Below are 72,089 nucleotides of genomic sequence, written 5' to 3'. Positions count from 1 at the left end.
AGCATACCTAGACGATCATAATATAATCATACCAGAGCAATCAGGCTTCAGGAAAGGCCACTCCTGCGAAACAGCATTTAACATGGTAATTGCAGAGTGAAAAGAGGCTGTTGCTGATAAAAAGGTAGTAGTATCTTGCTTCTTAGACTTAAAGAGGGCGTTTGAAGCAATCGATCGAAATGAATTGCTGAAGTTAATGGATACAATTGGGATCAAGGGAAAAGCTTTGGAATGGTTTCGTAGTTACCTGAGTAACAGAAATCAAAGGACGGTAATTGGAGACGCAGTTTAATTGGTTGTTGATGTTAACATTGGGCTGCCACAAGGCTCAATACTTGCTCCGATATTGTTTATAATGTTACGAATATTAGCAAAACTAAGGGGTGCTGCTATCTCTAAGCCGATGCTAAACAGTTATATCATGCACATCCATACATCAATCATTATGTATCTACATAAGTCATATGGATGCTTCAAAACGGCAGTAACAGATCTCTTCAAACACTAACCCTCCCCTCCTCCTGTTTCAACCTACCTACCTACAACGCCTGTGTCGTATTGTCTAGAACTAATGTTAGCTTAAGCTTAAATTTAAGAAGAAAAATTGTAATTAACCTCGTGAATATGTGCAATGAAAGACTCCAAGTCTTAATGTACTTTGAGATAAATAAATAATAAATAATAACAAAATAATAAACGAAACAATAATTGCGTCTTCACATATGTACCATGTATGTATACGAGCAGCGGAGAATCAATGCACAAACACATGCATATATCTGAGATACTCCTGAAAGTATGCAATGAGTGAAGCTATAAAATCGTGCAATTGTAGTTACAGCTGAGAAGTTTGAGAGCTGATAGCAACTAGTAGATTCTGGAAATGGAAGCACCTAGAAGATGCGAACGTTGAAATCAGAGAGTATAAAAGGCAGCAAATGTAGAGGCGCTGGACATTCAGTTTGATTTGAGCTATCAAGCAGTTTCGATTAAGACGCTATCTAGCAAGCCATAGCAGTATTATTTTGAAAGTCAGTTTCATTTAAGCTATCAGTTAGGTTATTAAGCCAGCTAGTTGCAAAGTATAAGTGTTATTGTGAAGTACTTTAGTAAAGGCCATTTTTCCATTATTCAATATTGGAGTTATTTATTCAACAGTTTAGTGATACGAACTTAGCAAAAGGGCAAAAAAATGTAGATTGCGCTGTCATGAAAATACAAGAAGACTTAAATAATTTATTTAAGTGGCTGTGCAGTAGAAAGCTAAAACTTAATATTGATAAAACTAAGTATATGATATTTAACAAGAACCATAATAACTTAATCCAGACATGCTTAACCAACGAACCGATATCATTTCGTTACGATACGTCAAATTAACGAAATGATTTTGTTTCGTTTTGTGCCATATCAAAACGAAATCAAAAGGTTTATGTTGATTATTAACTTCAAACTATGCTGGCATTGCTATATTATCCATTTTTATGGCGGAGTCATTAAAGGTGAAAGCATTAGCCAAGCTGATTGCAACTTTTCTTATGAATTTTGACAGTACGAACATTTCTCAGAGTATTTTTGACATTACCACCAAACGAATTACACAAACAAATTACATGGAGTTTGTGTGTATGTCCGCTCGCTGTTACCACCTTACGGCTTCACCATGGCTATAGCATTACCAGCACAATTCAAACTTAAAGTATCACGTCTTTGTTAACGCCTTTAACGTTAACGAAAGCTTTTCGTTTCGGTTAAAAACGAGATAAAATTTATCTTGATAATTTCTTTATCGATAATATTTCGAAGTGTTTCAACGGAAACGGTGGAAATTTTTTGATAAACGATTAGCTTAACGTTAAGGTGCATCCCTGACTTAATCCAATCTAGTCTGAAAATAAAAACCAATGCAATTGAAAGAGTAGATCAAATGAAGTACCTAGGTGTAATAATTGATGAGAAACTAAGTTTCACAGAACATATGAATCATTTAGACAAGAAAATTGTACAGAAAATAGGATTTATGTATCGAACATGTAAGCATATTAGCCAACATCACAAAATATTAGTATATAGATCAATTGTAGAACCACATTTTATTTACTGCCCATCAATACTACTAGTAACAAATGATACGTTAATTAATAAGCTACAAATACAGCAAAACAAAGCAACGCGTTTGATACTAAAATGCTCTTATAGAACCTCAAAAATTATTATGCTTCCTATGTTAAATTGACTTAGTATTAAACAATTAATCTGTTATTACTCTTTGAAGTTTATACATTACATAACACAGGGAATGTTACCAAATTATCTGAGTGATAGGATACAGTACAATCATGAGATCCATAACTATGGAACTAGGAGTAGCAGAAATTTAAGACTGCCCAAAGTAAGAACCGAGTTCGCAAAAAAGACCTTAGAATACGTAGGCTATAAAATGTATAATGAACTACCAGCAGAGATAAAAGACTGTGAAAACGTTCTTAAGTTTAAAGAAAAACTATTTCTATGTTGTAAAAATTTAAATATGTAATACTAGCTAAATAACGAATTTACTCATTTCTTTTTAATGAAATAGTTTTAAGAAACAATTATGAATTTTGTAAATTGTGCTATACAATGAATTAGGCTTTTTTGGCTGTAATAAATAAAATAATAATAATAATAACTACTTAATTGGCTCTTAACCGTTTAAATATTTCATTAAGTGAATTCTCTAACTTTCTGGATATTTTTTTTTTTTTTGATACGCTTTGATTAATAAGTGACTTATTATTTATGGAATTTATTCGTAATTTGTTTTGTTTTCTTTTTTCCTACAGGTTAAGGCGCAAATAACCGATGCCAATTGATATGGATATGACTATGCCGTTATGACTATCGAATGAGTGAGTAGTGCCAGGCTCCGGAAAAAAATGAATTAAAAATAGCATATCTCCATTAGCTTTATTCGGGATTTGGGTATCTGAAAGGACTTATAGCATATCTCCACCTAGAGTTTGACTGTTTTGTACGATAAAGCTTGCAGGATTTAACGCAAATCTCAACAGTTAAAGCTTCAGGTGTGAGATATGCTATAACAATAGCCAGTTTATTGATTGAAGCCAAAAGATAAGTTTCGTTTAACACCACACAATGATTGAATTCAAGTCAGGAACTAGACTATGTTCTGTAAAATTTTCAAGTTTCTAAGGTAAAAAATCCGTATCTCTAAAATCTTTTCAAATTTACCGATTATACCGAGGAAAAAAATGTATATGGGAAATCTAGTTATATTATTAATGATTAGGAGTTAAGTACGAAAATGAAGATAATCTCGTTATATGTGACCTAGGTCAAAGAGTTTGAAAACTGATTTTTGAACTTAATTTTGCAAGTAATGTTACGTTTACAAATGTCTATGACCCAAGGTCATAACGGTGTACCCGGGAACTGTGCTGCCAATGAACTAGCGAGAACGGCTACTGAACAGACAGAAGTAAGCCAGCCGAAGGACATTGCTCCCCCTCTTGCTGAGAGCAGCCAGTATTTGCACATAATATAATAACATAACATAATTTTTAAACAAGAAGGCTAATTCCAGAGGGAACACTGATCGGGATACTAACGGGCCACTGCCTGATGGGAATGCACGGCGAACACATGGTAATTCAAACCAACGATTTCTGTCGGAGCTGCAGGGATGAAGAGGAGATAGAAAGCGTTGAGCACTTCCTATGTAGATGCCCAACTCTGGCCAGTATACGTATTGAATGCCTGAATAAGTATTTCACCGAGTGCTCACTTGGCTCTGCGGAAATCGAAAATATTCTACGCTACATCAAAAGGTCAAATTGGTTCAAATTCCTACACATCTGAAGGAGGAAGGGCTATAGCCCACACAATGGCATCACAATGGGCCAGCAGCCTAAGTGTTTCCCTCACATTTATGGGGAGCAGCCACTTTAACCTAACCTAACCTTACAAATGTCTAAATGAAAACAAATGCTGGAATACACGAAACGAAAATTGGGGGCTAAGAATATAACTGCTGATCGAACCTACCTTATGGAAATCAATGTAATTGATTAATGGTGTCATACCATAACGCTAACTCGATTACATTGATTTCCATAAGTAGGTGTGATCAGCTGCACAAATCACACACCCAGATTGCGCATTCACGAGTTCAAAATTGCTTCGTTCTGCGCATCTACGTCACAGTTGACTGTTTGAGCGAATGAAAGGAGAGAAAAAAACAACCCTGCAAAAATTGTTGGATTACGTGTTCCATTTTCTTCATGTTGGAGTACTCTAACAATACTCCTTTGCAATGCGTTTGCGGACCACCATCAGCCGATCATTGCTCGTTTTTTAACGACCGTGATCACGACACAATGACGATCGAACAGAGTTGCCAAAAGTAAAATATTGCATACACATAACTAATAATAAAATTTTACTATGGCAACTCTGATAAAATGCGCACTGGTTTTATGTACACATACCATAGTATAGAGAAATATTAGTTTCTTTATTCACGCAAATGCTAAATAACAAAGGAATATTCGTAGTAAAAAATATAAATGTTGTATTACCACTCTTCATTTACTTTCATTTTAAATTAAATTCACTCCGATAATTCTTTCCGATACAATTCCTCTTTAGTACTTTGGCATATGATCCTCTGTGGGTGCTCCATGGAGTACTACAGTGAAAGTACTTTGGAAAGTACTCTCATATATGTACTCTATGGAATACTCACAAACATAGCGAGAGTAGGATCACCTACTCCTCTCTTAGGACATCGAAATGTTAATTGGAGCACATTTTTTGTATGAATACAGATTAGTTTTGGAATACTCCTATACTCCCAAAGGAGTATTCCTTACATTATTTATGGAGTACTCGCGTTTTTTGAAGGGAAGAGCTAAAGGAAAATGACATAAGGATTGCCCATAAAAAAGAGATGATATAATGTTTACATGCGCAATGCGCAATCTTCTCGTGTCACAATTGTGGATCAGCTGTTTTATCTGGTTATGGATTTATGGTTATAAGTCACCATTAATTCGCCCTTAACCAAAGAGGATAAATATAATAAGAGCCGTCACTCGTTATTTTTTAGGCATTTAAGACCAAATTAAACCCTAACGCCATTGTCGTAACCATACCCATATCCATAACCATCTCTATTGTGATCGACTAATGGTGCCATAACCGTAAACAGCTGACCATTTCCGTCATGAGCTGGGAATGTTTTGTTTATAAAAAGTGATTGTGCAAAGTGATTGCAAAATTTGGTAATTTTTAATCAAAATAAAGTAAGAGAAAACATTTTTAATAGTATTTTTAATAATATTGCAACAAATTGGGTGCATATCTACATAGTGAAACAATTAGGTGGTGAATAAAGCCCCATATCTACATATACCTCAAGGTAAGTTGTTCACATATTAAAAGTTTAACAAATTAATAAGGATTTCTGTATTCTTACAGATTTAATTAAATATAGCACTACATATAGGCGAAGATTTTTTATATATTTAAGTGTAAGGACGAGAATTTAACAGTTAGTATCTTCAAATCAAACAAGAAAACTGCCACAGAAAACCTTTTGGTGCATAGAACCCGCTGCCGTGGGAAGTGCATTAATACTCTGTCGTTATATTTGGTAAGGTCTGTTAGGGATTGACGGTTGATCATATATTACCAACACCAACAAAGAGGTTGCATATCCTGAGGTGCTCTTACCGTTTGGTCTGTTTGTGTTGGTCGACCAATTGCTTGATCTCGGCATTGAGAGCCATAATTTTCTTATCTCCTGGGTTGGGGTTTCGTCTGCCGGCAATTCCTTGCTATCGCAACTATAAACCGCACTATATATAATGGATAATTAAGAAAGAAGTAAGTAAAATATATATATTTATTCCTGTTTAAGCTAACATGAGCAGTGACGAAGAAATTGACAACTTGTTCCTCAGCATAATGGCGTTATATGCTAAAAGAAGGAAATTAAGACAAAAAGACGATGGTATGCCCATCCCATTAATGCTAATAGGACTCAAGCCGTATATCACCAAAAAAATGTCTTAAGAATTAAGGATATGGACGAAAGCGAGTGTTTTTGCGCATACAAGAATGCCCCTGCCGGTTTATGACACTTTTTTAAAACTGATGGCTCCATCACTGATCAAATTTAAACAACGAATTGGTGTGGAAGAACGTTTATCCATTAAGTAAAAAATTTCCAGATATTAACATCGTATATTGTATTAATTAGTATGATTTTTTTGGCACATGGTATTCCTTTCAGAAAAAAAGGCTTGGAGCCACAAAATTGGAAAGAGCACTGTGAGGATGATTGTGTTGGAGACTTGCGAGGCTATCTGGCAAACGCTTTCCCCAATATATTTAAGTGAACCCACAGAGCAGCAATACAAAGATATAACCACTGACTTTTCCCAAATGTGGAACATGCCAAATTGTGTAGGTGCTATTGGAAAGCTCGTTGCTATAAAATGCCCTCCGAAGTCACGATCACTGTTTTTTAATTATAAAAAGTTTTTCAGCAACGTCTTGTTGGCGATGCGATGCTAAATACAAGTTACCGCTGTAAGCGTAGGAGCTTATATAAGTCAAAGCGATGGAGGCGTTTTTCATGCAACAAGGTTTGGGGAAGATCTGTTGGAAAATCGATTACCACTTCTACCAGATACTTCTCTTCCATTATCGTCACAACCCTTTCCGCATTTTTTGTTTGAGGCGGTGCATTTCCCTTAAAAAAACGATTTAATGAAACCATATCTGGGAATGAATACGACAAGGGAACAGCGAGTTTTTAATTACAGACTGTCGCGGGCCCGCCGCGTTATAGAAAACGCATTTGGGATTTTGACTGCACGATGGAGAGTATTGAAAACTACAATGGAGTTTTATCTTGAAAATGTAGAAACAATCGTTCTCGCATGTTTAGTGCTGCATAATTTCATTATGTTCCACGATAGTAGTCGGTGCTATTGCCCAGAAAACTACACTGACAGAGAAGGTGCGAGTGCAGAATGGAGGAACGAAGTAAGAACTTGTGGAGGTCCGCTGCGGACAGTACACTCATTTGGAAGAAGGGGCCGAAATAGTGCATACGAGTATCGGGCATACCTTACCAACAACAACCTATGACCGATGGTGCAGTGGAATTTAAAAATCACATCGATTAATATATTTCGGTAGGTAAGAACCCAACTTATATACACTTATCTAGAAGTTATTTTACATATTGACTACTTCCTTATAGATCATTTCGGCGGAAGGCGGATACACAACAAAACAAAGCAACAACCATTTATGCAGCACAAACACAATGCTGCTACAAAATCATAAGCTTTTCAAATTATTCTAACATAGAATAATATAATTTATTTCATTTTTTTCTGTATACATACAGTAAAGAACGATACTGAAACAATGCTTCGTATATTTTTAAAACATATATTATGGTTTTTTATATAGAAAGTTGCTGGTGTATATTAAATAGAGCATAATATAATAACACATAAAATTTGTATTTTGCATTCTTATTCTAGTTTTGCACTTTAGTGTTTACACATATTAATATTTAGTATAAAATGGAAAATGCAAAATTAAATTAAATATTTTGCCGGAAAACGAAAAATTGAATTCAACATTTTGAAGGAAAACAAAAAAATGTTTTAAATACATATTTTTTGCACTTTCATAAATACACAAATTTAGTTCATATAAATAAATATATCTAACTTTAAAAATCCGTCACGAACTTTGAAACTTTTTGAGCAGAATTTTTAGAAAATCTCTTGTATGCAACTTTGTTTCTTATTCAATTTTGTTATATAATGTGCAAGTTGGAAAGTGTTAAATTTTCATCCACTAATGCATCAACAAAAATCTATGTTTGAGCTATTACTAACTAATGGGCAACAAAACTGCATACTCAAAGATTACCTAAAGATCTATTCTGGCATTTGTGTAAACTTTGAAACTCTTATAAACATATACCATTTTTGTTATAGATTATGCTATATTTTAAATGAATATCAATAATAACACATACAGCTGTGAACACGACAATTGCAATGTGAATTATAAACGCTATTTTTTTCTTTTCTTTATTTTCGTTAATTTTAGAAATAACTTCAATGAATTGTATAACCAAAAACACATGTAAACTAATTTCGAAAACATTTTCGGGAAAATGCGAAAATTCGAAGGGTGTTAAAAAATCTTCATGCTAATTTCAAACTTTTATTTAGAGTTTTCAGAATTTTTTTTAGTATGTAGTTTTGTAGTCCAATCAATTTTAGTATAACAAGGTGCATGTTTGAAGTCTCTCAAAAATCGCATTGCCTTTTGCCAATTTTTTTTTCAAAGAGTTTTTTAGATTTGGTTCCACACAAAGAGTAAATATTTATATGGAATTTATTTTTTTTTAAATATTTATATGGAAGAAAATCTAAAACACTCTTTAAAAAAAAAATTGGTAAAAATCAATGCGATTTTTGAGAGACTTCAAACATGCACTTTGTTATACTAAAATTGATTGGACTACAAAACTTCATACTAAAAAAAATTCTGAAAACTCTAAATAAAAGTTTGAAATTTGCATGACGATTTTTTAACACCCTTCGAATTTTCGCATTTTCCCGAAAATGTTTTCGAAATTAGTTTACATGTGTTTTTGGTTATACAATTCATTCAGGCATGCTTAACCAACGAAACGATATCATTTCGTTACGATAATCAACGTTAATAAACGAAACGAAGTCATTTCGTTTCGGTTAAAAACGAGATACAATTTATCTTGATAATTTCTTTATCGATAATATTTCGAAGTGTTTCAACGGAAACGGTGGAAATTTTTTGATAAACGATTAGCTTAACGTTAAGGTGCATCCCTGAATTCATTGAAGTTATTTCTAAAATTAACGAAAATAAAGAAAAGAAAAAAATAGCGTTTATAATTCACATTGCAATTGTCGTGTTCACAGCTGTATTAATTTTCGCATTTTCCCGAAAATGTTTTCGAAATAAATTTACATGTGTTTGGTTATACAATTCACTGAAGTTATTTCTTCCATTAACGAAAGTAAATAAAAGGAGAAAATAACTGATAAAATACATCAATAATTTTCACTGCTATTTTAGTGCTCGCAACTGTACATCAATATATGTTACGAGTAAAACTATTTTCACTATTAATATGAGCAAGTGTGTACATATATACTATTATAAAAATTTAAGTTCTTATGTGGGTTTCTTTGTTACATTATCACAATTCAATATTCACCATATTTTTTTTTAATCGAATTAACGTATTATTATATTAGGATAGGTCAACTTTCATGTTACATGCAATACAACATATAATATATTAATAAATAAAGAAATTAATGTATCACAATTAGATTTTCAGTCTTCATTTTGTACTTTCTTAGGAATCTCACATACATCAACATACAAAAATAGTAGCAAAAATTATTGCAACACTTTATCGGTTATTTGTTTCTTTTATTTAATTTTATTAATTTTAGAAAAAACTTGATTGTATTGTATAACGAAAATTATGCAAACCAATTTCAAAAACGTTTTCAAACAAATTAAAAAATTCAAGAAGCTTTTGAAAATTACATAAAAATTTCAAACTTTTTACTTGGAAATATAAGCCAAATTTGGAGTATGGAGTTTAGTAGGTTAATAAATTTTAGTCCAACAAAGTGCAATTTTGAAGTGTGTCAAAAATCAATGCGAAGACTTCAAAATTGCAATTAGTTAGACTAAAATTCATTAACCTACAAAACTCCATACTAAAAAATTTTCTAAAATATCCCAGTAAAAAGTTTGAAATTTTTACGAAGATTTACAAAAACTTCTTGAATTTTCTAATTTGTTTGAAAATGTTTTTGAAAGTGGTTTACATAGTTTTCGTTATACAATAAAATCAAGTTTTTTCTAAAATTAATAAAATTAAATAAAAGAAACAAATAACCGATAAAATGTTGCAATAATTTTTGCTACTACTTTTGTGAACAAAACTATACATCCATTTATATATACATTTTGTACTTTCATTAGGAATCTCAACTAAACATCCCGTGGCATATTTGCAGCCGCATTCATATTGACATATTAAATATATGTCACGGGATGTATTCAGATTTCATTACAACTTAAAAGGAAATTAAATAGAAAAGTCAGTCAATTTCTTTATAAACTGAAAAGATAGGTTTTGCTATTGAAAGGCTGGCGTTAAAAAGCGTAAAGAGGCAAACATACAAATATGTATAAAAAAAAGGATATACAAAAACTTCTTACTTACATATATTTGTATGCCTGCCTTTTTTGGTAATTGTTTACTTTAGCTCGAAACTGACAAGACACGTCCAGAAATATTGGGAGAGGTGTTGGGTGACGGGTTTTGACCTCGGTATCAATAATCCAAAGGCGAAAATTAAACAGTTTGTTTCAGGCAATATATAATTTCAAAAACCGGTTTCAAATGTTCATGTGGCTATATTTTTGATGATTTTGTTGTACACACACACACCATTATGCAGAAATAATTTAGATCGCGTACCCGGCGTTGGATCAGGCTCTCGATTTTGGCTCAACTGGGGGTTATTTGTTTTTTTCTGAACACCTTTTGATAGAAGCAAAATGTTTTTTTTTCGCCTTCGTATTGATACCGAGGTCAAGGCCCGCCTTTTGATACCCCTCCCGACATTTTTGGACGTGTTTTAGTTGTTGTGAGCTAAAGTAAATAATTACCCATTTCTTTTCTGCTTTGTAGTGCCAGCCTTTTAGTTTAAAATTAAAATTATAAAAATGGCAATCAACCTACTGGCTGTCATACAAGTATTCCACAATCTCTGCTTCGTCGTTCTCCTCAATCTGAGCTTGCATGAAAATCTCAGTGCACCGTTGCATCACCACCGCCTGATTTTTCTTCTTCAAACTCGATATGACGGAGCACATCATGGAGCCAAATGCACTTATATCGGCACTGTAATACTCGCGGTGAGCTCTACGCGTACATACATCCCTAAAAGTTTGGACGGTCTCGATTATGGTAGCGTCCAATTCATCACGCAAAACTGCCGTTCGTTTTCGTCCGCGAGACGTTGATGGCTCAGACTGCGGTTGTGGCATCGGAGACGACTGAGATAAAGCAGGTGACAGCTGTGCTGGAGGAAGAGGAGGGTACTGTGTATTTATATATATCAGCTCAGGTAAAGTGGGAGTTGCAGGGCGTGACTCGCAAACGGTGGGTGTACTTTTGCCACCTTTAACACTTCTGTTTATGTTTTGAGAGCTCTGCCGCATTATGTTGTAATAGAAAATTTGTTCATAATCAAACATGTTAAGTAATTCCATTATACTTACGGTCGGGGTATAATATGGGCTCTTAAGAACTGAAGACTCTCTAAGAAAACCCACTGCCTTCCATCAGACGCGCCACTTCCTGAAGTGCTTTTACTGCTTCTTATCTGTTTATTAAAACGCTCTCGTAAATTCCCCCATCGTCTTACCGCCACTGCCACTATTGGGAATAATCATACCTATGTACGCATATATTATAAGATTATTCATTATTACTTACCATACACTCCTAAATTCTCTGCTATGTCCTTCCAAGCGGCACTTTTTTATTTGGGTCTTTAAAATCACGGTTTGCCTTGTCATAAAGGCATGGGAAATCGAGTACAAATTCAATTAATTTGCAGTCATCCATTATGATCTGCATAAACAATAAACCAAATTAGTTTGTCTTTCAAATAAACGAAACAATAGAATTTTTAATTACCAAAACAAAAAATCGGCAAACAAAAAAATTATATACAGATACACAAAATGACAAAAAAAATAGGCAAATGAACAATCAGCTGTGTGTGGATATGGCAGAAAACCAAAATTCAATTGGTTGGCTATGGTATGATTATGGCGTTATCGTTATGGTATGGCGCCATTAAGCTGGAGACATTGGTGCTTTATCGGTAACCGTATCGGTAACCTTTTAACAGCTGATTCGACCAACCTTATGAGAATCAATGCAATCGATTATTGGTGCCGCTAAGGTCGTAACCGTATCGTAGCCAACCAATTGGGTTTTGGTTTACCGTCGTAACGATAAACAGCTGATTACGTTAGAGATACGACTACAGCGATACGACAAACGGCACCAATGACTCCAGCTTTAATCGTTTACATTTATTTCCATAAGGTAGGTTCGATCAGCTGTTTTATCTGGTTATGGTTTTATGGTTATAAGTTACCATTAATCGGACCTTTACTCGATGTAAACTTTGAGATAGTCGCTACTTTTTTTTTGAGTGAGATTTATATAAATGTTTTCTATACATTTTCATGGGGTATTTGTGTTTATTTTTCCGACTGTATTTAATTAATTATTTAATTCTCTTTCCAAAAATCACGTTTGCATAAAGTGACAACACCGCATGGATAAATGGGAGGAAATTCAAAAAGTCCCTAATAAAAAAGAGTGGCGACTACCTCACAATTTACATCGAGTAAATGTCTAAAAATAACGAGTGACGGCTCTTATTATATTTATCCTCCTTGCCTTAATCAATTGGTTTCTGGTTTCTCGCCATATCAATAACCTAAAAATATTTGAGTTGGTGAATTTAATAACTTTTTGAAGATTTTATTCGTTGGTTTGGATACGTTATGACTAGGAGACTTATTTTTTGTCGCACATGTTTGTAATTTTTGCATTTTCTTTATTTTTATGAAATTTTCACGATTTTTAGGTTAAGGCACCATTAATCGATCACATTGGAGATGGTTATGGATATGGGTATGGTTACGACTATGGCGTTAGGGTTAAGGGAGTTTAATTGGCCTTTAAGGAATTTTAATTAACACTTTATTATATCCGGAAAAGTTCCATGTTGTTGTTGTTGTAATTGTAGCGATAAGGTTGCTCCCCGAAAGCTGGAGACATTGGTGCTTTATAGGTAACCGTATCGGTAACCTTATAACAGCTGATTCGACCAATCTTATGAGAATCAATGCAATCGATTATTGGTGCCGCTAAGGTCGTAACCGTATCGTAGCCAACCAATTGGGTTTTGGTTTACCGTCGTAACGATAAACAGCTGATTACGTTAGAGATACGACTACAGCGATACGACAAACGGCACCAATGACTCCACTTGAAGGCTTTGGGGAGTTTTATAGATGTGATGGTCCTTGGCGGATACAAATCCGGTACGCTCCGGTACCATATCACCATTAAGGTGCTAGCCCGACCATCTCGGGAACGATTTATGAGGCCACATTAAACCTTCAGGCCATTCCTCCCTCCCTACCCACCAAGTTCCATGAGGAGCTTGGGGTCACCAGAGCCTCGTCTGTTAGTGAAACAGGATTCGCCGCGGATAGGTGAGGTTGACAATTGTGTTTGGAGAAGCTATATATTGCGCTGTCAACCTGAAAGATTGCGCTACACAGCCCCTTGAATCTGGTATTTTAGTCGCCTCTTACGACAGGCATACCTACCGCGGGTATATTCTGATCCCCTAACCCGCTGGGGAAAAGGACCATCAATATCGATAACACCCTCAAAAGCCTTCGGGGAATGTCTTTATCGTTAATACAACAACAACAACAACATAAAGAATCGTCAGTTTTTCAATCGTGGAAACAAAGCAAAAATAAAGCAGCGTCATATTGGTATTAGAACTGTATATGGCTCATTATGTTTTTCATTAATTTTTATATTAAGACGGCCAATACATGACACAAAAACCATGCGCAAATATAAAACGACGAAATTTGTGCAAATGAAAATTTTGACATACACGGCTCAAAAACAGTGTGCAATATTCATTTTTCAACTAACACAACAAATTAAATGGTTCTAATTGTATAAAAAATTATTATGTATTATTGAATTAGTGTGAATTCCTGTTACAAGCTAGGAATGGTCCTTACGCCTTCGATATTAACATTTTTAAGCAATAATTACTGATGTTATATTAACAGAAACCACAGGTAAACTGTGTAACATTCACCACACACGAAGAAAAAAGCATGCGGAATATTTGCAGACATGCGTAAATATCAAAGTCGTTTTGATTTTAGCGCAGTTCTCTGCGCAAATAGCGCAACCAGTGCACACACCGGGCAAATCCTTGTGCAAATTGGTAATTGGCACAAGGATACTTGGGCCGTGTAATTGGCGTATAAGCTTTTTTAAAAAGTATTTTACAAAAGAGTGCACCACTGCTGTCATAATTTATCGATAAATATATTCAACTTATGATAAAGCAGTTGTACTTGACTGCTATCTTGCCGATAAAGTGGTACATCCCTTTTTCTGTTTGACCACGTTCCGTGCGAGACGTATATGATACAAAATGAGTTTAAATATCTCTAAAAAACGCAAGGTAATCCATTGCAGCTGTAATTATCAACATTTTCAATTAAAGAAACTGAGGTGGAATAGAAAAATGTCTGACATAGTTTTGAATCGGTTTATAGGATTCATATTGTGAAAACTAACCTCAAAGTGTAAAGTCAGCTGGGTGTTGAACTGCACAATTGTATGTGACCAAATGTGCACCTCAGGTGGACACCTCAGTTTAATTTATACACAGATTACTATTATTACCTAATTTAACTAATTGTTTTGTTTTGTTTTTTACTTGCAGTTCGTTGCGGATGGCATGTTCAAAGCTGAATTGAACGAGTTCCTAACTCGTGAGCTCGCTGAGGATGGTTACTCTGGAGTTGAGGTGCGTGTGACACCGGCCCGCACGGAAATCATTATAATGGCTACAAAGACACAACAAGTTTTGGGTGAAAAAGGTCGCCGCATACGCGAGTTGACTGCTATGGTACAGAAGCGTTTCAATTTCGAGCCTGGTCGCATCGAATTGTACGCTGAGAAGGTTGCTACTCGCGGTCTGTGCGCTATAGCGCAAGCTGAATCACTTCGTTATAAATTGACTGGAGGATTAGCGGTGCGTCGTGCATGTTATGGTGTATTGCGTTTTATTATGGAATCACATGCTAAAGGCTGCGAAGTAGTAGTGTCTGGTAAATTGCGTGGTCAACGTGCCAAATCTATGAAATTCGTTGATGGTTTAATGATTCACTCTGGTGATCCATGCAATGATTATGTAGAAACAGCTACCCGTCACGTTTTGCTGCGTCAAGGTGTTTTGGGTATTAAGGTGAAAATTATGTTGCCTTATGATCCTAAGAACAAGATTGGTCCCAAGAAGCCACTACCGGACAATGTGTCTGTTGTTGAACCCAAAGAAGAGAAGATCTATGAGACACCTGAGACCGAGTATAAAATGCCACCACCTAAACCATTGGATGAATTGGCGGAGGTGCCTAAAGTGCTGTAAATTTTTAATTTAGAGAAATATGTTTTTAAATAAGGAAATAAACAAATGGGGAAATACCAATAAAAACAATGTAATGCGTTTTCTCAATGCACAACAAACGACTTGGAAGAAATTGCAATAATGGTTGTAAATTTTTTTTTAAATTGCAGGCTACATTCGGCAGTAAAATATGAAAACATGAATTAATATCAATTTGATTCTCTATCTTTTAAGTAGAACCGCACCAGTTACTGCAGAAATCTTACAGTAATTAGAAGAGGGGTCCAGATTAAGCATGGTTTAGGTGCAGCATGCTCAGTACTACGCAAATCAAAATTGCATGATTTAAAATGAATATTGTGTTTTAATCCCTAATAATATAAATAACTGCAAATATGGTTGTGAAGTAAGATATGCAATTTTTTTGCAGTACTGCCCACACTGCATTTCCGAAGGCAGTCTTAATTTATGAACGCTGGGATGATTCCCGAATTCATAGAAGTTAAAAGGACCCACAGGAGAGCAATATACTTTCAAAAAAATATATCTTCTGATACAGCTCATTCGTCGCTGTTAAATTAAACACATTGATTTCATTTGCTAATTTACTTTTATTAAATAGTTTTGTTGGAACATTTTGAAACATGTAGAACTCTTTAAATATTTATTCATTTAACTATTAGCTTTTTATAACATTTTAATACTATCGCTGTATGTTTGAATGAGTAAATTTTTCAAAGACAATTGTTGCTAATAATTTGTATGAATTTTATGTTGAAGAAGTTTATGAAGCCAATTATGTATTAATTTGTTTTTTATTACACTAAGCGATTAATATGCATATACTTATATTGTACAGTTTATATGGTTATAAGTAAATATGTAGGTATTTAGGTATGTAAATCAGTTATGTGTATAAAAGTATATAGATGCAGTGGGAGTGAACAACTCCGTTTGGTGTTGTGGTTTTTTCGTAGTAAAAGTTGTTAATGTTACTGTAGGTAAAGATAAATTACTTAATAAATACTACCTACTATGTATTAATTCATGTTTTCATAAATGCGTTAATTATATGTTCGTCAGGAGAGTCGTTGAAGCTATAATAAAATATGTATTTATGTATGCTTTTTATTTGATTATTGCTTTTGTTATATGTATGAATATGTAAGGATACATGTTTTTGTTCTTAATATTTGCGTTTTTGTGTGTACTTGTGTGCGTGTGTTTAGGCAGGTAAATATATGTATGTATTACTGTTATTAAATGCATATTAGTTAATTTCCATTGCATAGTTAAAGTCTTTAATCAAATATATTTAGCTCGTTTTCACTTTCGAACTTTTTATTTTCAAATTCTTGTACGCTATGTTAGTAAATGTTTACATAACTTGTGTATATTTAAATTTAAATTTTTGATTTACAGATATTTTTCAATAAGGTGTAGTATAAATTCAAAAAATGTTAATATTGTAAAATTTAGAGGTACCCAAAATTTAGGCGTTTTAATATTAATTAGCGAAACAATCTGAATTCATTCATTACATCGAAAGCTTTGTTTAATGTACAATGTAAGTAAGCGTTTCACAACAGTCGAAAGATATTTGTTTATACAAAATTACATATTTTTTATAACAGGCTCTTATACAAAGATGCATATCTACTCATATTTTAAGATGCATCTTATTTATTAATTTTTAACTTTTCATCCTTCAATATTTTGGTTTAACAATTTAATAACAATTTGAAATTAAATTTCTCTTTGATGCGATTTACTCAATATACTACTACTTACCTATGTAGATATAATGTGAAAAATTTTGAATGGTGATAACGCTATAACTAATTTAAGAAAAATTTATTTGGTAAAACACATACGGTTTCGAAAAGTCATAACTAAATAAAAAAATACTTTATAGTTTACGATTGTTAGCGAAAAAAGCAGTAATCTACCGAAATTTTTAAAAAAATTAGAATTAAGAAGATGATATGCTGAAACCAAGAAGGAGTAAGAAGCTGGGCACCTTGGGCATTTGATGATGCTTGCTTATTGGTCCCGCAAATGGTAGTTATGCGCAACTTGATGGCTGACCCACAATTCAGATGTCGGCATTGTTCCAGGTTTGGGTTTGTTTCGACTGATTTCCTTTTCGCCATCGTTTTCGTTTCCCCTTGAGTTTTTGCTTCCATTCCGGATCCGGGTTTGTTCACGGTCCACAACCGGTTTCGACTGAGGTCCTCAGTGATATCCACGAAAAGGCGTCGGACCTCTATGCCAGGAATTACCCGGCGAACCCAGTTCCCAAAGAAAAATACCCAGAACTCGCAGAAGAGGAACGCACTCTCCCTAGGGAGAGGCGTGTCACTCTAGCTCAACTTTGATCTGCATACTGTAACAGGTTGAACTCTTACCTAACCAGAATCAACCCCGACATACAAAATGTGTGCCCCGCTTGCAATGTGTCCCCACATGACACCAACCATCTCTTGAATTGTAATGGGGAACCAACACCTCTAACACCACTCTTACTCTGGTCAACCCCTGTTTAAACTGCACGTCTCCTTGGACTCCTATTAAGGCCCAAACGCATAGGAATAACCTATTTGACGATCTTCATACAAACACATGCAGTCAACTGCAACATCGTTCGCTGGCAGGTGAATATTGACTGCATGTGTTTGTATGTGGATCGTCAAATAGGTTATTCTTATGTGTTCTGGCCTTTAGAAGTTGTTAATTTATGTTGAACGTCGATAAGTTGTTACCATTGACGAGTTGTTGTTGTTGTTGTTGTAGCGATTAGGTTACTCCCCGAAGGCTTTGGGGAGTGTTATCGATGTGATGGTCCTTTGTCGGATACAGATTCGATACGCTCCGGTAACACAGCACCATTAAGGTGGTGGCCCGACCATCTCGGGAACGATTTATATGGCCACATTGAACCTTCAGGCCATCCCTCCCTCCCCACCCTCAAGTTCCATGAGGAGCTTGGGGTCGCCAGAGCCTCGTCTGTTAGTGAAACGGGATTCGCCGCTCGAAGGTGAGGTTGACAATTGGGTTTGAGGAGCTATATAGTGCGCTACACAACCCCTTGAATCCCTACACGAGTAGAAAATTCAACTATCCGCTGACGAAGATTTTGCTATACATTGCTCCAAGATATTAAAGTCATGTTTCAGTAGGAAAAATCTTGCTTCTGACAGAAATGAATATAATACGATCATGTATTGAGGCAAGTCTGCCTCTCCGATGCAAAAGTCTGTTGTTGCAGCCGACAGGTCGATTCTTGCATGTGACGTGACAGATTAAAACAACAGGCCTAATGGTTGTTGATATAGTGGCTACTCATGACTGTGACTCATGTTTGCGACGGCTGCTATAAAAAAAGGGACCCATACTTTGAGCCTTCCCCACTAACTTCTAAACATATTGAGGTAAATTTGTTTTATGAGTTAGCGGAAATGACCGTTTTAAAATTTGGTTTATTGATAATTTTATAAACTGTCAGTCTTGCAAAAATTACAAGGTTGCATAAATTTTTTTGTTTTTAATATTTTGATTATAGAGTTTTGAGTTCAATAAAGAAAGCAATTTTAAGGAAATTATCTAATTTTGTTTATAAGCTCAAAGCTAAATTGAAAACTTAATTAATAATATACATATTCAATTATTCAAAATCCAATACATTTTTAAATACAAGGTAGTTAGGATTTTGTGCAAATGGTTTAGCATCATTCCATTGCAAACTTTCCTAGCACATTTTTGGCAGTACATTAACAAACAACACGGCTATGCATTTGCTACGTAATTACAAAAACGTAACATCAAAAACAATTGTTAATTTTTTCAATATTAAATCGTAGCAAATCATCAACGGCCAACACAAAACAAAAAGTGCAAAGAAAAAAGTCAAATGAAAGAAGTTGCTCACGATCTGTAGTTTATATTTGCTATAGCAAAGTTTCCAACGTCGAATACAAAAAATTCTGAACTTCAATGAGTTTTATACAAAAAAAAAAAAAAATTTATAAATAATGCAGCTTAGAGATTTGTGCATTTGATATTGGAAACGTTGCAATAGCAAATATAAGCTACGGATTGTGAACAAATTTTATCATTTTGAAATTTTTATTTTCAAATTTTGTTTTTTATTGTTGAAAAAATAAACTACGGTTTTTGATGTTGCGTATTTGCCGAACGTAGCAAATGCAAAGCCGTATAATTTGCTGCCGTTTTGTGGAAAAATACTACACCACTTTGCAAATATGTATAATGCAGCACAAAATCCAGAACTCCTAGATACAATTTTATTTTTTTTGTTTGCAACAGAAATATTTTTTAAAAATTGTTTATAAAAATTTTAAATTCTATTTAAAACTTAATTTCTTAATATCGTTAAATAAGTAACAAAATTTGCTAAAGCTTTAAATTTAAAATATAAGTACAATTTTTTAAAAAGCAATTCAGCTTGAGCATTAAATTTGATGGCACCAAAAGTAAATTGTTTCTTATAGATTTTTTTTAAAAATTGATATACATATTAGAGCTTACGATTTCTCGAACATGTTCGAGAAGAGATTTCTCGCGAGTCTCGCCTTCCTGCAAAATTCTCGAATCTCGAATTACTCGTAAGGCTCGCGAGGTTCTCGACATTCAAATTAATCGATTCATTGGCTGTTTTATATAGAGCTTACTATTTCTTCTGGATCAAAAGCCAAAATCTCCGCAAAACCACGAGTAAAAAACCCCGAAATGTATAGAATATTGCCTATGCAGTGACTGAATTGAAAGTCGAGAAGATCGCGAGTATTACGAGTAATTCGAGATTCGAGAATCTCGCGAGAAGCCGTGTTTTTGATGTCTCGTTGAAAAATAAAATATTGCGAACAAAATTATAAGTATAATAAATATGTTTTGAGTTAAATGTAATTGAAGCAATATAATCGTCAAAAAAGTTGCAAGTAAAAAAACCAAGTGTATAAATACTGTCCATACAGCGATTAAGTAAGAATGCCGAGAAGCTCGCGAGATTTACGAGTACTTCGAGACACGAGAATCTCGCGGGAAGTCGAGTTCTCGATTTCTCGGGTCTCGAAAATCTCGCTTGTGTTCGAGAAGAAATCGTAAGCTCTAATACAGATACATATTTGTTTTGTACAGGGATCGCAAGGGCTATGAATTTTATTATAAAAATCAGTTTAAAATATTTATTTTTGTTTTTTCGCTCATATAATTTTGTATTTTCTCAAATAAAGGATCAAGCATGTGTGGGTAGAGTTCATACGTATGTAGCTTAACCTCTTGAATGTAATTTCCAAAAAAAAAAAAAACATTATTTGCAGTCCCTGCATGTTTTATGATAAACTTTTTGACGCATGCATTTTTGTAACAATTTTTTGTCTTCTTAATACTAATTTCCAGAATTTTGCTAAATAGCGGTTTGAATATATTTATTTAATATAATTTTTAGTTTTTGTAACATTTCTTTACACAACTTTCGTTTGAGCTAAGTAATCAGATAATTTGTGTTTGTTATTTTGTCTTTTAGCGTTGCTTCTATTCCACTGTGACTGTGTCAGCTGCACCACCTCCACCACCTAATAGGGAATTGCCACCTAACGCTGAATTGGATGTTTGCGTTATCCCATCGCGTAAAGCCAATTGGTAAGCGACCTCGAAAGCTTGACCCAGAGTTAGTATGATATCGGTTGCTAAATCCTATATGGAAAACGGTATTACATAATTTAATTTAAGTAAGGATTAGTTCATAATTCCCTTTAAACAAATTTGGAAACTTGCATGGATGGAAATCAGTCAACATTTCCAAATGAAGTCGCATCAGTTAGTTCTTAACCTCTGGGATAACTTTCGTTAAGCGCCCCAAGTGTATCCCTTTTGACTCTATTAACGCATCGAGGGCTTATATGTAGGTGTCGATCGAATTCTTTCTTGGCCGGATTACCTGACCGACGAACCCTTCCACATAACATGGACAGCTCTAAGGACAAAACCAAGCGAAGCTTTTCACATCATTCTTCATATTTTCCCTCGGATCTAGCAGCATTAAGACAGTGGACCAGTTGGTGTACTAAAACTATAGGACGTTCTAGCATATTGAACAATTACAGTTTTCTTTCTCGAAGCACAGATCGCTGTGTGCCCAAAACAGTTGCGGACACCATGTTTATGGTAAAAATTCCAAGCAAAGATGATTGGGTGGAGTCATATCGGCACTTCGCTGTTGACGGCAGCATTTCCATATACCCCGACGATTCTAAGTGAAAAGGTAGGGTTGGAGTCTTTCTGACTACTTGCTCATTATAGTATCTTACGGGCATAAGTATCAGCTATCATAGAAGTCGCAGTTTGGGTAGGAAAACACACAAAACACACTTCCGGTCAGAAGCACCAGCTTTTATAGAAGCGCAGTTTGGGTGGGAAAATACCCTATCGGCCGGAAAATCTTTACTTATAGAGACAACCAAGCGGCTTTCAAATTCCTTGACACATATTGAATTCAATGAGAGGGCTAAAACAGAGCTTAGCTCTCTTCGAGGTCCTTCCCAATACCGACCAAAGAGCGTCGAATAATTATTGAAATAAGGGAAGTCAAAAGCGCATACCATCGTACTATCAGCTCGCAAGGGGCGTGTAAAGGGGCATGTGGATTCTTTGCTCGTGAACTAATGATCTTCTTTGTCCTGATAGTGTTAGTGCTCAACGCCAGTCAGGAAGTCGAACTCAGGTATAGCTGCTTAGACTTACTAAGTCTAAAGCGATACGGATAACCATACGAACTGATAGTTAGCTGGTTCGATTTTCCGGATCGCTTTTTCCCCTACATGTTTGCAAAGCTCGTTAAATAGCTTATCGTACTGTTGTTCCGCCGGAAACAGGGATTCTTCAACTCCTTTGATATCAAGCGATGAGGGGGGAATGTACTTTCCAGGTAATTTTCCCTGTGGTTGTTGTAGCGATAAAGACAAACTGTTTTTGCTGGATATTTTATGGTCATCCTACCAGTTGAAGTCTACAATGTCAGACGCGACACAGGGGCGTATACATATCTTGCTCCCCTCAAGGTAATGTCTGCATAAACAGGACACTAGAGCAATGCCTGTCAGCTATCGCGACGTGATCAATTTTGCTTCTTGGTTTTTCACCTGTAGAGAGTTCAAAAGTTAGGCACATACTTTTATGATGTGCATAGTACTACTGACGGCCATATTTTGAGCTGCCGGGAAGTCGATAAACCTCAACCCTTTGGAAGGCGTTGCATCGTGTATGCTGATTTTTTCCGCTGTCGAACGGACGGCTTCGGTTTTTTATAAAAGGAGCTCTTATCCATTTTGGTCGCCTCCTCAGTTGTTAGGGATATGTCTGCTGACAGTCAGGAGAAGATCGATTTCGTGGGGGGGGGGGGGGGGTGACATCAGTTTGCTTAGTGGATCTTTTGATGCTGAAATCTGATACTACCGAAGACCGAAGGAATACTGTTTGGAATACTGGTGGGGCTTGTGGTTTGATTGACATAGTCGGATGTGAGAAGTAATGGAGAGCTTATAACCTGCATTAAACAAGAAAAAAGGAAAACTATTGTTGTAGTTATAACGGCAAAAATACACCACGAAGGTTTAATAGATTACTATTTGAATCCAGTACTCTCCGGAATGAATTCTTTCTGTTACTAATCTAACCACGTAGGCACTGATCTTTTTGACTCCTCGAACCTACGGGCTATGTATTTAAGTCTCCTCTTACGACAGGCATGCCTTATTAAGCTGGGTTTATTTGCATGGACGAAAGTTAACCCATATCGCGCCATCGATTTTTCGATAGGTTTTGGGTTCAGGAATGAAAAAAATCGATTTCGACCAAAACAAGTCCCAAAAACCAAAAAAAAAAAATTTTTTTTTAAAAAACTGTTAATGCCAACGTTTTTATAGCATAATTTTAAGTGGGATAGGAACTATAAGACAAATTCGTTTTCATCGGCAACACTTTTGCACGTTTCTGAAGAAACCCTTAAAAAAAATGGCGAAAAAACAAATTTTTTCACCAAAACACTCCTCAAAACCCAAAAAATATTTTTTTTTTTCAAAAAACTGTTATCGCCAAAGTTCTTAGCGGACAATTTTGAGTCGGACAGTGTATACATGAAATTTTTAAAATCAAATGAAATTTTTTAAGTAGGTCATGAAAAAAACCTTAAAAATCAAAGAAAAAAGTCAAAAAACTCAAATTTTACAGGCTCGAAAATTATTTTTTTGGGTATGCTTAGGGGAACTTTTTTTCCTGAGCCCAAAACCTATCGAAAAATCGATGGCGCGATATAGGTTAATAAATCGACCCAGCTTAATGCCTTATAGAGTTAATCCCTTGGCGGAAAATCTTGTATACTTACCGTACTCTCCACGTAGAAAACGTGGCAGTAGTGAAAATCCGATTCTTTGGTGATGTAGGCAAAATGCCTCAAGTCATCCGAGTCCTGGCAGGCGCAGTTGATATTTTGTATTTCGTGTTCACAAATTGTATGCTGAAAGAAAAATTTTTTTTAGTTGAGATCATCGGATTATTTACAATTGTGAGTATTTCCAATAGAACATAATGGGATATATCGGCGCTTGGCGCGCAATACCGCGTATATACCAATATTTCCAAAATCGAGATTTCGTTACCCCGACTAGAACTCATCGCCCTTAATGTATTTACGTTAAAATTCCGCCGTTTTTATCAACAAACCCCCAAATACAAATCAAAAGCAATACCGCGTATAAAATTAAAAAAAAAAAAATTTGGGCGCAATACCGCTTATATTTTAGTTCTGACGATTACACAAAGATGTGTAGAGTTGAATTTACGCCTTTTTTCAGTAACTTTGTAAATATAAACTTTGATTTTTTATACTCCATAAATTAAAGCATGCTTTTTTAGGAAACTGTTAAACATTTTCTTCTTGAACAATAATTGAAAAAAAAAATTTACTAAACCAAGAGTTTGATAGTTAGTGAACTCAAGTTCACGTAAGTAAATGCATATAATTCAAATTACAGACTTCCTAAAATGTAATTTTTCCTTCTTGTAATAGGCTAGATACAAAAATGGCTCTCATTCGCTCCACAAAAATTGATTTTGAGATTTTTGAAAAATAAGCAAGTGTATACCTTCCAAGCCAATATGGTCTTGCAACAGAGGCATCGCGAGTAAAACAATTCCCATATGAAGCAAGATTGGTAGACCATACCTTTTTTAAAGATTATAGCAACAAATAATTCTATACATACAGCTCTATACGACCTGGTATAGGAACAGGAAAATATGTTGTTCATAATTTGCCTATATTAAAATACTTGCCTAACGGAACAATCCAATTCAAACTAAATTTTAACGATGATTACAAGATACTACCCAGGCAATCTAAAAAGAATTTAGGAAAATATATCCCCTCTGCACTCTACAACTCACGTATGAAAATAACAAAAACTAAATTTGAACATTTAAAACAACTTAAGAAAGTCATAGCACCTGATTGCCACAACTTCTACAATAACTTACCTTTTGACTATAAAAAAGCGATAATCGCTTAGTTGCTTAGTTATTTTAACACTAATTTAGCTTTATTTAAAAAATAGAATGTATATTTACGTTACTAATAATAAATAAAATAACTTTTACTTTGAAATAAAGAATGCAATACCGCGTATTTTTCAAAAAGTTATTTTTTTGCAGTTTGAGTGCTTTTTTTTGGTAAATTATTATATGTACATGGTGAGGCAACCCGAAATGAAATAAAATGTTAGATGAGTTCAAGATTGGAGCAACGGTTTGGCTAAAAATCATTTTTTTCTTGCTCCGACACAATTTGACTTCTATCAAATACGCGGTATTGCTTTTTGCAAATACGCGGTATTGCGCGCCAAGCGACGATATACTAGTTAATTGAGGTAGTGCGATTCGGCTTATATGTAGATCTACTCTACTTTCATCTTCTCAAAGGACCGAATACAAGTTCACCTTTAACAATTTCTCTTCCAAAATTACAATGGCGTCCGCGTAGCCTTGGCAGAGTATTTAGTTGTCCACCACTAGGGTCGACATTAGCTACCACTAGGGGTTGACATTAGCAGAAAAAAACTTCCCTTATCTTGCTCTGCAGTTCTATTTGAGATGTAGCAGCCCTTTGAAGCCACTTATGCACTTTACCCATCCTTTTGCACAGACATTCGGAATTCTTACCTTGCTATTAACATCGCTGAATTCAACGCCCAAGTGAGATATAGCCAAACAGACTAGTGCGGGTTTTTTCTGAACCAGTTTCCCGGGCTGATTTTCTTTTTGTTGTTTCTGTGCAATATCATCATGTTTAAGTTTTTGTATCGATTTACGTGTCGATTCTGTGCCACGCAAGTCTTTCACAACCGTCGAGCCTAGATACTGTGGGAAATAAAACGTAATTAGGAAAATTCTATTATATGTATATAGATCTTTTTCTTCCGCCATAACTTATAGGTACGATTACTCACAAATTATCTTCGATATCATCTAAAGAAACTTTCAGTTTTACCAGGGTTGAACCAAATAAACTTGGGTGTTACGAGACGTTGGTTCTACATTGCAATTGAAAAAATGCTTGGTGTCAGGTGAGGAGACATATTACATGCAGGACATACATAACTGCGAGTTTCGGGACTTTGCTGACTCGCTGTGGATGGTCGTTCAAATGACCGCATTTCTTCATAGTGCTCGCGGAGATTACTCCTTAGGTTGATGGGAGTCGGGTCCGCTTTAATGAGATGCTTTTTTAGTATGTCCAGGATGTCCAGCGTATAGAAACTTTGTTCAGCATTTCGTTTCTCTCCTTTATGGAGACTGTTCCCGCCTAACTGTTTAGATGATGCTCTGGCGACATAATAAGCATCCCGTGGCAGTGTGGTGTTTTGTTTCTAAGCTCGGCGACGGAAATCGGAGACGAGTAGCATACAAGCGGCTTGCCAATTGCTTTATAGGCAGCTATAAGTTTTTCTTTCTCTTTGCCCAAGTGCTTCATAGAGCGAGGGACTTAAGGATTTTGATACGCCTCTGGAATTGAGGTACAATTGCGACTGAAGACTCCTCAAAATGATGATCACTATCGGACGTCATACCTAGTATTTTTGGGTGTCGGACAGTCGGCACCATAATGCCATCTATGTGGATGTCCAATATGGCCACTTAAGACTTGGTCGGTGGTAGTGCCAATTTTATAGCATAGCTCATCAATGGAAGTTCCAGGACCTCTTGACATTATAGTGCAGTCACTGGCATAGGAAATATTGGTAGCTCCATTGGGCAGCGAAAAGAAACTGCGATATGTAAAAATTAAATAAAAGTGGGATAGAACACCACGCTGCGGCACCCCTTGTTTAATGCCTTCTTGATTCTTGATGCCTGCCAACCACGCAGATAATTTCCGAGCCACCCTTTGTGACTATGTGGAAGGGTAGACCCACATCGTGTCACGTTGTTGTTCTTGATGAGCTCCGAAACTAAATATCGGATTTCCGCGAAGTGGAGCTAACCTAACCATGGACGAACCTACTTGAAATAATAGTCTATTGTTTGAGGAGAACGGTAAAGGGAAAGGCAGAAAGTACGATAAGGAGAAAAAGGATATCGGAGTGGTTTTAAAGATAAAACTAACAAGTCGGATCTGTATTTCATAGTATTTTCGAGAAGTATAGTAATTTCGGGAATTTAAGACTATTCGAAAGAGGGCTAAACCTCGTGATAAAAACCGCCAACAACAAACAGGAAATCATCAGCTTAAGACTTTAAACGAAAGGTTAGCATATGTTGGGAGACTGTGTGGACATTTCCCAGACTTTCACTCGGAGAAATTTGGCCATTGTCTATAGTTGTGAGCACCGGCGGAGTGCTGTTGATTCCGACCTCTTCCAAAGGGTGATTCCGGCTCTAAAGTTGTCGATAATGACCGATATGATTATCACCCATAGAGTTGGAAGTTTAAGTAGAAGTAGAGGTAGAACGGCAACAACAATTAGTACTCACATAAACTTCGTATTTAATTTTATCGTTAAGCAAAACATTCGCCGAATGTCGCCATTTTGTACGTAAATTTGCAGGTAAGCCGAGCAGTAGTTCAGATGGGGCACGTATTTGTAGTTGTGGTTGTTGTGGCTTCTCAGTTGGTGGCTGGGGTGCGGGTCTGTAGAAGCAAAAGATAATAAAAGCAGATGAAAGAGGAAACTAAACATGACTCCCAATTATTGCACTAAAATAACATACCGATTTTTTCTGTACCCCGTTATTGAGGTTCTTTGTTGAGGCTGTACCTTTTGTGGCTGTGCCACTGTTCCACCATTAGCGCTTGCCAATTGCTCTAACTTAGTGAATTCGTTGTTTTCGTTTTCACCATTCTTCGATTTACTTGGTTCTCGTATTTGTCTTATGTACGCAACTGATTGGAGTATACGTCGTCGATGGCCTAGCTTGTTTATCTCTAAAACAGTTTGCAGTTCGACATCCCATACACCGCATACGCTATCGATGGTATTGTACAAATGTTTGCTGGAAACAGAAGAAGAGGGCATATGAGACTCTCTTATAAAATGTAAAGTTACCAAAAGACAATTGGGTTTACCTGAAAGATTCGATGTACTCCGGTAAGTTTATGCTTTGCAGCCACTCACTTAAAGTAGCTACACCCTTTTGCGCCGTCGCTGTATCACCATTGCTGTCGGGTCTTGTATCCTTTCTTTGGTTTGTGGCAACAATATGGGGTAGAAATTCAGCTTTAGGTAGAGTTCTAACGAATGTTATCAATTTGTTTGCATCTGGCGTTTGTATGTCCATCAGTTGGATATCACTTGGTTCGAAGACACCATTCTGAAATTTCAAGATATATGTGGCATATTTTTCACTGTTCCGATATCTTCAAACATTTGCAGACATGAATTCATTAACGAAGAAGTCTGTCTATGAATTTGACTCCTAATTATACACAATACTTGCGTACCGATCTCTGGTTCTTAGCCAAACTTACTGGTTGATGTAGATGGAAGGGGAGAAAATAGAGGCCGCGTTAAAAGGACTAAGCGGAAAGCGGTTTGAGATCACTTGTTTTTTTCCAATTTACACCAGTGAACAAAACGGAGAAGATGCTGTTGCGATTATGTTAAGCTCCCAGAATCAATTAAGGCCCAAATATGTAACTAAGTAGAGGCTAGCTCCGCAAACTCGGAAGTCTTTTTCCAAACTTCTGTTTTGGGGGCAGTCAAAATTTGATCAGCGGTAGCAGCTTTCGTTGGAGTGTCCGCGGCAATCCTCGTTCGTACACGAGGGCACATGCACTTCAAGGTCAATATCAGGAAACATACCAAGCTTTACTCTCAGAGTGGTTATAGAGAGAGAAAAAGCTTGGACCCGGGTTCGAATCGTATGTTGACCATGAACTGCGGCTGTAATGGGATGTCTATTTCGAGTTCGCAAGCAGTTCGCTGGATAAATGTATAATTATTTACCAGCTCCATATCTCTATTGGCGCTGGCCTTGGAGCTTGTCCCGTAAAAACACCTTAAAATAAAAAACCTTGGAAGAGAACTCTTTTCTGATGACGAACATGACGTACGCCATGTGCCTGATATGGCCGGACCCTTTTATAGGAAGGTAGAGATGACCGGCAGGACATACAGGAAATCGGGCAACGATCATCAAAATTTTGTTTACCACCAGGGTTGGCATGGAACTGATCTTGCAGTTAGAAATTATAAACCACACGATGTAATAACTCACAACGGATCAGGTTGATCTTCATCGCTATGGTACTTGTAGGAGCAAACCCCAGCATAAAAAGCTATGGCAACCTACTTGGAAGACTGCCGATGACAGAACGCAAAACCAAATTGATCACGGTGGGCTTTATGTGCACACTCTGTGATGTGCAAATATCGACTCAGCCCATAATCTTGCCGTAGACAAAATTTTGCACCCGCCTGTATGCAGTGCAGAAATTGCGCGCCTGACACAAGGAAGATTACCGGCTAAAAGCTACTCACGGAACTTACTGGTGATAATTTTTCTTTTCGATTCTTCCAGCCGTATACCGACAGCTGTCATTTCTTATGCACTACATACCGACGCAACGGTCACTTTAGGGCTCCACCGAGTTTGAGAAGAATGAGAAATTTCGTTCCACCTCAAAAAAAAATGATGCCGTTGGAGGTCACGGTGTGTATAGGCACAACGATGCGCGGCGAATAGGAAAAAGTCAGAGTGGCAATATCGCGGCTAAAAAGTAATAAAGCTTGTTAAAATGACGAACTACCAGCTGAGTCATTAGGCCAGAAAGTATGCAATGACTGTCATCCAGAATATGGTTGGACTAACGCATGCTCATTATTGGAATAAAAGTAAGCTCTGCACAGAAATGCAACGGAGCCTCAATAAGAGCTACTGGGAACTGAGTAGGCAAATAAAATTGAACAAAATCACTCTTTATAAGTCTCTCATCATACCTATCGTTATGCATGGAAGCCTTTGGAACTTCTGGGTAGAAGATTTATGGTCCTTCCCGTTAGACTCAAGGTCCTTCCCGTGATACCAAAGGCGTGTATCGAAAGAAGATTAATGATAAGCTGTAAGCGCTTTACGCATACATGAACGTAGAGCAAAACCCAACGGTTTCCGCGCTTGGGTCATGTCATGAAAACGGCTGAAGAAGCTTCGGACGGAAAAGTTGTGTTATGGGCCTCCGAATTTTGCGCCAGAGTACAGACATAACAAAGGGATATAAAAGAGCTGAACTGGGCGTTACCCCAAATTATAACAAAATCTACTTATAGAAATTTAGTTTTATCTGGTCACTGAATTTTTGACCACAGATCAACTCACCACAAAATTATAGTTGTCATAGCCATTCTCAAAAAGTATGCGCTTCAAGTGCAGCAGACCGGCATTTCTTAGCCTAATCGCCATTTCCCGACGTTCGCCTGGTTCGCTAACATCTTCGAACTCCAGTTCGATATCATTTGTTGGTGTTAGAGTTGAATTGAGTATACCACTACCGAATGATTCGATAATCTCAGAAATCTTTTTACGTGCCTCTTCCGCATTGAAAGGGCTAAGTATGCCACTACCTTTGGTGGTACCCGTGGTAATTGCCGATAACGCCGCATCTGTATCCTCATTCCTCGCATCATCGTTACCATTTCCATTAGCATTACTATCATCATCTTTATTCTCATTGCCATTCTCATTATCCCCCGTAAAACTAATACTGATATTCTGACTTATGTGACTAGAATTATCTGCACTACGAGTAACCGCATCTGCTTCATCACAACCTTCTTGACTAGTTGTTGCTCTGACATCCTTAGCAGCTGTGACTGTTAAGGACTTTACTATTCTATTACAATCGGGTAATATCGGTTTAATTGGGATTGGTGGGCGCATTCGTTGTTGTTGGTGCTTTTGTAGACCTTCAGCTGCCGACGCGGATACGCTACGTGATGATGGTGGTGGAATATTGAGTTGACGATTATCTAAAGAACGTTTCTCATGTCGCATATTAACACTCGAACCTTTTAGTAGCCCAGCAAAGGGCGCATCGCTCACAAATTCTTCAACACAATCGGTCGAAATGCTATGATCCGAATGTGACATGCTCGAGCTTAACGAACCTGAAGAGCCTTGTATACCCGCAACGCAACTGCGTCGCATATTAGACATCGTTGTTGTAGGCGAGGCATTAGCGCTTTGCTTTGGTGATAGGCTACCAACCGCAACCGGATAATCAAATGTTGGCGTGGGTATGAGCGCCGTTTGCCAATGCTTGGCGGGTGAAGTGCTTGAGTCGATCATGCTTTTACTATGATTTTGTTGTTGCTGCTGAAGTTGTACGAGCGCCGAACGTCTCTTGTATTCCATGCTGAGCGGACGTATGCGCTCGTGTATGGTACGTTCGGCTTGACTGGAGGAGGGTGGCGGATGATCGGGTGTTGGCGGTTGCTGATAGTTTGTCGGACTGAGTGGCGTTTGCGGTTTAGCATTATCGTTTTTGTTCTCCTTTGTATCGCTGATGCTTAACGAACTAAAAGAACCAGAATTATAGGTGACAAATTTAAGAGGCATTAGCATTCCCGATGCTCTCCTGATCTTGCTAAAGATACTTACTAACTGTTGCGATTACGCTTAAGTTTTCTATTTGGATTGTATGATTTCAATGTGGGATTTTCACAATTTATAATTTCTGTGCTGACATCACGCCACTTGTTCAGCGGACGCTTCATAGAGTTCGACATAGCGATTGCCTCGGTAGAATCGGTGCGTTCTTCCGAGCTATAGTTCATGCGCTCCAACATGTCATCTAGGTAAAGCAAGGAGTAAAATATTGATTTAGTACATGAAGCCTGGCTCAGTTATTCATTTTATTACTTGAACTTGATGTGAGTAGCGCACCCGTTGTTGAGCGCCCACTCTCTCTTGCACTCGCATATAGTCGTTCACCTCTATGACGATCACGCAAATGTATCGTCTCATCGAAACTCATACCACCCATACTGCCATGGCTTTGATGCCCACTATGTGGAATGTCAGTCGATGGGCTACGATGTTGTTGACGTGTACGTCCCTGTTGTTGTTGATGATTTGGCGAGGTGTAACTGAATGTTTGGCCTGAGTGTGTGGGCGATACAGATAGATTACGTCGCGGTGGTTTCTTGGGTGGCCCAGGTGCAAATGTGCTCATGTGCATTGGATTGTTTGCTGTTATCGATGTTATACCACCTATTGGGTGAAATGAGAGAGTTATGTTGGATGGGAGAACTATCAGTAGAAGCATATGGGGAGTTATTATAGTTACCCGTTGAAGACCGTGAACGTGGTGACACCGAAACTGGCTCGAAACTACTCATTGACGATGATGGACTTATTCCCATTTCACTGCACATAAAAGTTAAGTAATAAATACATAATGAAAAATTGCTCATAAGGACGTATCCATTTTTCCAATGTGAAAAATAATACCTGCCCAATAAACACAAAGTCCCTTCATGCAAGGTCCACAGTTCATTTGAAATAAAAATTAAATAAAAAACCAGCTAATGTGAATGACGTTTGAATTATGTCTATTAATGGGGATCCCAGGATGAGAGGTTGAGCTCTCTGACACTTTTTACCTTTTACACTGTGAAAATGATGTGATTTGCTTAAAAATGGTGCTTAGGACACTAAAGCTTTGTATCTAGACTAATATTGTTGATACTGAGGAGGCTGAGAATGAGGATGAGGATGAGCATGAGCATGGGCATGAGAACGAGAATGGAAATGAGCATGAATATGAGAATGGAGATGAGGATGGGGATGAGGATAAGGATGAGGTTTAGGATGAGTATGAGGATAAAGATGAAGTTGAGGATGAGGATAAGGGAGGGATAGAGGGAGTGTAAAAAAAAGGATCAAACGTTGTGGTAGTGGCGGGAGAGGATAGGAAAGTGTTGGAAGGAGAGTGAGACAAAGAGGGCAAAGATAGGGGTAAAGGGAAGCGAAAGACAGAGAAAAGCGGAGGGATAGGAGAGATTTATAAGGATAGATTAAGAGAAAAGCAGAAGGAGTGAAAGTGTTGGCAAAAGCGAAGAGTAAAAGGTAATGAACCAGAAAGTATAATAAAATAAGAGAGTAAGAGTGAGATAAAAAAGTCATCATAAAATTATTTTAAAATTTATATGTAACTTAAAGCTCGGGCAGAACAACGTATGTGGGGCTGCTAGTATAACATACATTGTCAGCTTAATAAGACTGGCGTAAGGTTACTTGGAACCGGTATTGCCTCAGGTGCTAGCTTCAATACCCACTTTATTCGCAAAGGAAAGGTGGGACGATTAATTGATCGGCGAATGTTTGAGCTCATCCACAATTGCATGCAACCTCTGTAGGCTGAAAACCATTTTGTGTTTATAGTTAGAACATTTTCTAAATAAACTCTGTTCGTTAGACCTTTTAAAAGGCAAGCCGAAACCTTGGATTAACGGTTTTTTCAATTAACCTCGCTCGATATTGTGGAATAAATCATAAAACAAGCTGATTTGTTGCATGCTCGTTTGTAGCTGAGCTTCGCCATTATCCGACTGGTGAAGTGCATTCGACTTCTATGAGGCGTATCGGGTATTGCATGGATAAGTAAGAGTTTAGCGTTCTGCAGTATACAGATCAAAGTTCTTCGCGAATAACGCCGGTCTCATAGGTTAGGTTGCATTATTGTCCAAAAATAGGGGCCGATTGTAATAAAATTACGGAATTCAAACACCAGTTTTATGTGATGCCAAATCTCATAACTCTGTTCATGAAGTTCATATTTATGTGCCTTTGAAGACTGTTCTGCATTAGTGGTTTCATGAGAAGTTGTCTGCTTTCTTCTGACAGAACAGCGTTGTTTCTATTCCCAGCCACCAGATTGGTAGTGTATTTGCTTGTAAACTGCTTTCAGAATCGATTTTCTTTTCTTTCATGTACTGAGGATTTATAGCGGCTTTGTACTTTGCTAGGGACCGTGGTACCATGATGTAGTAGAGACGGATATTAGCAGCAGAAAGATTTGAGAAATTAGTATGGTCGATGTAAGTAGATATGAAATGGTAACCAAGCCTTTGCTTTTCATGTCGGAATATTGTAAACAGCTGCATCCCTTAAAGCATGCTACGCCTTATACTTCACAACGAAAACCGACTGAAGAGCTTAAAAGGAATTAAGAACTTATTATTGAGCCTCTCAAGATTAAAAAATCGGTACTCAAGTAACAAGTTACAATAAAAAATTGAGGATACCCTACCACCATAAGCTTCATATATACGGTCGGGGGTTTTTTTTTTAACTTTTTTATTTCGTATGGGGACCGAAACAGTCTGACTTATGTGGCATGACTTCATGAGATAGAGCCAATTTTTCAATTTCGTTCATATTTAATTTGCACCCAGTCTAAACTCGATCGATATTTGAAAGGTTTAAGAGTTAACGAGAGCTGCGAATGATATCGGAAAGTAGTACATGTTGGAATGAAGATGAAGTAGGCTCTTCGGCAGTTAAAAACAGTATTCCTCTAGGGTCTTAACTCAGCCGCGAATAAAAGCTTAACTCAAGTTACTACGTACTTACGATCGTTTTCACAGGTTAAAATTTATGGGCACTTCGCTTGAGAGATCACCGACTGACTTCGTAAAACGGCGCTTAGGTTAGGTTAAACTGGCCGGTCAATAAAACCTCACATAGACTGAATGTGTTCAGAATTTGTGTAACGACCAAAAGGAAGAACTCGAATCCTGTGCCATCACTTATTTTGTAGAATAACTCCGTCCTCTTGGCAAGTACTAGAAGTTTTCTTGGAGCTTAATTGCTACCTCGAGACCTGGAAACTTTACCGTCTCTTATAGCTCGACCTGGCGAATGCGGGACACAAACACAGAACGTGCTCAGCTGTTTCTTCCTGCAGCACGCACTTCAATATCTGCTGTTACTGACTAGGCCTAATTTATAAGCATGTGACGCCAGAAGGCAGTGTTCAGTTGGCATGCCCATTGTGAGCCTTATGTCTTCTCTCTTCATAGAGATGTTCCACTTTGTTAGTATAATATCGTAAGATTTGTACATGCCCCGCGTTTCTGTCCACACCTTTCCTGCTTGATGAATCATATGCAACTTCTGTCTCCTTTTGATTTGTCCCAAGCGGATTGGGAAGTTTACCGTCAATTCAGCGAGTGCGGCATCCTCCTTTTACAACTCATCGGCCTTTTCGTTGCCTTCTATCCTTTTATGATCAGGAATTCAGTACATATGTATGTTCCGGCCTGAGTGAAGTTTTTCCAATGCTTCTTTGCATTCCGGGACACTTCTTGATGAAATACTGTGTGAGATTATTGCATTAAACCCCGCCTAACTATCAATATATATATATTGACGCGACTACAGCTTTAGCTTCCCTCAGAATTTCTGCTGCTTTCTATAATTTCCGCCTGGAAGATGCTACACTAATCTGGCAGCTTGTAGGATCTACTTGTTTCTGGATCGACACAGTAAACAGCAGACCCGACCCCTTCCATTGATTTGGAGCCATCGATATACACGTGAATAGTATTTTCTGGCATTTTTGCTCCCCAGAACTCTTTCGAAGCTCAGGCACGGGCTCATATATTTCGTTGGCCCGATATGAGTTGACGCCATAATTGCCATAAATACCCAATGAGAGAGTTTGGGTGATAGTGCCGCGGAGGCTTTCTTCGCCCTCTCTTCTACATGAAGTTTCCACGACAACTTGATATATAGGACGACTCCTAGATATTTTGTGTTACATTTTTCTTGTAAGGCTACCGCTCCAGCTTAGGCTTTGTTCAGTTAGGCACCTTACATTTCCTAGTAAGTAATAATAGATCGTGTTTTTCCGCGTTGGCTGTTAACCAAACTCCAAATGCCCAGGCATGTACATCCCAAAGTGCGTGGTCCATCAGAGAGCTGATTGTTGTTAGGCATCTGCCTCTTATGATGGCTGAGACGTTATCTGCATATGCCGGTCCTTCGCCGAACCGCCTAAGCAATTGGTTGATAACCAGCCGGCCCTCCAACCAACGGCCCTTAGTAATAAGAAAAATAATAAAATAAAGATGCCATTGATCACGCTAAACCATCCAAAGCAGTGGGCCCAGACGGCATAGCCATGCCGATGCTTAAAAGCCAAGGAAAAGAGGGTTTCAAATACTTAGCACATGTCTTCAACCTGTCTCTTTCCACCTTTGTTATACCCGAAAAATGGAAAATAGCCAAGGTGGTCCCGCTACTAAAGCCTGGTAAACCAGCTAACATAGGAGAGTCGTATCGTTCGATATCTCTCCTATCGCCAGTAGCAAAGACGCTTGAAGCCGTTTTGCTCCCCTACTTCCAAGCAAATTTGCAGCTAGCCTGTAATCAGCATGGCTTCAGAAAAATCCATAGCACCATCACCGCGCTAAATGCCATCAGCACCCAGATAAATTACGGTTTAAATTAAAACCCCCACCATAGAACAGTACTCGTAGCGCTAGCAATTTAGAAACGAAACATCAAAACCAAGAAGAATTAAACAAGGGTGGTGTCCTATCCCCACTTTTGTTTAATTTCTACATATCTAAGCTACCTTCGCCACCAGAAGGAGTTACTATCGTTTCCTACGCCGATGACTGGACAATAATGGCCACAGGCCCAGGGCCAGGGATCGATGACCTCTGCAGCAGAATAAACAGCTACCTCCCTGATCTCTCCAGTTTTTTCGCCTCGCGAAACCTGGTATTATTACCGACTAAATCTTCCGCGACCTTATTTACAACATGGACGTCCCAAATGTCGACCATTTTGAACATCCACGTCGATGGCACTACGCTACCGACTGTTATACACCCCAAAATCTTGGGTGTGACGTTTGATCAGGATCTACATTTTGGTGAGCACGCAGCCGCAACTGTTCCGAAAATCCAGAGTCTTAATAAAATCCTCAAATCTCTTTCTGGCAGTACGTGGGGAAAAGATAAAGAAACGCTCATTACTACATACAAAGCAATTGACCAGCCGTTTACGTGCTACGCGTCACCCATATGGTCGCCAAGCCTAAAAATTACCCACTGGAAGAAGCTACAGGCCCGCCAAAATACTGCCCAGAACACCATCTACATAATGAGGCGAGAATATTCCCCATCAGGGAGAGAAATGAGATGCTAACCAAACAGTTCCTGTTGAATACCCAGAAACCAGGGCATCCAAACAGACATCTGATTGATGAGCCAACACCGCCTAGGGGCTTAAGGAGTCATCTCCGTAAGCATTTTGAGGAAATACGGCACCTGAGAACCCAGCCGTATGAAGCAAAAAAACACAAGCAGGTCCTTGGTGAACTCCACAAACAGGCGTCGGACCTTTATGCCGGGAATTGTCCGGTGAATCCAGTACTCAAAGAAAAGTACCCAAAACTTGTGGAAGAGGAACGCATACTCCCCAGGGAAACGTGTGTCACTCTTGCTCAACTTCGTTTTGGATACTGTAACAGGTAAAACTCTTACCTTTCCAGAATCAACCCCGACATACTAAATGTATGCGCCGCTTGCAATGTCTCCCCACATGACACCAACCATCTCTTTAATTGTAATGTGGAACCAACGCCTCTAACACCCCTTTCATTATGGTACACCCATTGTGAAACAGCAAGTTTCTTTGGACTCCCGTTAGAGGATATTGATGACAATTTGTGATCGGTCGCGGCTGTTAGGTGGGGCGAAGCACTGCTATAACAACAACAACTAAGAAAAATAAGTATTAATGAAATTAAATCATAACGAAATTAGTAAAATAATTAAAAATTTTCCTAAATCTATTTATGTGCAATATCATTCAAGGTTCGAATCGAGCTCAAGGCCAGAACAATAATTTTTTTCTAATGATAATTATTGTTATTTTTTAATTTTTCTAAATTTGAAAAATTGTATTTTGTTTTTGGAATAGTAAGTAGAAAATTTTTCAGACAACCTGCCATAGCTGCGTAGATAGATCCATTTCGAAGGTTGCTAAGCCTTCATCATCAGTACGCTTTAGGCATGCTGCGCTAACCATTTAGCTATACAGCGGTGGTTTGTTTGACTGGCAAATTTGCTACTTCTATTCCTTTTTACCAACTATATGTGCAATATATTTGTTACAAACTACATTTATATTGAACAATTGACATGCGGATGAGTAAATATGAAAAGTAGGAGAAATGAACAAAATGTAATGGCGTAATATGAAAATGATGCAATTTGCGTAAAACCAATTATACATGCACAAACAACATAAATAATAACAACAAAAAATCTCATTTTTGTAATTAACATACTTCTGAGAGTTGGTGGATGTGCTATGTACTGGCGAGTTTACATCTTGATATCCGCCACGTCCAATGATCGCATAATGATCTGGTTGTAGTCCGCTATCCAACGATTTGCCACCATTCAAATTTGCGCCATAGCGTTGTTTACTGTGATTGCCACAACTACCACCATTATTTGAGCCGCCACCTCCACCACTATTACCAACATATGCCGATGATTGTTGCATTGAGTGGGCGTGGTTGAGAAGATGATTATTCGAATTAAAATGATAGTGATTATTGTGTTGCTGTTTCTGATATTGACTTAAAGAGCTGCTTTGACGTTGGGGCGGTGGTGGTGGAGGATGCTGATGACGAAAGATTACCACCACCTCTTCACTTTCATCTACATCCATTTGATTTCGGAAGTCTAAAAAAATATGTTATTGGATTGAGATCAAAAAAGTAACAAACATATTTTGAAGTGCTTAAGAAAAATAGCTGGCCGCCTTCTCAGTGTGGATGTGGAATCAAACTTCTTTTCGAGCGCATTGAACTTTAACATGAATATGAGGCTTTATTGCGGACTGTGTATATAACGAGGGAGTAATTTCCTTTAAAAAAGACTTTGATGACGAAGCAACTAAAAACGACCACTGCAGTGTATTCCAAGCGGAAGTTGCTGCAATCAAGAATGCGGTGGATGAAATGCTATCCAGTGCTACTACGGTTACGGAATTTAACATCTACTCTGATAGCCAAGCGGCTATTAAGGCCTTGAGCTCAACTATAGTGCGATTGAGGGTGGTCGGGGAGTGACTGACCTCGCTTGCGATTGCATTAAATTATTTTACAATTAAGATTATCTGTGTCCCGGGCCATAGTGATATCCCGGGTAACTGTCAAGCGGATATCTTAGCCCGCATCGGTACAACTGAACCGGATGAAGATGGCTGTAGGGATTTCGGGATTCCGCTGGCCACCTGTGGATTGCTTCTTCATAGCTGGGCCCCGAGTCAGCTTAGTAAACGTTGGGCGGACGTCACGTCTTGCAGGGTAGCAAGATCTTTCTAGCCGAAAGTGAATGGCAGGAGGTCTGCTGAAATAATAGGGTTCACTAAGGCTCGCCTATCAATGGTCATTGGGGGTTTGACAGGGCACTACCCCATGGGTATCCATGCGGTACGTCTCAATATACTGGAAACTCCATCCTGCTGCAGCTGTATGGAGGATGATAAGGTGGAATCACCAAATCGTCCGAGGATTTATCCAAAGTTGAGATCGGTATCATTCGGAGCTTTATCGTTGCTACTACGATTCTCTAAGTAGCTTGATCTAAGTCACCGTTATTTTTGATGTATGTGGTATCAAAACTGACCTTCGTATTGTCCAAGTGAGCTATCCTTATCAGGGTAGCTACCACATAACCTAACCTAACTAAAAACGAAATTTTCATCTGTTTTCCAATCTTAGCTAGTACTTTTCCAAGCAGAAGTACTACGTTTCGGGAGGGCTTTTGGTTTCATTCCAAATACGCCTTATGAGACTAGAAGTTGCTCCACTGTGCAGGGAACTCGCTCATTTGGGTAACTAGGTGCTGAGATATCGATAACAATAGCAGAGCGGAGGAATTATAAAAGCATGAGACATCGTTGGAGAGTACTGCAGCAGTCAAGAACGTCATCAACTTGCAGAAATTAGCAGAGATTCACGAAACCTATAGTACGTAGTTGGAACTATACGGATATCTGTAAGATCACTAAATAAACAAGGCCTGAATACGAGAAAAAATTAACAGAAGCTCCAGCTGAGCAGACAAGGAGAACAGGTTTTTACGGTCACCCACGGTTTTTGTTCACACCCCTAGCGTTTTTAAGGCGCCCAACTTTGGTGCGCCTACTTCGCTAATTTGACTCTGCCTCTCAGGTTGAGCGTGAAAAGTCTCATTCCAACGGATAACAAGTTTTCTTTCAGTCTATTCTAACTTATTCAGACCTATTGACTGAAGTGAAGCTTGTGGAGCTTGGTTAACTTGACATAAGAGCTAAGGAAGGTTTCCGTCGTCTGTTCATCAAGGGGGTAGGCTGCAAGTGAGAGTATATCTTTGGTCTGTGATTTGAGGTGATGTTATTGAAATGGCGCAACCCTTGATGGGAAAGGCTATGCTACACAGTTGAAGATCCCCTGGAAGCAAAAGAAGATATCATCTTCTTGCAGCAAATGCAATGAATGGGAGAATATCATGAAGTGGATGAGGCTTTGTTTGGTCTATTATATTGGCCATGGGAAGAACAACCGAAGTGTGGACGATTTTAACGAACGATTTTACGACATGTCGTTTATCTGAACCAAAAGGCCGCAAGAGAATAAAGATGACATGGATAAAGCCTTCTTCTATGATAAACTATAACGTGCATACGAATATTGTTCCTGCCATGACATTAAAATTGTGCCCTGGCGACTTTTACGACAGGGCAGACAATGCTCAAGGTTCTACATCTGGAAAGCTTAGTCCATAAGATGGCACAACTCCAAAAGAGAGAGGTTTTATTGAGTTCACCAAACTCGAGATAAGCCAACCTGAGTCTGCGCGTTTTCTGATCTATCTGAAGTGATCGACGGTAGACATAGCTGAATAGTCCTGAATGTGTGCACTCTACGCAGTCCCAATATGGGATTAAACCTCCACCTCATTGCAGACGATATACGATACTCATATGCGCAGACGGAGAAGGTCACCAGTTCCAAAGTGACAATTTGCCGGCCAGAATATGCTCGAGTGTGCTAAGAGTAACGATGTAACGAAGGTTACATGCATGTTTATCACTCATTACCTATCGTATTGCGAACACTATAGGCTTCCAGCGAGCTCGAAAAAAAACCATGCCTGCAAAACCTTGCTGTGTTGAGAAAACCAAGAGTATTCGTGCGATAAATTCTTTGAAAGATTTCTGCTCCCACCCTTATTTCAAAGGCGATTAGCCCAAGATATTAAATAATTTAGTGTAGCGAAAAATAGCTAAAAGGGTTCCACTTACTATTAATGACAGCGATTATATGCTTGGTCACATGTGGTGGAAATTCCTTAAGTATATCCAGTGCTGTGCGGCCCTCCGCATCGGTTGCATTCAAATCAATACCAGCTCTGAGCAGTGTACGCACTACCGACTCCTTGCCACACAGTGCTGCCTCATGCAGTGCCGTACCAGATGGTGTAAGCAAATTTACACTCACACCTGCAGCCAATAGCACTTCAACGATGTTCTTATGTCCATTACGACTTGCCAAATGTAGGCAAGTGTGAGGAAAAATGTTACGCGTTGGTGTAGCAGGCGATGAAGTAATCGATGGCGATGAGGGTGATGGCGTTGAAACTGAACCAGAATGTGGCAGTGGTGATGAGTGGCGGGATTTTTGACGCTGCTGTCCGATAAGGACACCCCCACCACCACCACTACTGCTTGACACACCCGCTATTAGCGCTGAACTATAGGGTGCGATAAGTTCGGGATGAGCACGTATCAGCATTTGTACCGCTTGAAGTCGTCCATATTGAGCTGCTAAATCAAGTGGTGTTTCACCACGTGCATTTCGCATATTTGGATCAGCATTGTGCGCTAGCAAAAGGGCGAGTGCACCTGTGTGACCATGTTGTGCTGCGCAGTGCAATGGTGTCTCGTTTTCGATGGTCTGCAATAAAATAATGAAAATAAAATTTCGGAATATCATTAAAGATTTGACTCATTGACCCACCTGTAAATTTGGTTGCGCCGGCTTGAAGGGATGTGTTAGCAACATTTTCACGATTTCTTGATGACCTGCCCATGCTGCCAAATGCAGTGGCGATGAGCCGCGCGAGTCGGGTAAGTTTGGTGAAGCTTCGTTGTTCAATAGTAGCTTCACTATATCGCTATGTCCATTGATGCAGGCGTGATGTAGCGCCGAATAGCCTCCACTGTCCTGAATATTGACTCCTGGGCCACGGCGTAGGCTTGCAAGTGGTCCGGCACGTTTGGCGCGTTGATTGAGTACTTTTTCAATATATGAGATATTGCCATTACGTGCTGCATCTAAGAACTCTTGATCCTTACCCATAATGAGTAGTAACTAAGTGAGTGGTTCCAGCGAGGCAGTATAAACCTGAAAGTTGAAAAATACGAAGATTTTGTAAAGATAAATATCTAGAAAAATAGTAGAAATGTGTATATGTACTAATATGTGTATTTTTGTTTGATGCCTTAGATAAGAGCGAGGGGTCATGTATAAACCAGGGTTACATAAAATGAATCCCAATACCTGGGGCCCGATACGAATACCGATCGAGATATTTTACAATCGTGTTCATAAAGTGACTAGAATTCTCCACCACATCGTCCTCCATACAACTAACGCAGCTGATATATCCAATATACTTAGGCGCACCGCTGTGACCTCCCAGTGCCTTATTAATACTCCTGTAACCATTGATACAAGAACTTTTGTAAACCCTAATAACTTTGAAGCGTGCTTGGATTCACCAACGGCCCAAAAAGACTTGAGAAAAGAGGTGGTTGCATCCCAATGTTTGCTTAGCTGACACGAGGCGCACCTGCCCAGAAGCAGAAAGAAAGTGAACAGAGGGGTCCCAAAGCCTCCTATAGCATACACTTACAATACGCCAGTGACAGTTTTCTTACGCTGTGGGACCCATATATATATATATATATATTTTTTTTTTTATCAAACAGCAGTTAGATGCCGAAAGTGAGGTCAAGTAATCCCGTATAGCCTTCGATTTCATGGTGACAGAGCTTAGCCTGACTATCTGAATAGATGTTAAATTTCCTAGCAGTTACAGCGGCGTATAGCATCTCATCTAGGCGGCAACATCTGCTTGGAAGGCGATGTAGTGGTCGGTCAGCTAAAACTTCTGGCTAATACCGAACCCATGGCAGAAAACTCCTCCTCCGACCCTTTCGTCCAGCTTGTATCCATCTGTGAACAGGTTCACTAGACTCTCGTCCCATATTAATTCCTTACTCCACTTCTCTTCTAAGGGAATGTAAGTGGTGAATGTGGCAACTTGACTTGAGCTTCCTATACTTCCCATTTCAATAAATCAAGTTTGGGGCCTTAATGAAAACGATTGTTCTGAACCTTATTAAACTTTTTCAACTAGGAAGCTTACACTAGCAAAATCAAATTTGTATAGTCCTTTTGCGTGTTTTGCACCGACGTGCTTCGGATCCGAATCGTTTGCTATACTCACTGAGTTACGAAATAGACCAAATGCATTTTACGAAAAGTGAAGATGACAAGGCGGGAATTTTATCGTGACAAATCTCTCAGTGGTCTTCAAAAATAGAGTATCTTCCCGACAAAAAGTTTTCTAAGAAAATTAATTTTTTTACGATGTACAGTCGCTCATAAATGCAATACGGTGTCCTCCACCCCGAAGTTTGCAGCTACAAACGCGCCACGCCATGAACCGTAATAATCGAGTGCCCAGTAAGTACGTTCACTATTCTGAATATATATCCATCCTACTCATCTGAAGACACTATTTCGTCATATGATAGCTATACGCTCCTAGAAACTCTGCAGACCTGAAATTTTCTCAGCAATTCTAAGTCTTGCTAAGCCAGTGCTGAGGGATGCGAGGGTGCTGACGGGAACGGTTTCTATGGCCTCTCCAACCTTCGAGTCTGCAGGTTTTAGTCGCCTCTTTTGACATGTAGGTTAGGTTTAACTGGCTGGTCCGTGAGGACTTCCCATAGACTGAATGAGTCCATAGGGTTACCCGAAGTTTGCTCAACTAACAAACTGGAAAACCCTATTAGAAGCCAGGTGCTATGTTATAAAATAATTTCGTCCTCTTGGCAAGTACTAGAAGCTTTATAGGACCTATGCTTGTTGCTGCTTCTAGATCTGATAGTTGTGACACTCCTTATAGATGGAGTTTTAGCCTTGCGAGCGCAGAGCACGTGCACAGATGGTGGTCGATCGTTTCCTCATCTCCGCAGTTATTGCATATGCTATCATTTATAAGGCCTCATTTAAAAGCATGTGACGTCAGAAAGCAGTGTTCAGTCAGATGATCTTCGACACTTTGCAGCGCCGCACTTGCTTTCACCCCTTTCCTGCTTGGTATATCATGTGCAGCTCTCGTTTCTTTTAATCTCACCCAATCTGATTGAAACGTCTACGGTATCAAATTTGAGGGATGCGACCTGTTTAGCTAGCTCATCCATTTTTTGATGTTCTAAGCTGTTTAGCCCGCTGGGGAAAATCTATTTCGCTACTACGATACTAGACCAGATCTACGCTGTGCTAGTTTCGATCCCTGATTTTTGCCGAGACGCTAGGTTAGCTCGTCCGACTCATGGCTTACTCACAACATTGACTAACGAGACTTCTGTTATCGTTGCTGACTCCAGAGGCCAAATAGCCGCTTAGCTATCAGAGCAAATGAATACCCTGTTATTGGTACAGCTTCCATCTAATAATTTTATTCCCAGCTCTGGTATAGCTGAGTAGCTCATCAGCTCTCAAGCAATTTCGGCCTTTGCGTAGAAAGTCAAGCCAGTCGCTCCTGTTTCGTGATAACTGACGCCCAATTGGGAGCTCCAAGGGAAAACAAGTTTGTATCCATCGTGCTTCCCCAACTATGCAGCATAATACGAATACTTTTTTTATCTAGAGCGCTTCATCTTATAACAATAACTAGCCAGCAGAGCATTTGGGTCCTTATTCGCTGCTTCGAGAAGATGTCAACAGTGATAAGAAAATGGTACTAAAAAGATCGCGTTAGAATGCTGAAACTAGAGCTAACCGTAAAAGATAAATACACTTTCACCTAGCACCACATCTGGAAAGATAGAGAGGATAAGATCAGCGCGCCTGATTACGCTCCACTATTTACCACAGCAGAGTTTAAAAATGCAGCAAGAAGCCACAAAAGCGGGTTCGTGCGGCGTACTAGTAAAAATCATTGAAGAAATGGCAAAAATATGCTCAGAGGTCCTTTAGAATACGTACCTAGGAAGAGCTTATTGCCAGATAAATGTGAAAAGCTTGCCTCTGGACAACTGGCAATTATGCATGCTTGGTACAGCCGGAAAACTTTTCAGAAGAATTCTAAAACCGCATATTACAGAACTAACACTTATGCAGCACAGCTTCGGAGCTGGTATATGTACATTACGCGCAATCGAAGAAGTCTTTACTTGAGAAGGATTTGCTAGCAAGGTAAAGTGAAAGCGAGTTGGCCACCTCATAACCTTAGACGCTTCCAAATGCGTTAGATTAAAAACCGTAATGTACCATGCTACCTATCAGAAGTCATCTTAGGAATATTAGCCCTCATATATCAAACCTCAGAAGTAGGTGGACAATTAAAGTCACATGCGAAGCACAACAGGGAATGATTCTCGGTCGTGATCTATGGAACTTCAGCTACATTGAAATTTTATATCTTGAAATGCTCGATGATAGAAAGTTACGCAGATGTCCTCGTTGCATTTATAAAAAACGGATTGCAGCTGGCCGCGGTATATAGACATTACTCCATCTACGCTGCTGTACAGCTTCGAACATTGGGCAAATACAAGTCGAATAATCTCTCTGTAAACTCTTAAGTCAATGACGCATATGCATTTCTGAGAGTAGCCTTCGCTTATGCTCGGTATTAGGACCAGTTGTACAGGTAACCAACGATAAAAAAGCTTAAGGAATAAGATCGTTTTGAAGTTAATGTCATGGAAGCAGAAATTCCAGGCACAACAGAGGGCTGTTAAAAAAATGGGAAACATAGAATACCAATCGAAAGCACGCTTCAAAAGCGGTAAAATGGTGCGCATCGATCCAAATTTAAGACGTTTTTTAGTCCTTTTAGTTGTTTATACACTGTTGCTTCCACGACGGCTATTTTGCTGCAGTAGGGTCGTAATCTTTCAGCACAACTATGTGTGGCGTAGTTGTTGTTATTTTAGGAGCGATAGCGTCACCCGCCTGTGCTAATAGGGGGGCAGTGTAGGGTGTATAAGCACAATGGTCTCATTTGCTAGGTCATGTTAAATTCCGAGTTTGGCAGGAGAGATGGAGCGGACCCTCCCGCAGCTATGAACAACAGGTGAAGGAAGACTTGATCTTGCATCGGCGTTCCCAATTGGTTGGACTTAAGCATAAGAATTTACAAGGGAAACACAAAAGAGCAGTAAAACTTTCGCTTGTTTTGGTTCTTTCTCTTTCAGAAATTGTATGGCAACTATTCGGTTGAACTAAGCGTCTGCAGGCCACACCGAGGTTTTGAGCTCAAAAAGGAGCTCCCTATCCAATGTCGTGAGTAAGGCCAAATTTTTCAGTGTAAGTTTAAACTTCAGTTAAAGTTGAATTAAGTTAATCCCTGCCACTTTAGCCGCTTAAGCTGAGATGAGCAGTAAAATATTATGTTATCGACCAAAGTGGCTAGGTTAGATTCTAGTCGAGCCTTAGAAAGATATACCGTTTTGTTATAAATTTGATAGTGCATAATTTTAGGCACTTATTTTTTACATAACGCAAAGTCCAGAAATGTTCTAAAAAAATTGATTACTAAAATATAGGCAGCTACATAACGTCACTGGCCACACCTTACATGAATTTGTTTTAGAAATCAAATATAAAGGACATGCAAAATAAATCACTGCAACACACCTTCATATTTCATTATGTATGCGATTCTACAAAAAAAAAAAAAACATTGCATACAATAAGGCGCTTAACCACATAAACCAAAAATAGCTTTGTTGATTACGCGTTGCGTACAACCAGCGCATACATACTAATTTCCGCCAGAAGGTAGGTTAGGTGTGTACGTTGATAAAAGGTTACTGCAAACACGCGAAAAGACAACAATAACAAAAGAAACATAAAAAGTAAAAAAAAAACAGAAAACAATAATATACACATGAGATAGGTTAACAAATACAAGACACAAAAGCATCAATGGGACAACTCCTAAAAAGGTGATACGACAACACACGACAGACAATAAGACACGAGCCGCAATAGCTGAGTGTGTCTGTACATGAGTGTAAAAGTGGCTAACAATTGCATGCAACACTATTTCCTACGTTACGCTACAATTAAGTGGACATTTACAAATATGATTTTACGGTTGAAGGATGAGATGAGGGTGTGACTATGACGATGGCGCATAGAAATGGAAAAAAAAAAGGCAGAGAGGAGCGACAAATTTAGTGAGAGATGAGAGAAAGAGAGTGAGCGAGCCGAAGAAAGCGAGAAGAAGAGATGTTGCGTTTTGAGCGCAGCGAGAGCGAAAAAAAAACAAACACTGATTAAAACAAGTAAGGAAGGCTAAGTTCGGGTGTAACCGAACATTACATACTCAGTTGAGAGCTATGGTGACAACATAAGGGAAAATATCCATGTAGGAAAATGAACCGAGGGTAACCCTGGAATGTGTTTGTATGACATGTGTATCAAATGAAAGGTAAAATAAAAAAAAAAGGTGGGTGCCATTTAGGGATATCGACATAAAGGTGGACCAGGGCTGACTCTAGAATTTGTTTCAAATGAAAGATGTTAATGAGAATTTTAAAAGGCGTGGGCTTAGTTCTATAGGTAGACGCCTTTTCGAGATATCGCCATAAAGGTGGATCAGGGTTCACTCTAGAATTTGTTTGTACGATACGGGTATCAAATGAAAGGTGCTAATGAGTAGGTGGACGCCGTGTCGAGATATCGCCATAAAGGTGGATCAAGGGTGACCCTAGAATTTTTTTGTACGATATGGGTATCAAATGAAAGGGGTTAATGAGTATTTTAAAAGGGAGTGGGCCTTAGTTCTATAGGTGAACGCCTTTTCGGGATATCGCCATAAAGGTGGACCAGGGGTGACTCTAGAATATGTTTGTATGATATGGGTATCAAATTTGGGTATTAATGAGTGTTTTAAAAGGGAGTGGTCGTAGATGTATAGGTGGACGCCTTTTCGAGATATCGCCATAAAGGTGGAGCAGAGGTGACTCTAGACTTTGTTTGTACGATATGGATATCAAATTAAAGGTATGAATGAGGGTTTTAAAAGGGAGTGGTGGTAGTTGTATATGTGAAAGCGTTTTCCAGATATCGACCAAAATGTGGACCAGGGTGACCCAGAACATCATCTGTTGGATACCGCTAATTTATTTATATATGCAATACCACGAACAGTATTCCTGCCAAGATTTCAAGGGTTTTTATTTCGCCCTGCAGAACTTTTTCATTTTCTTCTACTTAATATGGCAGGTGTCACACCCATTTTACAAAGTTTTTTTTTAAAGTTATATTTTGCGTCAATAAACCAATCCAATTACCATGTTTCATCCCTTTTTTCGTATTTGGTATAGAAATATGCCATTCTTTTTTATTTTTCGTAATTTTCGTTATCGAAAAAGTGGGCGTGGTCATAGTCGGATTTCGGCCATTTATTATGCCACGCCCATTGTCCATAATTTTACTAATTTTCTATTCTGCGTCATAAGATCAACTCACCTACCAAGTTTCATCGCTTTATCCGTATTTGGTAATGAATTATCGCACTTTTTCGGTTTTTCGAAATTTTTGATATCGAAAAAGTGGGCGTGGTTATGGTCCGATATTGTTCATTTTAAATAGCGATCTGAGATGAGTGCTCAGGAATCTCCGTACCAAATTTCATCAAGATACATCAAAAATTACTCAAGTTATCGTGTTAACGGACGGACGGACGGACGGACGGACATGGCTCAATAAAATTTTTTTTTTGATCCTGATGATTTTCTTATATGGAATTCTATATCTATCTCGATTCCTTTATACCTGTACAACCAACCGTTATCCAATCAAAGTTAATATACTCTGTGAGCTTTGCTCAACTGAGTATAATAATAGGCATAAGCAGACAGATAATGAATGGACAGACCAACGAACAATCAATTGGCGTATATGACAAATCGACAGTTTGGTTAGATTGCCAACTCAGTTTGCTGAATAGTCAGGGTTGAATTGAAAAATAGTGTAGGCAAATTATTGTAGCATACTTTGCGGCGCACAATGGGAAGTTTGAAGACATTTGTAATAATAATTCGATATTTTGGAAGTAGAATGGGAAAATATTTGCCAAAATCCAAAAAAAATGGAAAATAATTCAAACTTGAGAATATTCCAGGATAGCCTAACTAGCAGCAAACGGAATCAGCCACTCTCTGCTTGTCCATTAGCCAGTAACATAAAAGTTTACAAGGGGTAATTCAGCCAACTTTTGTCGTTTAATACAACAAGGTGATACAAGAATTAACTACATATATGTAGTGAGAGTCTCCCTCCACAGATGCCTAAATGGCTTGTTTCCGAAGAACTGAACTTCCCTGACCATTGTGGTAGAAATAGAACATTCTTCTTGTTGCCAGACGACCTCTCTTCCATCGCGAAAACAGATGATCTGTTAAACCATTTCATTGCGGCTTGCTTAAATGCCAGTAAATCGTTCAGCACTAGTTTCGTGGTTGTTTTTGACATTTCCTGATTTAGGTCTGTTGCCTAGATATCCACAAGCACCAAAGGCAGGCTTCAGTGGCTCTGTGTGTTACAAGCTGCTTGTAAATGAGTATCCAGTTTCTTAGGCAACTTGACTACATCTGTTAACAATCTCATTTCAGAAAAGAAGGTGAAATGAACATTCATGAACTTTAAGCCTCATAAAACCGAGCGCTCTTATGAGACGGCCCCAATGAAGCTAACACACGGGGATTGACTATGACAAAGACTCGCAGTACTGCAGTTATACTCATTTATATAAATTTGCTTTATTTCTCGCCTGAATATACGTAATACTGGATTGCTACGAGCTTGATTTCAGTAATTCCTGAGAGCTATACGCTGAGTAAAAAAATCGAGCTCCTTCTTTGTGACTGCCCGGCCAGCCATCAGAATAAGATACTACTTCTTTAATGTAACTTTTCTGTATAGCTTGAGTGAGATTGCAAAGAATTGCGGAAAGAAAATAAGTTCTGCAATTCTCAAGGCCTTTTGTTTGCTTCAATAACACCAAAAATCCGATCCTGTGGTGACACAAAAGACAATTTTTCGCTTGGCTTAAGTGTACCACCGATCGGGGGCAGTTCGTTCTTCTTACTCATTTTAGTTGTTATTACTACAGAAAAAAGGCTTGAGTAACAAGTACGTGCACGTCTATAAAACAAATTTTCTTTAATTTACAAAAGATCTCCCAGGGCTTGATCGCTAACGAAAAGTTATTGTATAGCGAACTATTATTGTCGAGTTATGAGGTCTGTTATAACCGAGCTTTCGGCTTCTTATCAACAGCAGTTCGATAACATTACGCTAAAAATCAATAACATGCCGATAAAAAATTGGTGTCACTCCAATTACAAAGCGATACGTTTTCGATAATAAATCCATAACTTTTCATTACAAATTGAAAAATTATTGATAATTAATCGATAATAAATCGATAGCTTTTTGATAACATATATAAAACTCATCAAAACTTTTGTTATTAGGTGCTTTCAGCGAGCACAACAGTTGATAAATCGTTGAGTGATAATTTTCCGAAAGCAGTATTTTTGGTCCACTCAACGGTTGAGCTTTAAGTCAAATTACTAATTCGGCTATCTGACCGTTCCTTGACATTATAAAGCGTTGGTTATGAAAAAATGTTTCCTTTTAATATTATTGTGAAGTGTCAAAAATAATTTAAGAAGTCCTTTTCCTTGAAAAAAAAAAAATAGTGTTCACTGAAAGCGTCCATTGATAGAAAATTTGATAACACGTCGTAACCAAATCGAAAACTCGTCTATACGTCGTCGATGATCCAACTATAACAATCCTTTCTTTACTTTGAGTTGCTGTCTGATTTCGCTCATATCAACTCTACCACGTACATTGTTCCCACATAATAGGTGTGTTCGAGCCGCCAAATATTAACAGCAGTATTGCTAAAGATCTACTTAATTAAACTAGAACAGCGCTGTGAAAATTTTTATATTACATTTGATTTAATAGTGATGATTAATAGAATGTCAACATTTCATTCCACGAACGCTCAAACATACCATATTCAGTGAAAAACCCCATAGTGCAACATTATTTGCTGGGTACAGACAAGCAGGCAGCCAAATTGACTTGTCAACCGAATGTATGAATGTAGATATGTATGAATGCGGATGCAAACAATTCCTTTTAAGCGAAGGAGGTATTCAACGGTAATCTTGATTCATAGTTTAGCGAACACAAATAAGTTTGTAATTTGAGTGCAATCAATTGGCTTTTATGAAACTAAGTATTTGTGACGATGTGTGAATCGACGAAAAATATTACAACCACAAAAATTTGACATCGTTTGCGGCAAACATAAGCGATGGAGTATTAAAAAAACAGTTCGGATACTGCAAATCATGGCCCGAACTGGGTCAAAGGATATTGACCTAGAGAAGGTACACAAAAGTGTTTAGACACACATATATTCACACAGGCAGGAGAACCGATGAGAAAAATATTTTTCGATGTTTATTTAAGATGAAATTCACAAAAGCAAAAGCATCAAAATTACAATTTCGGGAAAGGGAAAAGAAACTAATGAATTACGCTGCCGTAGATTGCAATATAAAGGAAAAAAAATGAGTTGGAATAAAATAAGATAAATTGAAATAAATAACATAAAAAATTTAAATAAATTTAAATGAAATAAAATAAAATAAAAAACAAAATAATATAAAATGAAGTAGAATAAAAAAAAATAAAATAAAATAAAAAAAAAAAAAAATAACAACATACCATGAAATAACAAAAAACGAAATGGAATTAAGTAAAATAAAATATAACAATGTAATAAAATAAAATAATGCAAAATGAAATGAAATACAATAAAATAAAAATAAATTAAAAAAATAAGATAAAATGAAATGAGATAAATAAGAATAAAATTAAATTAAATTAATGGACAACAAATAATAAAACAATATATAATAAAATAAGAAAGAAATAATAAAAATTAACTAAAATAAAATAAAATAAAATAAAATAAAATAAAATAAAGTAAAAAGAAAAGAAAATATAAAAAAAAACCAAATAATATAAAATGAAATAAAATAAAAGAAAAAAATGAGAAAATGAAATAATGTTAAATGAAATAAAATAAAATAAAATAAAAAGAAATAATATAAAAAAATAGATAAAATAATATGAAATAAAATAGAATTAAATTAAATTAAAGAACAAAAAATAATAAAGTAAAGCTTAATAAAATAATACAAAATAATATGAAATGAAATAATTTAATATGAAATCAAAAAAAAATATAAAATTAAAAAAATATAATAATATAAAATAAAATAAAATAAAAAGAAATAATTTAAAAAAATTAGATAGAATAATAGGAAATAAAATAGAATTAAATTAAATTAAAGAACAAAAAATAATGAAGTAAAGTATAATAAAATAATATAAAATAATATGAAATGAAATAATTTAATATGATATCAAAAAATATATAAAATTAAAAAAATATAATAATATAAAATAAAACAAAAGAAATAATAACATATAATAAATAAAAAATAAAATGAAACCAAATAAAATAAAATAGAAAAGAAAAATAAAGCAAAATATAGAAAATGAAAATAAATTAGAAGTAAGTAAAATAAAATATATCGTTAGCTTAATGTGAACATGTGCTAAGTCAACTTTTACGAATTTTACAGGAGACGAAAAAAATGAATAACTTTTGAAATAACCTTCTTTTTTCAAAACTGTGAATGAGGATACCTTAATTGCAATGCTTTTGAGTGTAGAAGCTTTGAAAAAGATAAATAAAAATCTTGTATGCCAACCCAGCAGCTATTTTATGACTTAGCACAATTTCCGCACTCATAACAAATTTTTTTTCCTGACTTAGCACTTTTTACTCAATATGTTTTCCCATCACTCCTCAACTTAGTGATTGAAATAAAGCACTAAAACTATAAATTTCCCGAAAAATACTATTTATTTCTCAAACTATTTCTAACGGTTCTGATCTGGACTCTTTTGCCGGATGGTGCGCAGACAATAATTTATATTTAATTCAAACAAATACTGTGTTGTGTCTTATTCCAAAAAGCAAAAAGCATACTTTATCTACAAACTAAATACTGAATCTCTTAATCGTTGTTAAGAGAGTAAAGACTTGAGTGTAATTTTTAACTCCAAATTCTCTCTAGTACCATTGACTTCGCTGTTTCAAAATTTGTTGGAATGGCTGGGTTCAGTAGACTTAACACCAGTGACTTTAAGGACCCAATGACGTTGAGGGCACTTTATATATCCTTGGTCAGAAGTGATCTTGAATATTGCTCAATAATATGGAATACTTTCCATGAATCTAACTCCTATAATATTGAGAGTTCAAAAAATGTTTACAAAAGTTGCTTTACGTATGCTTCACTGGCCAGACGGCCTCCCATCATATACCAGCAGGCACAAATTGCTTGGTCTTCAGGCTTTGCATGACAGAAGAACTTTAATCTCACTCATGCTTGACTTTAGCACGAATTGCTCTGATTTAGCTAATTTGTTCATTCCATATATTCTAAAGCGTGATCTACGGCATAATAGATTCTTTATCTAAATAACTAATAAAACGAATTATGCTATGAATGAACCTATAACTAGGACTATACATCTAGCAAATCGATTTATCGATTAAAATAAATAGTAGTGTATAAGCGTGAATTGTTTTCTATTTTTAACTTGTCTGTAATAAAGCATGTAGTTATCAACATGTAAGAATTGAAGTAGATTATGGTCAGAGCAAAGCATTTATCAAACACCAAAGGTATGTCTCAATTGGGTGAATCCAATTTAAAGGGGTTGTGTAGGCAACTCTCTCAAGGGGTTCCCAGCGCAATATATAGCTTCTCTAACCCAATTGTCAACCTCACCTACACGTGGCGAATTCTGTTTCATTGACAGCCGAGGCTCTGGCGACCCCAAGTTCGTCATAGAACTAGGGGGTGGGGAGGACGGGATGGCCTAGAAGGTTTAATGTGGCCTTATAAATCGTTCCCGAGATGGTCGGACTAGTAACATAATAGTGCTTTGTTACCGGAACGTACGGATCTATATGCGGCAAAGGACCATCAACATCGGCCCAAAGCCTTCGGGGAGTGTGTTTATCGTTAATACAACAACAACAACAACAACAAAGCATGTACTTTTAGACTGAATGAATTAAATAAATAAATAAAATGCGCGCACAAAGAAATGACTAGTAATTCAGATTGATATTATTGACTGGTTGACTTAGCACAATTTTTTGAACAGTTGATGACTTAGCACATTTACACATCATATCAAACAGCTCGTAAAAATTAAAAATTAAAATTTTTTTTCTTGTGATCGATATATTTTGAATTCAGTTTTAAAACTGCATTAAAATACAATTTTTCAAAAAAAGTGACTTAGCACATTTTCACATCAAGCTAACGATATGTAATAGAATAACATAAAATTAAATTAATTGAAAAAATAAATACTGAGGATGAAAACACAAAATCAAAAATAAAACAAAATAAAAATGTAAAAATATGTTATAATATTATATAAGAAAAAAGAAAAACAAAGTAAATAAAATAATATACGTTATAAAATTGGCTTAAAAATGGGACACCCTAATATGCATATCACCTTTTGTTTTAAAATTTGTTTAAGTTTACCAACCGTATACGGAGATAAATGTGAAATTCCGCTTAGTAGTGAATCACTAGAAAACTCGACCTAGAGAGTGATTTCATAGGTTTAGCTTAGCGCAGACCTAATTGAATTTGTTGAACCCAACGCATATTTTAGAGATTTGAGAAATTCAATTTGGGTACCTATTCTAATTAGTATATTACAGCGTATTGTTCAGATTGTTAGTGAATTAACTTTAATTAGTGTCATAGAATATTACTTATTTAGGGTGAACTTTTGACATTGCTAATACAGAGCATTGTAGATTAATCAAAACCCAGGCAATATAATATACTTCTAGACGGATATAATTCCGTAAGTCAATGAAATAAGCGCAGATTAGCTCTTGCTTTAGGTTTGCTGGAGCCTACATATCTGCCTTTATTACTTAAGTTTAGAATATCCTAGCAAAATCTCTAGAGATAAGCATTATTTGTCATGATAAATCCATAGAAATCCTCGAGACCTCAAACATTTTCACCTTAGGGCAATTTTTGACCGGAGCTTTTCCTACTCCAGAAATAAAAATAACTATTAGAATGAGTCTCTGATTATGGTTGACTCCCGCTTCTCAGGCGGCTAAAGCGACAGTTCTGGCTCAACTTTAATATCGATACTCAAGTTTAACTCTTACATTGCCAGAATCACCACAGCATTCGTGATGTATATTTGCATAAGATGTCTTTCCAGATGACCTATCAACGGCAAAGTAACACCGATGCCTCTAACACCAACATTCCCGTAGTGCAACGCATAACTACATGACCGAGTATATATAAGCACAATTAGACACCAAAAGACAGATTCAGGGAGTAGACATAAACCAAATCGGAGCAAAAAAATCGGATAATTAGGGAAAAAGGAGGTACTGAACGAAAAAGTAAAAGAACATACAAAATGGTTTGGAAAAGGGCTAAAAGAGGCAAAGCAAAATTAAAATAGCAAGAAATATGAAGAAAAGGGAAACGCGGGAAAAGGGAAAGAAAACTTGTAATGAAAACTATACCGTTGATGATGGTTAGGACATAAAGGAGGGAGGACAAAGATAAAAAAGAGAGCATAGGCGAAGGTGCGGATGAGACGAATTTGAATATTAATAAATTTCTTTACAGTTACAGTCACGGTTACATGTATTATTAAAGATGCAGTTACAGTGATTTATTGGGCCTGTGGTTAATGTAATGATTACATTACGGTTGCGATTACTACGATTATCGTTACAGCTACGTCTCAGGCTACTCTTACATCCTCTGAATTATTTCGTGGCTTGCATTTAAATATTCTTTTATTATTTTGCTCACGGCAAGGGTAATTCAGACTGTAAGCGTAAGAGTAGTGTAAACGTAGAAGTGGTATGCTGTATTGTGGAAAATAGAATGTAAGCGTTAGTGTAGCATAATGTGCACAAATGGTGAGGGGGAAATCAGACAGCAAATCAGATAGTGGAAAAGACAAACCGAACCGGCAAAGCAAATAAAGGAAAGGAAAAGTAAAAGTAGGAGAGAGGAAAGCAAAGGTTAGAAGTCACAACCGAAGTCGGAGCCGATACGGGACGGGGTGTTATCGTGGTTGTTATCGAAGTTTTAGCGATTTGCTATCGATGAGTTATCAGTTTCGTATAGGTGCATTATCGACAAGTTATCGATTCGTTATCGAAGTGCTATAAATTTGTTATCGATAGCAAAGGTTATAAATAAGTTAATGATTTTCTATCAACGAATTATTGCTTCGTTATCGCAAAGTTATGGATTAGATTTGTTATCGTAAGACAGGTATGGTTATGTTATAGATTTATTATTGAAAAGCTATCGATTTTTCAACAAAGAGATTTCGAAAAATCATGAAAAGTTTCCGATTTGATATTCCAATGCAACCAATTTGTTATCGCCGTGTTATCGATTTAATATCGAAAAGCTATCTGCTTGTTATCGAAAAATTAACGATTTTTTGTATCGATTTATATCGAACGTGTTGCGGTTTACCTTTAATTATTGAGCGAGCTCTAGTTAACTTTAGTATGACGCATAATTTTTTGCTTTTGGTTTAAATATTGTAAGACCAAAAACAATTATTATTCTTTGAATCAGCTGTAAGTTTTTAAAAAAAGTAGGAAAATTATTTAATTTCAAGGTTTTTAGTTTCAATGAAAGACCTAGTTTACATATAACGAGATTATCTTCATTTTTATACTTAACTCCTATTCGTCAATTAAATAAAAAGATTTCCCATAAAAATGTTTCGCTTCGATAATCGGAAATTATGAAAAAATTTTAGAGATACCGCGTTTTTTCATAGAAAAAAGTACCACCTCTCGAGTGTAATCTCTAATTGAAAGCACGAAATAAAAGAAAAAGTCGAAAATTTTACAGCTTGTAATCTCTTCCTAGATATGGAACATATGTAAACGCGTAGATTGTCTATTGAGGATTTATTGTAGATTATGGCACGCATTAGCGTGGGCTGACTTAACTTAAAAACATATCTATTACAATATATGTTATCCGGTTGTGGGCGTGGTCGAATGAATGAAGTTCTCTATTACAATTGGCAGTTATATGAATAACAGACAACGAAACCCCATTGCAATGAGCATTGGGTTTAACAAAAATTCACTTGTGTAGGTACATGGATAGACATAGTATGTATGTATATATTTATGTGTGTATTTATATATTTATTTAATTGTCTATTGTTTATTCTATAAACGAATTTAAATTTTGCATTCAACTTTTCTAGGTTGTCGTACCATTTAAGGCTCCGCTTGAAATTCCTTCTTGTTTTTGTTGTAAATACTCATATATGAGTATATATGTATATGTTTACTTTGGCAGTTATCAGTTGATTGTTTGTTGTTGTTTGGTTAGTTTAGCTGCAACCTGGTGGCTGTTGGTTAATGACTTCGCGTTAACTTTTAAAGGCGTGTTCCCGTTTTTTTCGTTTCACTTTCTGGTATATACACATTTTCTACTTAAACTCTCCCATACATAAATACTACTTCACATAACAAACACCAACAACAATACGCAACATAAAATGCAAGCACTTCAAATTCGATATTGTTGTTGTCCATTTTGTGGTTGTTGTCGTCGCCACCCAAAAATGTATCCCAAAATATGCCAGCTTAAGCAAAGATTTTTCTTTAAGTACTTCACTTCCCAATGCACGCACAAACACATACGCACACTGTAGCACAATCACTTATAGAGATGTTTCCTTAATCACGCTTTTGTTTGCTCTGATAAGGAATTTCGCTCAATTAATTTAATTGAAATCTTTCGTTTAATTCACGTTTTTGAACATTTCATCCATTTATAGAATTTTTTCCATATTTTCTTTATCTCTAATTATTCACATTAATTCATATTTATTTCTTTGCACATTTCTTCCTTTTCTTGATAATAAACGCAGCACAACGAATCTGAAGAGCGACTGAATTTAGATTGCTCCAATGAAGTAGTATCAGGTTGCCCCAACTCGGTATGCCACTGAGTGAGCGAATATAGATGAGTGTATAACTACTGTACAAACTTATATGGAAATACGAGTACAGTGGCGTGTGATGAAATAGAGTTAGTAATCGTTCTTGTTGTTGTTGTTGTTGTTGTAGCAGTGCTTCGCCCCACCTAACAGCTGCGACCGATCACAAATTGTTATCAATATCCTCTACCGGGAGTCGAAGGAAACTTGCTGTTTCAACAGGGGTGAACCATAATGAAAGGGGTGTTAGAGGCGTTGGTTCCACATTACGATTAAAGAGATGGTTGGTGTCATGTTGGGACACACTGCAAGCGGGGCATACATTTTGTATGTCGGGGTTGATTCTGGATAGGTAAGAGATTAACCTGTTACAGTATCCAGAACGAAGTTGAGCTAGAGTGAATCGCGTTTTCCTGGGGAGTATTCGTTCCTCTTCCGCAAGTTTTGGGTACTGTTCTTTGAGTACTGGATTCACAGGACAATTCCTGGCATAAAGGTCCGATGCCTGTTTGCGGAGTTCACCAAGGACCTGCTTGTGTTTTTTTGCTTTAAACGGCTGAGTTCTGAGGTGCCTTATTTCCTCAAAATTCTTACGGAAATGACGCCTAGGGACTTAGGCGGTGTTGGCTCATCAATCAGATTTCTGTTGGGATGCCCATGTTTCTGGGTATTCAGCAGGAACTGTTTGGTTAGCATCTCATTTCTCTCCCTGATGGGGAGTATTCTCGCCTCATTATGTAGATGGTGTTCTGGGGACATAAGAAGACAGCCCGTGGCGAGTAAAAGTATTCGTTATTGATGTGTCACCTTTGCACAAGTCAGGAGGGGGTCAGCGTTAGACATCAAAACATAGCCCCCAGCGGGTTAGAGGTTAGAATATACCCGCGGTAGGTATGCCTGTCGTAAGCGGTGACTGAAGTACTAGATTCAATGGTTTGTGTAGCGCAGCCCTTTCAGGTTGCCAGCGCAATACATAGCTTCTCCAAACCCAATTGTCAACCTCACCTATCCGTGGCGAATCCTGTTTCATAAACAGCCGAGGCCCTGGAGACCCCGAACTCCTCGTGGATCTAGGGAGAGTGGGGGGCGGGATGACCTAGGAGGTCGCATGTGGTCATAACAAATCGCTCACGAGATGGTCGGGCTTGGTACCAGAAAGTACTTGATCTGCATCCGGCAAAGGACCATCAACTCGATAACACTCCCCAAGGCCTTCGGGGAGTATCCTTATCGCTACACAACAACAACAACATCAAGACAAAGACGCGGTCATTGAAAGTGCATAAACCAACTCTGTATATAAAACCAAGGGAATTAGGTGTGAGACGTAACGAAAAGAGAAATGAAGGAGAGGAAGGACAACGAAAAGGATAAGGATAGGGAAACCGAAAATGAAACCGAGAATCAAAGAAAAGAAAAAAAAGCCGAGTAAAAAAAAGGTATGAGCAGAAAGTACTCGGGGACTCAAACTCTGACGAATTTAAATTGTACAAATTATGATAAAAACTCTGGCTAGAGCACCAAAACAGTTCCAAGGTAGTCGAGAAAACAAAAATTTTAAATATAAAAACCAATCCAAACTGATCTCAAAATAAACAAGAAATGGTTTAGAAATTCGAAAATACTCTTAAATGAGTCTTGAACTGATCGCAAAACAATGCCAAAGTAGTATCGAAAACCACCCTAAAAATTAAATTGAAATGATCCCAAGCAGATTGTGAAAGCAGTTAAGAAATGGTCCTGAAATGATTCCGAATAATTTTAATTATCTCGAAAGTACTCAGAAATACAATCGAAATTTTATCGTAATGACCTTGAAATTAAATACGCAGTAGTCCTGAAGTGTTGCCGAAATGGTCTTAAAACATTTCTAAAACGGTACGGAAATAGTCCCGAAACATCCAATACGGTCACGAAAATTGTTCAAATTATCCCAAATTATGGGAAATAACCCCAAAATAGTACCGAAGTAATCTTGAGTTGACTTCAAAATATATCCGAACTGATTCTAAACACAAACAAGAAGTGGTCGCAAAGCCGTCCCAAAAATAAACTAAAGAAAAAGCTTCAAAATGACCCAAAAAACAGTCAAGAACTGGTCCCGAAATCATGAAAAAATTTTCCCCAAACTATCCAAAACGATTACCCGAAAACGATATAAACATGATCCAGACCCCCTCAAAATGGTTCCCAAACAACCTCGATAAAATACAAAAATAGTCCTGAAGCAATTCTGAAATTTTGAAAATATTCTCGAAATGATACCGAAATCATCCTACAAACCTAAAAATGGCTCCAAAACAATATCGATAAAATACCGAAATAAATTCAAAATTTTTTGAAAAATTTAAAAGAAAAAACACCAAACGTTTTCAAAATGATAACGAACAAATATGAAAAACTCATTGAATGGGTCCCGAACTGACCCGAAATAGTTTTAAAATATTTTGACAGTAGTTTCAATAATCAAACCGTTACAGTCCCGATAAAAAATGCCGAAATTACATGAAATAATCCATGAGAATTCCATCAATTATGAAGGCGAATTAGAAATTATTTAGAAACTAAGCTATAACGGAATATTATTCCGGGAGTAATATACATACTTTAATTTTTTATACAACAACTATACGGAGGATTTATTTTCACGCACAACACCGTATGCCCATAGTTGCATCCATATTCATTCGCCCATCAATAGTGTTGGAATAATAGTACGGCACCCCAATGAAAATTTGTTGTGTGTTCTACGGAATTTCTAATAAGCACGCATACTCAGAGCAATAGCTCGAAAACGTCAACATTTCACACCACGATATTTGCTCCCGCATGGTGCTCCCCGGCTTCTAATGACAAGTGTCTGTCAGTTTTTCGTAGAGCGCGTTATCCATGCACTTGCGTTTGTTGTTGGAGTGTGCGACAAACGCCTTGCTAGAGCATCTACGTGATGAGGAGGCGTGTGGCGCTAATTTAACACCCACACATACTGTGAGAGTACACGCTACGAATTATGAGACTCTCATAATGAGAATGACAGAATTTGATAAGAGTAAGAGTGCTTTGTTTACAAGTGGGTTGTAAACATTGGGGGTGCATATGTCAAATATATTTAGAGTTGCCAAATGGTGGCTATTTGCATTACTATGATATATCAAGGAAAAAATGTTTAAGAAGTTCTTGATGAAAATAAAGCGAGAGGCACGGTTCTAGAATACTCTACTTGGCACTGCAGTTCTCAGCTAAATCTAACACATACTCTTTTTGAATACCTTGCTAATGCTGCCTGATATCTGCAAGGCATTACTGGAGAGATCTTGATAGGCCATGCATCTCAGAAAATGTATAAATCAGCTTCAATGGCATGGAGTGCTGGGACTAATAGAGGAATTTGTTGAAGATTTATAACGGCGAAATTTTCAAAACAAAGAGATGCTGATACAAAAATTTTGTACAGAAATTGAGTGCTCTGTTTCGCTAGATTAAGGAAAGTCACATCTATGTACGTAGTAGCAAAGAGTACCTTAAGTCGCTCTCCTATAGAGGTATATTGCGAAGGAGCCAATAGACTGTTTCTATATTCCTATGTCGAAGCTAGTAGTGCGAGCGTTGGACACTAATACTAAAAGTGAGTGAGCAGTTAACAATTTTTCCAATGAAAGCTTTCAAGAGCTTATAAAGTTGCACATTAAAGGCTAGTCGGTAGACATGCTACTGCATAGGGTGGATATACGAATAGAAAATCCCTGAAATAAAATGACAGAATATTGTGCAACAAAGTACTGATCATAAGTTTTGATACCAATTCAGTCTATGTGAGGTATTTGTAGATCGACCAGTTCATACCGACCGAGGTCTACAGCTTATAGAATGCCTCGAAAAAGGTGTTTCTTGCGCTGTAATTTAGTGTAACAGTTAAAAAGATGTCCTTGTGACAATCTAAACGTCAATTTAAGACATGCGCGTTAGACTGCAGTTTTAGATGTTACCACATGCTGTACGCATTGGAGTTCTGGGCAGTCAAACAATTGAAAACATACATGTAGTGGTGGCTAAAATATTTGGAAACATAGCGCACATTTCATTGTTAGCTGATGTTATCGAAAATATAATTCTTTAATAAGGTTCATCTGGCACAATCTTGATTATGACACTCTTCTACGTCTCTAGTCCTTTAGGTAGACATCAGCTCTTGGAATTCGCAGCCATCTGTTAGTAATTCAGTTGGGAACTGCTTCTTTATCATTATCACTAATCCCCCTGTGGGCAATCGGAAGCATGTGCTTCCTTTAGGTTCACCAAGTAAGTCGGAGTTGTCTAGAATTTTATCAATACAGCCCTCCTTTTTAGAACATAGTTCCTACACATGACGAGTTCCACTTACCGTCTTTCTTGGGGCTTTAGATTTGTAGGGTTTGCCATAGCGGCTTGCTTGCCTCACTATCTTGAGACACCAATTTCCGACTCGTAAATGCCAGTTTGGTGTTTTAAGCCAATTGGTGCTTGTTCTTTCCACCCAGTGCCTGTTTCTTCTCAAAACCTGTTACGGTATCGAGCACCAATTTTGGCAGAGTTCTTGGCATCAAACTGCTTGCTACTTGCTTCCACTGTAGCACTCGCTTAAGGGGTTGGATCGACCACAGCGCCCCAGAATCTGGAAAACTTTCAATGATGTCTAGTAACGATAGCGGGCTCTATTTTGCTTTCGGTTTCATACTCTTCTCAGGATGCTTTTGGCAGGCGTCTTTCACTCCCTGACAGTAGCTGCCCTTCGTTTCAAGAACCGAATCATCGCTTACAGCGATACATTTTTAACGGCTTGCGACGCCCTTTTCTTTTTCTCTCCCTGGTTCTTGTTCTCGACTCAAATTGAGGAATCCTCTTAAATAAAAAGCAAAGTGCAATAACCTCCAAAAATATTTTAAGTCGAGTTTCGCTCCCACTTCGCGTCGTGTTCCTTTTATTTCTCCTACAAATTGGCGGGAAGGGACCTACATGTTTTATGCTGACTCTGAACGGAGGCAAGGCAGATGAATTTTTACTGAAAAGATTTTCATGGCAGAAAAACGCTGGGAGTGTTTGCCAAATCACTTCCAAGGGGTGACCCCGACTAGAAAAACTTCAAAATTTTCGATGTTACTTTGTCCGGGCTTAAGCCCAGGATTTTGGGAGTTCCAGGTGAAGCATGCTACCACTACACCACTGCGAACGTCTACCCTTGCTACGTGGTTATTCACGAAGGAGCCCGGTATAATAAGTACCGAATATGTGCCTGCGCTGTAATTTAGCCAATAAGCACGGTTTCCTTACCCGGTTAGCGGGTTTCGCAGTTTTAAGTCAAGGACCTCAAGTCGCCCTTCTAAGAAGCAGAACGTCTTAGATGCATACCCCTATATTTCCTAGCCAAATGGTCGCGATGTATTGAGTTCGGCCCTCTGGTATTAAAAATGCTAGAAATTTAGCTTTAACCAGGCACACTTTTTGATATCGATAATTGAAGAAAATGCCTGATAAATTCATAAACCTTGATATGTGAGTTCAATTTATTAAAAAAAAATTGAAATTTGGTAAAATTTTGGAAAATGGGTGAGGTACCGCCCACATTTAGGGGAAACACATTTTTTGGAGTTTTTCAAGTCGTAAATCAAAACTCGTTCACGACGTTAGGTTGACATTTTGCATGGAGGCTGTCTTTCCTATTATGTATACACTTCTTGAAAATTAATAAAATCGGGTGGCGACCACGCCTACTCTAAACAAATTATTTGTTTTAAAGCCTAATTGTAAAAGGCAATGCAATATCATTGCGGCATATAACTAAATTATGCTGATATTATACCTCAGGAGCGATTCGCCCTTTTTTAGGTAATATATTAATAATATTGTTAATGCCATCGAACACAAATCGACCGATCTTGACGAAATTTGGTATAAGAATTGTTTTTATGACAAAAACTGCTTCTTGTCAAAATTAACGAAATTCGTTGGGGGCCAGAGTCACTTTTTATTTCCAGCCGTGCTTTTGTCCTTCCGTCCGTCCGTTTCACGATAACTTGATAAAATTAGATATCTCCACCACATTAAATAAACGGACTTATCTGAAACTCCAAACAAATTTGTAATGAAATTGGTCGAAATCAGATAGTCACCACGCTTACTCTTTCGATATCGAAATTTTCGAAAAATGGAAAATATTGGATAAAGCCTTAATAAACCCTGGAATGTGATTCACTTGGCGAGTTGTTTAACCGTATGACGTAGTATATAAATATAATAAAATTTTAAAAAATGGGCGTGGCACCGTCCACATTTAGGAGAGGAAAATGTGAAAGCTTTTGTAAGCCGTTAATAAGAAGCCGTTGATACCCTTTTGCAATTTGGCAGAAATATGGTTCCCGTGTATTATGCATATAATTCAGTTTTGAGCAAAATCAGGTTGAGAACCATGCGTACCCGGCAGTCGTTGTCCCGCCCTATGTTTGGAAAGTGAACTTCCCTTCCTTCTATCAATCTATCTATATATATAAAAAGAAGTGTACATTTTGATTGTCACTCCATAACTCGAGAACGGATAGAAAGATTGCCATGCAATTTTTAGGATAACTTAATAGGAACCCGGAGAGTGTTTGTGAAAAGTTTTTTTTTCGAGAAGTGGACCAGGGACCGATTTATTCTAAACTGTCGTATATATGGCTCGATTTGCCGGAAATTTGGTATGTAGGTAGCGTTATATCTAGAATAAAATGTCGGATAATTTTTCTTCCGGGAAGTGGACCAGGATACATATTGGTGACTAGGGTCTCGAGAAATAGGGCAAACAGTGGACCCGGGCGCCCCTAGAATGTGTTTATACAATATGGATATCAAATGAAAGCTGCTGATGAGTGCTTTAGTACAGCGTAGTTTTCATACCTATTGGTGACTAGGGTCCAGAGATATAGGCCAAAACGTGGACCCGGGCACCCCTAGAATGTGTTTATACAATATGGATATCAAATGAAAGCTGCTGATGAGTACTTTAGTACAGGGTAGTTTTCATACCTATCGGTGAGTAGGGTCTCGAGATATAGGCCAAAACGTAGACCCGGTCACCCCTAGAACGTGTGTGTATTTTGGATATCAAATGAAAGCTGTTGCTGAGAGCTTTTAAATAATTTTCATTGTGATATTCGATTTAGTCGCATCAACCTGGCATGCGAAACCGAAATAAAGATATGAATTAATAATACCTACATACCTATTTACATACGTCCTATTCGATTTGCCTGAATTTGGTATATAAATTTGCCTATATTAGTATTTACTATGCTTTTTTCCGGGAAGTAGACCAGAGACGGACTGGGACTGGGATTAGGACTGGGACTGAGACTGAGACTCGGAATGGGACTGGAACAAAATACATACCACCCTCTGGGACTGGCAATAAGATATGAAGAAGAATGAGAAAAACTTGAGAGAAGAGAAAAGAGAGAAGGAGACTAAGAAAGAGGTAGAATGAGACGAAGATGGAGATAGATGGAGCGAAAAATACGGAGGGAGGAGTGAATACAAAGATTAGGAAAAAGTGTAGAGGGGCGAGGGAGAGTTAGACGGAAAAAGCTTATTAAAATGTATGCACATATACAAATTTAGGGCAGAACAACGTCTGCCGGGTCTGCTAGTCTCATTATAAATAAATTACAACTTTCTTCTTTTTCTTCCATTTCTTTCTGATTCCTGTCCTTTCTTTACTCCCTTTAACTTTACTGCCATTTCAGTCTAGTTATACTTCTCACTGTCAAACCCATTCCTATTTTAGCCCGCACTTTTATTCCCTCCCACTTTTACTCCCTCTTCCAATCCCTCTACCTCACTTACCTAAATATCTTCATAAATGGAATCAATTTACCAAACATTGGGTACCCCCTTCAAATAATAATGGAGATATCGCGAGTTTATAATTTTGTTCCACTTCCACTGGCACTCCCACTCCCACGCCCTCTACCTCTCCCAGATAAATTACCTTCTATATGAAATACATTTATAGAATCTACATAAATGCCAATTGTATTCCCCTTCAAATAATTACGGAGATATAGTAAATTTAAATTTTTGTTTCACTTCTACGCCGTCTTTCATTCCAATTTTCACTTATACCCTCTATTCTACTTTCACTCTTTCAACCCCTCCCACATCAATAACATCATATGCATATATATATATACAAAATATAGCAAATATAAGGAATTTAAAATCTTTGATACATTCCCACTCATTCCCACCTGCTCCTTCACTTTTGCTCCAGCTTCGACTTTCATATCTACTCCCCCACCTCTACCACCTACTTTTTGATATTTGAAATTTCTATACCAAATTTGGATATTTGCCACAAAATAACACGAAGATAAATATTTATATAGCCAGAAAAATACCGGGTGACTACGTAGAGCTACTGTGAAATTTTTGGCAAGGTCGGTTGGGTACTTTGGCCGCTCGTAGATCACACACATACAATAATTTTTTATAATACAGAAAATGCTTCTTCTTTCATTCTTTGCAAAATATATGTAGTACCACCACGCTATCATGCGATTATTTGCGAGGTTAAAAAATAAGAGGTAAAAATATCCATATATGCATGTAGGAGTGGCACCGCCCACTTTTACAGAATTCTATACAGATTAATATAGGGTACATATACCCAATAATTAATGGATGGTTTGAGGCAAAGAGGCACTGTGGACTGTGGGCGTGGCACCACCCACTTTTGCAAAGTTTTATATAACCAGAAAATACATCGCTTGGATTCTTTGGACGCCTATAAAACACACACGCACATCCATTTTATTTATAAGATTAGAGCAAAAATCTGGGTATATAATGTTCGCTTCGCCCGAATTCAGACCTCTTTACTGGCTTTTTCAAATATTAACCTGGGTTGTCTTAGTCCACGTAGACATTCCATTAAAACTTCTTTTATTGTTTTCGGGGTTAGGTTAGGTTAGGTTGAACTGACCGGTCCATGAGGACCTCACATAGACTGAATGAGCCCGTAGTGTTACCAGAAGTTTATTTTAACGACCAAACTGATAAACGCTATCAAAAACCAGGTCCTACATATATTATAAAATAACTCCGTCCTCTTGGCAAATACCAAATATTTGCTCACTTTGGGAGTCAAATAGTAATTGTCTTTATTAAACGAAATAATTTCCCTTTTATACATAATTTCTTAACCTATATATTCATAATTATTCTAATACTTACGAACTAAAAATAAATAGATTTGCATAAATGGTATGCATATATGTAGATTTGTATTAATGGTATGCATATATGTAGATTTGTATTAATGGTATGCAAAGTCAGCAGATTGATATTTATATGAACCATGTAAAATATTTTGATGTGAATATTTGGGTAATTCATATTAACAAAGAAAACAATGTAAGATTTTTAATAATCGGGGATTGCCCATATTGCTTTTTTTTTTTTTTTTTTTAATGTGTGAAAACATTTATTTGAAGCAATTTTTTAATTTTATAATTTATTTAATAATTTGGGAAAAATTTAAACAACGTGACATCAGGACGGACAAGGCGACAGCTGTTTCGATTATACCTTGTAAATCTCTTCAAAGCCTTTTCTCCCGGGAGTGGGAGTCGAACTCGCACCCCTACGATAGTTGAAATGGTTGTAAACGCATTCAGCTACGTCATGCCTGTTGTGAAGTCTTTCCCAATTGCCTTCTTTTTTGCATATTTTAATCTTTTACACATTGCATCGTATGCAATTATGTGTTAAAGCTATGCTTGAAAAGGCTTTGAAGAGATTTACAAGGTATAATCGAAACAGCTGTCGCCTTGTCCGTCCTGATGTCACGTTGTTTAAATTTTTCCCAAATTATTAAATAAATTATAAAATTACAAAATTGCTTCAAATAAATGTTTTCACACATTTAAAAAAAAAAAAAAAAAAAAAAAAAAAAGCAATATGGGCAATCCCCGATTATTAAAAATCATACAAACAGACAAAATTGGTTAATTCGTTGTAGTTCTATAAATAGAACGAAAGCAGCAACAAAACCAAAGTTTCTTTGAAAACCGCCGTACCAAGCATAGCTTTAACACATAATTGCATACGAAGTATGCAATGTGTAAAAGATTAAAATATGCAAAAAAGAAGGCAATTGGGAAAGACTTCACAACAGGCATGACGTAGCTGAATGCGTTTACAACCATTTCAACTATCGTAGGGGTGCGAGTTCGACTCCCACTCCCGGGAGAAAAGGCTTTGAAGAGATTTACAAGGTATAATCGAAACAGCTGTCGCCTTGTCCGTCCTGATGTCACGTTGTTTAAATTTTTCCCAAATTATTAAATAAATTAGAAAACAATGTAAATTAGTTGTGTGTAAATATTTTGGTGACAAACTAACATTGACGATCGGCAAGTGTATTGACCGGGGTGAGTGACTGAGCAAAAAATAGTAATGTGTGAACTGACAAGGGTTTCATATTCGGCATTCCATTGATGCTTGCTTACCGCTGTGTTGGGTCAATGTAATATTTATGTCGCATAATATTGTAATATGATTATGCTATGACTGCGTGTGGTCGGTTCACAAAAATGCATTGGCATAGAAGTTCATGATGCGTAATGCCGCAAATGTATTACATAGGTGGGCATGACGCATAATGATACAACTAGCCCAAAACGTGCTCGATCGTTTTCTCCTCCAACCCGCACTTCCTACTTCTGATTTTACTGACCAAGCCTAATTTAAAGACATGTGACAACAGAAAGCAGTGTCCGGTCAGAATATCTGTCATGAGTCCACAGTCATCTCTTTTTAATGATAGAAGCAACTTTGTTAGTCTAGGGTTGTAAGACCTACACATAATATTCGATACTTTACAGACCCGCGCTTGAACCCACGCCTTTCCCGCTTGGTCGATCATGTGCACCTCTCGCCTTCTTTTAATCGCGCTCAATCTAACTGGGACGTCTTCGGAGCAAGCTTCAAGGGATGCGCTCTTTTTAGCTAGTTCATCTGCTTTTTCAGTCCCATCTATTTCATTTTCCCTGGGACCCAATATAGATGAATGCTTCTCCATGTCCCAATTCTTTCCAGAGACTGCTTATACTCTAACACACTTTTAGATGCTGTGCTATGCCAGATTATTGCCTTAATTGCTGCTTGTCTGTCAATATAAAAGTTTACACGGCTGCAATGTAAGTGATTCTCTTGCAGTGTTTCTACTAATTTGTTGGTTACGGCTAATAGTTCCACTTGGAAAACGTTACAGTGATCTAGCAGCCTCTGAGCACCCTTGCGCCAACCATCCACCTCTAGTGTGGTTTAAGATATCCCTCGAATCGAAAATAGGGAATCAGGTAGTCTGTTCGTCCTGTAATTGATGACGCTATACTGGCGGCCACCGTGGTGTGATGGTAGCGTGCTCAGCAACATCAAAATTTTAGAAATAAGGTTTTTCAATTAGAAGAAAATTTTTCTAAGCGGGGTCGCCCCTCGGCAGTTTGGCAAGCGCTCCGGGTGTATTTCTGCCATGAAAATCTCTCAGTGAAAACTCATCTGCCTTGCAGATGCCGCTCGGAGTCGGCATAAAACATGTAGGTCCCGTCCGGCCAATTTTTAGGCAAAATCAATAGGAGCACGACGCAAATTGGCAGAGAAGCTCGGCCTTAGATCTGCTCGGAGATTATCGCGCCTTACATTTATTTTTTTAACACGCTTTTATTAGCTTGGCCTGTATGTAGCGGAATCTTTGAGCTTAATTTTCACCGGTTTCTAGAAGTCTGATTAATTTGAAACTTTACATACGTATCAAGGACCGATGACAATGCATTAATGTGATGGTGTGGTGACATAAGGTCAACGGCCATAAGGTCAATTGGCCTTATTGCCACTATGAATGGCCATAAGTTTGATTGAAATTTTGCACACATATCAAGGCTCGACGACAATGCATAAATATGATGGTGTGTTGACATAAGGTCAACGACCATAAGGTCAATTGGCCTTATTACCACTTTGAATGGCCATAAGTTTGATTGAAACTTTGCACGCATATCAAGGGTCGATGACAAAGCATTAATATGATGGTGTGTTGACATAAGGTCAACGGCCATAAGGTCAATTGGCCTTATTACCACTTTGAATGGCCATTACTTTGATTGAAACTTTGCACACGTATCAATGGTCGATGACAATGCATTAATGTGATGGTGTGGTAACATAAGGTCAACGGCCATAAGGTCAATTGGCCTTATTACCACTTTGAATGGCCATAAGTTTGATTGAAACTTTGCACACGTATCACGGCTCGATGACAATGCATTATTGTGATGGTGTGGTGACATAAGGTCAACGGCCATAAGGTCAATTGGCCTTATTTCCACTTGGAATGGCCATAGGTTTGATCTGCCGACCCTTGGCAATTTCGGCGAAAGACCTCGTCCAGCCTCCCTGAGTCTTGACCCTTTTCGGTGCCGTGGGGTTGGATTCATCCATGGACCGTGGCGTTTCGAGGTTTCATCACTCTCGACTAAAACTTTTAAAATTATTTGAACTAAAAAATTAAAAATAAATAATAGTTTAAAATAATTAAAAAACACGCTTTTATAGCAAACCGAACTAAAACATAGAAAATAATTTCCAAATTAAAAAGAGTTTATATAACAGTAGTAGAAGGTCAAACAATCGTTTATAGTTAATCACCTCAAAATAAAATTATAATAAAATTTAATTAATAACAGAATAATTTTTTTTACAGTAAAAAGCTTGGAGTGCATTTGACTACATTTCATATCTTTCCTCTCAGATAGTTGCCAATAGAATGATTGTAACATTCAATATCAAGCACCCCACGCTTTTTACTGTGATTTAAATTATTCTTATTCTGTTAATAACTTAAATTTTATTATAATTTTATTTTGAGGTGATTAACTATAAACGATTGTTTGACCTTCTACTACTGTTATATAAACTCTTTTTAATTGAAAATTATTTTCTATTTTTTTGTTCGGTTTGCTATAAAAGCGCGTTTTTTTAAGTTTTTTTAAACTATTATTTATTATTATACTCAGTTGAGCAGAGCTCACAGAGTATATTAAGTTTGATTGGATAACGGTTGGTTGTACATATATAAAGGAATCGAGATAGATATAGACTTCCATATATCAAAATAATCAGGATCGAAAAAAAATTTGATTGAGCCATGTTCGTCCGTCCGTCCGTCCGTCCGTCCGTCCGTCCGTTAACACGATAACTTGAGTAAATTTTGAGGTATCTTGATGAAATTTGGTATGTAGGTTCCTGAGCACTCATCTCAGATCGCTATTTAAAATGAACGATATCGGACTATAACCACGCCCACTTTTTCGATATCGAAAATTTCGAAAAACCGAAAAAATGCGATAATTCATTGCCAAAGGCGGTTAAAGCGATGAAACTTGGTAGATGGGTTGACGTTATGACGCAGAATAGAAAACTAGTAAGATTTTGGACAATGGGCGTGGCACCGCCCACTTTTATAAGAAGGTAATTTAAAAGTTTTGCAAGCTGTAATTTGGCAGTCGTTGAAGATATCATGATGAAATTTGGCAGGAACGTTACTACTATTACTATATATGTGCTAAATAAAAATTAGCAAAATTGGA

The 72,089-nt window shown here is 37.4% G+C and overlaps 2 protein-coding genes and 2 long non-coding RNA genes across 7 annotated transcripts; 2 read left to right on the top strand and 2 right to left on the bottom strand.

Moving 5' to 3' along the window:
* The first annotated feature begins 5,228 nt into the window (after positions 1 to 5,228).
* LOC137246755 (uncharacterized) lies at positions 5,229 to 8,342 on the top strand. Of its 3 annotated transcripts, none has more exons than XR_010951723.1 (5): positions 5,229 to 5,422; positions 5,482 to 5,889; positions 5,967 to 6,221; positions 6,299 to 7,208; positions 7,277 to 8,342. It is a non-coding gene; the product is annotated as an uncharacterized lncRNA (long non-coding RNA). The 3 variants fall into 3 exon arrangements; XR_010951697.1 differs by having other exon boundaries at positions 6,299 to 7,212; XR_010951708.1 differs by having other exon boundaries at positions 5,945 to 6,221; positions 6,299 to 7,212.
* A 1,590-nt stretch (positions 8,343 to 9,932) lies between these two features.
* Positions 9,933 to 11,891, bottom strand: LOC137246696 (uncharacterized). Its single transcript, XR_010951668.1, has 4 exons — positions 11,819 to 11,891; positions 11,615 to 11,752; positions 11,398 to 11,554; positions 9,933 to 11,328 (listed from the first exon to the last, which is right to left on the bottom strand). It is a non-coding gene; the product is annotated as an uncharacterized lncRNA (long non-coding RNA).
* A 2,414-nt stretch (positions 11,892 to 14,305) lies between these two features.
* On the top strand, positions 14,306 to 15,464 carry RpS3 (ribosomal protein S3). Its single transcript, XM_067758750.1, has 2 exons — positions 14,306 to 14,426; positions 14,691 to 15,464. Exons 1-2 carry the CDS (start codon positions 14,397 to 14,399, stop codon positions 15,393 to 15,395), a joined length of 735 nt encoding a protein of 244 aa, XP_067614851.1. The 5' UTR covers positions 14,306 to 14,396; the 3' UTR covers positions 15,396 to 15,464.
* A 5,117-nt stretch (positions 15,465 to 20,581) lies between these two features.
* LOC137236013 (ankyrin repeat and sterile alpha motif domain-containing protein 1B) lies at positions 20,582 to 58,363 on the bottom strand. Of its 2 annotated transcripts, XM_067758743.1 has the most exons (15): positions 57,701 to 58,363; positions 41,977 to 42,363; positions 41,262 to 41,913; positions 38,251 to 38,653; positions 37,442 to 37,678; positions 32,230 to 32,309; positions 31,803 to 32,153; positions 31,542 to 31,734; positions 30,261 to 31,458; positions 28,012 to 28,256; positions 27,657 to 27,938; positions 27,420 to 27,576; positions 25,608 to 25,805; positions 23,776 to 23,907; positions 20,582 to 21,089 (listed from the first exon to the last, which is right to left on the bottom strand). In XM_067758743.1, the coding sequence occupies exons 2-15, from the start codon at positions 42,316 to 42,318 to the stop codon at positions 20,928 to 20,930; spliced, it is 4,632 nt and encodes a 1,543-aa protein (XP_067614844.1). In that variant the 5' UTR covers positions 42,319 to 42,363; positions 57,701 to 58,363; the 3' UTR covers positions 20,582 to 20,927. The 2 variants fall into 2 exon arrangements, with proteins under 2 accessions (XP_067614844.1, XP_067614846.1); XM_067758745.1 differs by lacking the exon at positions 37,442 to 37,678.
* Positions 58,364 to 72,089: the final 13,726 nt, after the last annotated feature.

Source organism: Eurosta solidaginis, chromosome 1, assembly GCF_040869045.1.
Source record: "Eurosta solidaginis isolate ZX-2024a chromosome 1, ASM4086904v1, whole genome shotgun sequence".
Lineage (NCBI taxonomy): Eukaryota > Metazoa > Arthropoda > Insecta > Diptera > Tephritidae > Eurosta > Eurosta solidaginis.
Note: the sequence above shows the minus strand (reverse complement) of the source record. Positions and strands in the feature narration are given on the sequence as shown.

Excerpts from the sequence above, each read along its gene's own strand:
- RpS3 (XM_067758750.1), top strand. The coding sequence starts at position 14,397 with ATGAGTTTAAATATCTCTAAAAAACGCAAG. Across the intron at positions 14,427-14,690 it reads ATATCTCTAAAAAACGCAAG|TTCGTTGCGGATGGCATGTT; the intron begins GTAATCCATTGC and ends TTTTACTTGCAG.
- LOC137236013 (XM_067758743.1), bottom strand. The coding sequence starts at position 42,318 with ATGGGTAAGGATCAAGAGTTCTTAGATGCAGCACGTAATGGCAATATC. Across the intron at positions 32,310-37,441 it reads TCGGGGTTGATTCTGGAAAG|TGAAATGGGAATAAGTCCAT; the intron begins GTAAGAGTTTTA and ends TTTTATGTGCAG. Across the intron at positions 23,908-25,607 it reads TCAGCGATGTTAATAGCAAG|CATACAATTTGTGAACACGA; the intron begins GTAAGAATTCCG and ends TTTTTCTTTCAG.